The 72,089-nt window shown below is 34.0% G+C and overlaps 1 protein-coding gene across 1 annotated transcript; it reads right to left on the bottom strand.

The window, feature by feature from the left end:
• Positions 1-15,055: 15,055 nt before the first annotated feature.
• LOC118184498 (pancreatic lipase-related protein 2-like) lies at positions 15,056-58,261 on the bottom strand. Its single transcript, XM_035354175.2, has 10 exons — positions 58,041-58,261; positions 55,334-55,605; positions 52,741-52,887; positions 51,284-51,392; positions 43,809-43,925; positions 29,491-29,607; positions 24,645-24,905; positions 20,446-20,566; positions 20,148-20,327; positions 15,056-15,208 (listed from the first exon to the last, which is right to left on the bottom strand). Exons 1-10 carry the CDS (start codon positions 58,180-58,182, stop codon positions 15,118-15,120), a joined length of 1,557 nt encoding a protein of 518 aa, XP_035210066.1. The 5' UTR covers positions 58,183-58,261; the 3' UTR covers positions 15,056-15,117.
• Between the last annotated feature and the right edge of the window lie 13,828 nt (positions 58,262-72,089).

Genomic DNA, 72,089 nt, shown 5'->3' with positions numbered 1-72,089 from the left:
GCATATTCAGTATGTTTTATATTTTTTCTTTGGCCAAATTTACCCTATAAAGAATTTAAAAAAGTTTTAGCTGCATGTTTCATATCTGGAGTTTTCTTTTAATTTGCTCTAATTCTATGCCTAATTTTCCCTAATTAATTTAATTTATGTTTCATTTTTTCCTTTGTTGAAATGAGCGTGGCCTGTCATGACCATAAGACCAACTTGTTTGGTTAGGCGGGTCAGGCTGCACCCACTACTGATACTGATACTGATACTGATACCTAATTTTACTTTAACAGCTCTTTTATAATCTTCTTTATTTTCAAAAAGATCAGACAATTTATCATCTATTCCTAATTTGATATTGTTCCATTTTTTAAATTCTCCTGACACCAGTTGTTACGTATTTTCTTCGTTCACGTTCGTACGGGGTTCGTAGATTTGGAGTGAATAATGACGCCACTTGATGAAGTATCGAAACACACTTTATTGGTTGGTATTAATCAGGACAGCTCCAAAACACGTTTTACAGTCGTCGATGAACTACTATAAACACGCTGACACGATCAGCAACACAGCCTTCAGGTTATCAGGCTATCACGGTGGAGACAGCTTCACTGCAAAGCACCAGAGTACAGCTCCCGACTCTGCTCGGTTGTTCTCGGAACTCCACGCACTCTCGAGACTCTCCACGCTACAACTCGCGATGCACTTGACGACACACAGAGCACGGCTCCATGACTCTTCGGTTCAGTCGTTCCTGGAGCTCAACCCGCTCTCTCGACGATGCACTAACCGCGATACACTAAGAGATTCCTTTGGTGAACTCGGAGACCCACTCGGCACTTGCTGCATGGCTGTCAACTCGATCGACTCAGCAGGGATTGACTCGCTAGATGAGACACCAACTCGATACCGACTAACTCGCACTCTAGACGAGGCACTCTCACTCGCCCGCTCGACGAGGCACACACTAACTGACTGCAGACCAGCTGGGCTTATATAGCTTTCGGCTTGTGTTCGAGAACAATCTGGGCTAAACCGATAAGAATTCGCTCCAGAAAGTTCTCCATCAGTCCATAGTATATCGCCAATTTTGTCGCCAAATGTGGCAACCCTGCCATCCCTTGCCATTTTATGGCAACCCTAAAACTGCTTTGCGGGAAAGCCATATTACTGCGCCTGTACATTTCGTAACACTATTTAAAAATATTTTAGCATATACTTTGAATAAATTGCTCGTTTTCCTTTCAAAATTACAAATTTCATATATATATAATTTTATATCCTTTTTCAATAGCTAACATAATTTCTTCTATCGTCCAAGTACCTGTCCAAATATCTTTCATCATCAGTATGTTGACTTCCTTATTTCTTAATTTAGAACACTCATCGAACTTTTTCTTTTCGGAGATAGTTTTAAAATGTGTGCATTGAGTACTTTTAGAACATGATTTGCATAGCGAAAATAACAATTTATCTCCTTTAAAAGGTCATATAGGATGATATATTTTTCTAGGTGCTAATACTTTACATTTAATCAAACCACAACAATTTCTATCATATTTCACAAGACTGTAAAATTTTGTAAGGATGTTTTACTAGATAATCATCAAAGACATTAAAAGTTGGATGGAATGAAACAATAACAAGATATCTGCCTCTTTCATTATTTTTCATTTCGTAGTAGATTCACGTCTACCACCTGAAAAAGCATCTGTAGGATTTAAAGGTCCTATAAAGTCCCTTTTCCATTTCTTTTTCATATATTTTTAAATTTCTTTATCATTTTCAAAAATCACATTCCCATATCACGACATTTTCATATTCAGCATCTTTTATCATATTTCTTTTTATCTTTTTTTCATATAAATTTTTCGTACACATTTTTTTAGGTATAGTTACTATGCTTCCGGTGACATATCTAGTGCATCCACGCGAGTAACATCCGTGAAATTGATAGCAGTATTTTTATAAAACTCATTTATTTTACATGCATTATTATTCATACTCAGTTACTTCTCTTCTTCATTTAGAGCATGTTGTATATCAATATTATGTTTTTGTGATAGATAATTTAACTAGGCAATTTATTTTTTACTGTACTGATCTTTTAAAATAATTTCTTCATCGATAGCAATAATATTATTGTAAGAATTTATCTCTATGAATAGCCATCCATACACTTGTTAGTGAAACATATTTAAACGGATCAAAATCTGCAATTTTTAAGATAATTTTTCCAAGTTCTAAACATCCTTATCAAAATATCTACATCAGATGTATAATAATTAATAATTTCTTTTTGAAAATCAAAAACTTCCTGCTTTTTAAAATTATACCATTTCATAAGGGATTCTCTTTGATTTGAAGTCATACAACCATAATTATAATAATACATATCTGAATATTTTGCTTCATAGTTTTGGTTTCTAGTTGTGTTAAACAAATGAGTAAAGTATCCTTTAGGTAATTCATTTAAACAAAATGTTTTAGGAAAATTTCTCAATGGTACGGGTATAAAATTTAGAATCAATAAATTTTATATCATTATCGTTAGCTTTGATACAGACGAGTTTATTTTCTGGATACATATTAAACATTTTAATATAATTTTGAAAACAATATTTTGCTAAAAACCGAAAATCAAATCTTTTGATGTTATGAACTCTAACTATATAACTATAATATTCTTTATCAAATATAACCATTTGCAATATTCTCCATGGTCTTAATTATTTTTTCTATTCCTGTAAAACCATGATTTATTACTAAACGAACTTTACATGTTTCTTGATTTGTTTCAAAGTCAAAAAGCATGTATTTTTCTGTAAATTCTCCATAGAAAGATTTATCACACCAATCATTTATATTTTAAATTTTATCATTACATATGTTAAACAATGAATCCCATTATTTTCTTTAGATAATTTTTAGGTAATTTACACCATTTTCTATTCTTTTTAATGCAGCTATTTATACATAAACCTCCCAGAGGTATTTTTTATTTTCATACTTTTAAAACCCATTCTCTACAAAATTTACATAGGATTTCACCACATTTTTGCTCTTTAGGATTTCTTATCTTACTCATCTGAATTAACTTGCAGTAAAAGAGAATTTACTTATGGTAAAATCATTTTTATTTGTAGTAAATTAGAATAAAAATATAATAATCAAAGATTATACCGAATTCCATGATTCAAATCAACATCCTATATTACCAAAATGGCCACTTAGTCTATTAATTACAAGTCTATCAGGATCGGGAAAATCAAATTTAACAATGAATTTAATATACGATATATTAGATTTTTGACACATTATATGTATGCGCAAGACAATTATGTGATCCAAAATATGATAAATTACAGGAAAATTATGCTATGTCTGAAGATACCGAAAAAGAAGATATACATTTTTCACTGAAAAATAAGAAATAATTATTAAAATTATATGATAAATTTAAAAAGAAAGAAATAAAATTTACTTCGGATATAATGATTTTATTACTCCAGATGAATTAGATCCATCACATAGAAATTGAATTATTACTGATGACTGTGTAACTGTAGAAAATCAAAAAAATATTATAGACTTTTTTTTATCATGGGTAGAAAGAAGAATGTATCCTTATATATATATATATATATATATATATATATATATATATATATATATATATATATATATACATATATATACACACTCATGTCCATAAATTAAGGATAATGCAAAATCAGGCAAAGGAAGAGTTAGAAGCAAAACAAATTTGACTTATTTGTAAAGCTTACTTATTAAACAAAAGGTCAAGAACAAAAAAAAAAAAAAAAAAAAAAAAAAAGATGCTATGTGTTTGATATTATTAAAAAAATTAGCGATTTTTTCTCCCTGGAGCAAATTACAAAAACAAACCTTGTATACAAAAGACCAATATTACGTGGTTGGTATGATTGTTAATACATTGTATGTCTCCCAGACGATGCAATACAGTCCGTACAACGCCTAGGCATGCTGAGTATCAAATTATCGATCTGATCTTGGGGGATATTACACCACTCAAAAAGCAATACTCTCCGAAGTTCCGGCAGACATGTACGAGGAGGTTGACGGGCTGCAACTCGTCGGCCAAGCATGTCCCACACGTGCTCTACTGGATTCAAGTCCGGTGAGAATGTTGGTCTGTCCATACGGGTGATATCCTCCGATTGAAGGCATGCGCTTACGATGTTTGCGGTGAGGACGGGCGTTGCCATCCATAAACACAAATTGTGCGCCCATGGCGCCCCGAAACAAAGGTACATGTTGTTCCAGAATGACGTCCCGATAGATTTGGCTTGTCATGGTTCCAATTTGAACATGTAGGTCAGGTCTGGAACCCAGAATAATTCCACCCCGAACGAGCACTCCTGCACTACCGTAACGGTGTCGTTCAATGATGTTTTCTTGGTGGTAACAGATACCTGGAGCTCTCCATGTGAAAGTCCGGCGAGAATCAGACTGCAAGCTAAACCTGGACTCGTCGGAAAACATCACACAAGCCCACTGTTGCGGTGTCCACAATGCATGCTCTCTACTCCAGGCTAACCGCAGGCGACAGTGAGTTGCAGTAAGTGGAACGCATCTGACAGGTCTACGAGCATATAGACCAATCTGCCCTAAGCGTCTGTACACGGTCTGCCTTGAAATTGTCGTACCAGTGTCTGAAGAGAGCTGACGAGACAGGTCTGAGGCTGTGCTCCGCCTGTTGTTTTTGGCAGTAACTGCCAAATACCGGTCCTCATTCGGCGTTGTAACTCTGGGGCGACCTGTGCTGTAACGTCTACTCATATTACCATCATCCTGGAATCGTTGCCAAAGCCTGAAGATGACACTCTGGGCAATTCCAAGTTCGTCTGATACTTCCAGTTGATTACGCTCACATTCCAGACGGCCGATAATTCTACCACGTAAAAAATCATCCAAATGCGTCCTTTGTGTCATAACTATTCGGTTATTGCACTGAAATGCTTATAAAGCGCCTGCGAACAATTTTACTTCTTTGCCTGTATTCCTTATATATCACTCTCTTACACTCTCGTCATTGTGACGTACCATCGGTGTCATCTGGTTACTTCCTGAAATTTGCATATGATTCTTGAAGATGTGTGTAGTGATTTTACAGGTGATATATTTATTTTAGAGTTCGATTTCCGCGTGACACCGAATTATCCTTAATTTATGGACATGAGTGTGTATAGCAGAAATTTATTAATCAACATCTGTAAGTATAAGAAATAACTGTAATTATTTAATATTTTTTAAGCTTCAACCAAGGGAAATTCAACGGATTATGAGAAAAATGAAGTCTTGAAGGATGGTTTTGAAGAATTATATAAAAAATGTATACAAAAATCACATGATTTTTCTATGTTAGATTTAGGTAATCCAAAAATGAGATAACGGAGAAATTTTGATCCTATATAAATAGAGAGCGAAGCTGCTAAAGGAATATTTAGAAAAAATATATATTTTTATCGAAAAGATTTTAACATGTATCAAAATCATTTTTCTTTTCCAATAAGTAAGGTTTTTACCAACGGTAGAGTTTTATCAGCCATTGTATTTCTTCCTCTTGCTCTCTGAGGTTTATCAGCTGGTATATTAGAAGTTGTTGATTTTACTCTAAAAATAGCAGAAAGAAAGGAAGAATACAGACATTGCTCAAATTTTTAAGAAGAACTTCTTAATTCATTTAAAGCCAAAGAAATTTCTGAAGAAGAAATGTATAAAAAAGATTTTATGAAAAACAGAAAATTTAATGATGTTGAAATGTATATAAAACAAATGCAATTGAATGGTTATCCCCCTGAAGCGCAAGATTTTGTTTCTATTAAATGGTTGGTAAAAAAATATTTATGTTTTAAAAGAGATTACTAGAGAAGGCTTAATAAGTTAAATTAAAGGTGGTAATATTGTAGGATGGTTAGAAGATAAAATAAATCCTTCGGCAATGCATTTACCAGGGTATGAATATTGTGTTCCATTTACAAAATTAGAAATAAAGATTAAAAAGAGGAGATCCTGAACTAAATAGAGTTGATAAAGTTTGTAAAGAACACGATTAAAATATATGGTGACACAAATGATACAAAACAAAGACATATAGCAGATCAAGAATCATTAGATGATTTAGACGCAATTGAAAATCCAACTATAGCAGAAAGAACAAGCAGAACTGTTATCAAACCTATTACAAAAGCTAAAAAGACGTGATTGAAGCAATCGAAGGTGGTTATATTATACATAAATTTGTTTTAAGAGCGTTGATTTACAGATTGAAATACTTGCAGTTTAAATCAAATAATATGTAATTTTTTATTGATTGATTGATTTACAGATTGAAATACTTGTAGTTTAAATCAAATAATATGTAATTTTCATGTAACCAAATTTTAGTTCTCTTTATTCTCACAGATTTATTCTGACGTAATGAAATTACCAGCAAATACCCTGACAGTTGCAGTTTTCTAAAAGCTTCAAATTTTATAACTAATGTAAGTTATATGCCTTGAGAAATACTTTATTCAAATTTCTTCTGCAGAATGTGGTTTGTTTGAGTATTTAATTAATTGGATGAAACAAATTACGCAAGTGAATACTGCTGAACGGGAAAGTCGCTTTCGTGGCAGTTAAGAGAAATTTGCTGCTATACACGGTATGCATGATAAAATAAACCATGTAGCCAAGCGTTTCCCCAGTATTCGAACCCTTTGCTTTTAGGTTGATAGCCCTTGCGTGCTTTGCCATAATTGATTGAAATAAAACAACAGTAAACAAAATCCCCTAACAACGACAAAATTTAACATCGAGAAAGAAAGAGGTGATAAACAGTTCTTTTAAGGAAAAGGGTCTTTCTAAGCGTGAAGGTCCCACTAGTGGCCGATTGGTTAAGGCAACCGATTGGTAAGTCTATCATGATTCGATTTCAGGCGAAAAGGTTGCTTTTCGTGATTTTTCCCCATGTGTAATGCGAATACGAGTCAGTTTGCATTCGAAAGTCCTTCATGAAAGCACCCTATCCCCTTTAGGCAAATTGCCGTCATGTGCTCTGTCATTTTCTAATCACCTACAAGACAGAGCAATCTCTTTTTTATTTTCATGTATGACTCCTGATGGCGCCAAAAATTGCTTTTCCTTTTTTTTTTTTTTTTTTTTTACTCCATGTAAAAAAATTCACATTAATAAACTGATGGAGTATGCATATTGGCTTTCTGTGGAACATTAAACATTTAGTGTTTCGTGAATGTGACGGGAAAAAGTTTGCGTTTAGCATTCTGAAAATGTCACTGGTTTTTCCATTTATTTTCAAATCGAAATATCATTTATAATAAAGATTGAAATTGTATACTAACTTAGCAGCATGGTAAGAAACTCAAAAATGTTTATAAAAAGTATTTTATGTAAGCATCTTCTCAAATATATTTAAGCATATTATTTTTTAATATATTTTTATGTATACGTAAATATGGAAAATGATAGAAACCAGATATACATTAACCGTTTTCATCATTTCATTCAAGCTTGTAGTGCAAATGGCACTGAAATATTTACACGACGGCATGAAAATTGCTTGCTAATTGAAAGTTGTTAATAATATAACATTTTATCCTAAAAAAAAAAAAGGCTTGCTTTCAAATGGATCATTATAATATTACAAAATATAAAATTTTTAATTAGAATTTTAAGTTTATGTAATAAAACTATCGCAATTTTCTAATTAAGAAATTATTTTCTGTTAAAAAATGATAGTATATAAAATTAAAAATCATACACTGTCCCGCTCTTTTCTAAATTAAGGTTTGCAAAGTTTCTTCAAATCGAACTATACACCTCCTGGTGGACTTTTACCATTTATTAGAATAGAAATCAGTGTTGCCAATGGCTTGACTCAGCCCGAAGCCTATTCTGTATCCTGTGGAAAAAGATAGTTTTATTTTCTTATGAATTACTTATATTATTCATCTGAATTTTACGTATAAAGAAAATTTTAATTTTGGGATTTATATATTTGATTTTATTAAGCTTTAAATTTTTAAAATGAGCTTTGTATACTTTTTTGTTTTAATTATAATACGATTTCCTAATATCTTTGACCTTAATTTGCGATTTTCTTGATGTTCTTAAAACTTATTTTTAAATATACGTTAAAAAAATGCAAGAAAACTCCTCAGTGTATAGGATACTCCATAAATTTGGAATATATTTAAAAAAAATTACAAAATAAGTAAACTGACGTATCACAGGTCGGTTTGCTCGTAAAGACTCATCATAGAGGAAAATGTTTTTGGGCAAGAATAAATTTTAGTTCAAATTCTCATCCGTAGATGGCACTGTGTTGTTAATATCACTGAAATGGGCAAATTTAACTCGTTTAAAAGATTGTATCGTTGATACCTCAAGATGGATTGGTACTTAATCTTGAGCTTTCAGTTGTAGCAATAACTAGTATTATAATATGTTCATAAATGTAAACGAATAAAAGCTGGTAATTTTCGTTTTTTTTATTTATAATGTGATACTAAGATGGCTATTAGTAAGGGAAAATTGGAACTAAATTAATTCATTCTTATGTCCTTCTCCCCTCCCCACAAGAGAATGTCGTCTCTATGGTAAGTCTTTGGTTGCAAACGATAGTTGTCATAGAGTGGTTGATTTTACACAGTGCTTTGAAATGTGTCCACATTTATAGGACATCTTGTACATGAAGTTCCTTGTAAGTTTGGTAGTAAGTTCATAGGAATTGTCGCTATTAGCGACGTGCAAGCTTCGGACACTCTCGTCAAATCAAATTCCAGATGACATTGTATGTAAACAATTTCTTCTAAGTACCTGCATCGAGATACCTGTCCCAGTGACGATACAAGCTGCAAGTAAGTTTAAGTATTTTATCCAGCAATTTTTGTCTGTAAGGACGATTCTCACGTTTAATTTTAATATATTAGATGACCAAGTTGTCCATACCAGTAGGGCAGTTCTAACAGTGAGTAACTGAATTCATTCGGCTCTAGCATTTGCATCTTGCCTCTTCATGCGGTTCGTTTTACGGCGGCGGAATAGTCAAATGGTTGAACAGTGGTGTTTCGGTTTCGGTTTTCGAATCCCGGCGAACAGGTTGGTTGCATGGGCGTTTTCGTCGTTTTCTGTCATCTATAATGTGGATACGAGGCAGTTTCTCTTAAAAGTTCTTAACGATGTATCCCTTCCTTTAGCAGTTACCATTGCCAAAGCCTGCGTAACCAAAAAAAAAAAAAAAAAAAAAAAAAAAAAAACCACTAAGTGATATTGCAACGCCTATCGAATAAGAAGTTTGTTCCACAGTTAAAAATGCGCAGAATTAGCAGTTTGCCGGCCTCATGTATTTTTAAACGAATAGATAGTATTCTGATAGCGCGACATAACGGGAATTAAGGACTATGCTATAGACATTTCTAACGTCAAAAGTGACATGTTTCCTGAGAATAAAAGCTTTAAAGAAATCGAATACATCAGGTGAAGTTCATTTGATAATTTGAAAGAAAATGAAAAGAATGGACGAGTGACCAATAGTAATTATCAATAAATGGTTTATTATTAGTTTTCTAACCGATTAAATTCTCATATGTGAAATTTCAAACTATAACAAGGGCTATAAATACGAGGGCTATAAAACTATATAAAAAGGGCTATCTATTAAAGGGAAGGGATGCCTTCGAGGAGAAATTTCTAAAAGAAACTGGCTCATATCCACGCTACACATAAAAAAAAAAAAAAAAAAAAAAAAAAAAAAAAAAAAAAAAACCGCCCATACAGCTAGCTCGTTTGCCGGAATCCAAACTTGGGTCGAACTACCAGTGCAGAGCGATTTTACTATTCGGACACTGGTTGGTCAGAGGACGGCAGAAAAATAGTAATGGAGCTGTCGAATACGGCAGGACGTGCGAGAACTACATATTTCGCTATTTCTTTAAGACAAAGGACGCTTCTAGAAAGAATTCTCTTAGAGGAACTGGCTCGTAGTCATATTACATATACGTATCACATAGTCATTTCGGGATTTGAATTCGAATCGAACTCTCAACGTTTAGAGGTTTCATCCACATGGCTACTGCTGAAATGATTTAGAAAACAACCCTTTTTTCCTTTTATTGTTATTTTGACAATAAATTGAAGAAATCCGATGAACTCATAGTATGCAAGCTCATAGTAGATATATTTCAATATTAAATTTCGTCAGTCTTATGTAAAAATATCCTTTTTAGATATTAAAGTACTTAAAGGTATTTCTTGTGACTAGCTTAAAACTAAACTATTTAATATCTGTGATACTGCAGCAAAGTGAATAGAACAGACGGGTTGTATCTTACTGCAATAGTTTCCCAGACCTATTATGCTTTTTTAAATTATGGAATGTGTAGTCCTTGCGTGCTTTGCCTTAATCGATTTAACATTAGTAAATTTCGAGAAAAGAAAAGAAGTCAATCGTAGGCAGAAATAAACGAAACGTTATCGCAATAATAAAGTGCCGAAGACGTGAAGAAACAATAAACTTGAAGTAAGGATTTGAGGGATTTGAAAAGAAGGAATAAAAAACCATTTATTTTGAAAGTTTTTATAGTTTATAGAAAAAAAAGAGAAGTAATATATTTTACAATACTAATGATGAAGGAAATAAAATTAGCATAGTTTAAAAACTATAAAAAATTTTAAAAATTAGTTAAAGAAACCATTTTCGTGTTGGTATAACTTGCAAAATTAATATCTCTTAAAGTTCTTAGGTAATAATGCTCACTTTGTCTCTTGTGAACTTCTCTGGCAAATTGGTTTTTGGTCATATCACTGGCTGTGATCAGCAAAAATAATTGAATCGCCAGTTTGGAAAAGCTGAACAAGCATAAAAAAAATTGAAAAATGGCTTTTCTCTATTATACGTATCTTCTGGCTTCAGTACGCATGTCAGCTGAAAGAGAGAACGAAAAATCCATTTCCTGTAGAGTTTAAACAGTTTAAAGAACACTAAGTTCATTCGAAGGGTGAAATTAAAGATGTTTCCGTCTTTCTTCGGAAAAAAAAAAAGCAATTTTCGATTTATTCCTTTCTTCTGGAGACGGGAGATTCAATTAAACTTGTACTGTTTTTTTCTTCTAGGGATTGCTCAGAGGAGTCACTGTTTAAATTTGTTGTCTCACAGAGCAAAATTAAGATTTAAGACAAACCTCTGAGAAAGAATCTCAGTATTGAATAATTAATGAAAATAAATGCTTTTAATAGCCATGTATTAATAAGTTTGTGATTAGTATACAACACCTAACAAAAGTTGAAATTAAAATCAATGAACGTTATGGGTTTTAGTAATTAATAATTTGTTCAGAAAATTAATATTAATAATTTTTCTAGGAAAAGCTGAAAAGTTAATTAATTTCTAAAGTTATCATGCCTGCTGCCCAATTAAGGAGCAAGATTGCTTCGAATGACACTTTCATAATGATGCCCCGTATAAAAGCGGCAGTATCTTTATGCAAACCGGCCACTGTTCGAAAAGACAGAAATCTCCATAAAAGAGCCGACCCCTTTATGCAGATCAGATGATTGTTCGGAAAAACAAAAACCTGAACACCCTTATAAATATTATTTACAGCCTGAAAGACTAAGAGTCAGGACTGCCTTCCTGGAGGACGTTTTAAGCGAAACTGGCTAGTTATTCATATTAGACATGGGGAAAACTCGAAAACTCCAGTTTGCTAGGATTATAACTCGGGTCGAACTACCAGTGTTCATTGCTTTTAATTGCTGGCCTACTTGTTAGCTTCTAAATGGTATTTTCTCCCTCCTTTCTGCGTGGCACGTCGGATGCGTCATTGGGAGGTCCGGAGTACGAGTCCTGGCGAGGGCACTGCCGATTTCTTCAGTCTCTGGACATCGGAAAAGTCTAAAAAAGGGTTTTACAAGTGACGCCTGAACTAAAAATTGGTGGACGATGATTCGTTACATCCAAGATTTGGCGATTGGGTTTCCTCAATCCCCGTCACCTTTTAAAAGCGGGAGTATATAAGGTATTTTCTTCCTCCTTTTCGTGCGACTTCGCGGTGTAACTGGAAGCACGCCCGACGCGTGATCAAGAGGTCTGGAGTTCGAATTCTGAAAAGGGCACTGCACACTTTTCATGTTCCTGCATCGATATAACTTAATGATTCTACAAACCTTAGTAAAGATGATGCTGGGGTACTGATCATAGTAACAAATTAAAATGCTACTTGCATTAGGATGATATGGCAAGAAGGTGTCCGCACCGTTATAAAGGTTACTTTTTACAAGTTAGAAACTGAACTTCATGAAGATAAGGACAACTTCATGGAAAGGTACCCTTACGAAAGTTTCCGTTTTTTCGAACAGAGGGCAACTTGCGAAGAGATCCCGGCACACCGTTATGAAGTTCTCCGGTACTTCAATAATTCAGCATTTACGTATGTTTCCTTTCTTTATTTATTATTAAAGGAAGTGATTTAAGACTTTTATAATCTTTTAAGGAATGGCTAGTTAGTACGAACATTTTCTCATGCACGCAGTGAAAAGGATTTACTTGGATTATGGGAAAGCATACGAGGGCTATTTGCGTAAGGGAAAGGGTGCCTTTGTGGAGACTTTTGAAAGGAACTTGGTCGTATTCACGTGAGATGTGATAAAAACCATGAAAGCTCCCATGTAGCTGGTCCATTTGCATTAGTCGAATTACCAGTGTTTAGCTGTCATTTTGCTTTGCTGCTAGGCTCAGTGATAAGGATTCTTAAGAAAGATAATCGTCTTAATTTCTTATACGAACTCAAATCAGAAATGCAAGCTTTCTTCTCAAATTAAGGGTTTAAGTTAAGGGTTAATTTTTTTACATCTAAAGGTAAGGGTATCCATTCCGTATTCTACACTTTCTCAGAAATACCAAAACTCTTTTAAGTGGCACTGAAATTTGAAATTTGAATCTATTTTTTTTTCATCGTGGTAGCTTGCCAGTGGCTGACTGGATAAGACTGATGAACTCCGGTAGCTTGTCTGAAGTTCTATCCCAGTGAAAGGTTTAAATTTTTCATACGTTAAAAGCATACCTTTTTGTTCTCAAAATGAGAAAGAGAGTTCAAGTTTTGGAAAAGATTGATCATTTTGACTCTGTCTCATCTGAATTTATTTTGTAAGTTAGATTGGATTCAGCAAAGTTCGTTTCTGTGGTGTTTTTGAAGATATAGTAAATTAGTATACAATTTCATATAATATAGCTGAGACAGTCAAATGGAGGACCACTGCAAGATTAACAAAAATTATTAATTGCTATTATTAGTTTCATTATCGATTTCCGTTCTTCGGGATTTGTTATCAAACATCAATTTTTAGAGATGTAGTTTAAAATATATATGCCATCCAAAACTGATTATTGTAAAATAATTCAGATTGTTAAACTATTATGGCAAAAGTTATCAAGGCTTCTACCTAAATTAAAAAGAGTGTGAAGAACTTTTTTTTTTCTTTAAGAGATACTGTGTCATTAAAGTCATATCGTTTGGCATATTTCCTCGGCTTCAGGTGTCGCCAGTTTTGCTTGGCTTCTTTGCTGGAGATAATTGTCTTTATAACTATGGCTTGAGCAAACACGTTGTTTATCTGATCTTTTCATTTCTTCCCCGTTCCAATGAAGTTTACCAGTTTGGAGTTTACCAAGGGATGAAAAGACACTATTTCATTCCTTCAAGTAAAAGGGCATTCTTCACAAACAATCATTTTCAAATTACCATATCATGAGATTAAAATGTGAGTCTAAACCTGAAATGGCTAAGCAAGCTTCGTTCATTCCAAGAAAAAAATATTGGCCCAAACAAAACGTTTGCTGGATCCCGTATTCCTTTCAAACTTGTCGTGTCATTCATATATTTATTGCGTTAAGGATCAACGTGAGTTGAGTTTTATGAACTGCAACTTCAAAAAGAATCACAGTGCAAAGGTTTATTGGAATAATTACATGTGATATATATGTGTCAATTCTTTGTTATGTCGTTCTAATGTTAAAATTGGTGGATACAACAAAGTTATGGAAATTGTCAAAAGGTTATTCATAAGAAGGAAAAATAACGTACACCATGCTCTTTTCCCACTAAGGGTTTTAGGGAAATTGTGCGGTTTCTTTGTTGGTGTTCTCAGTTGCTCCGTGCAAATTTTAATGGCCGCAACAGAGGACAATGCCGGAGGATGAAACTAACCTATTTTATGACTGCTAAGAGTGGATATAAATCTTCCAATTTGAAAGCCGTCGGATGCGAATATTTCAGAGTAAATCAAGTACTAACGGAAATTTAATAAAAAAGGGAGGAAACTAAAAGATTTTTTTTTGGGGGGGGAGGGACACGTTTAGTATCGAGACATGGGCGTGAGGGAAAAAATAAGCAGATGCGCCTAGATGACACCGAAAATGATGTGATATAGCTTTAACGAATACACACACACACACACACATATATATAAACGCTATATCGTATTCACACTGTACTTGCGAATGAATACCCCATACAGATATCCCGTTCTCCTGTCTGTCGGAAACAGAGACCAGACTAGCGGTATTCAGCAGTTTTATCTGTTTGAGCAGTGGTATGCATATAACATTCTGTAAATATGATGTCTTAAATTTTTTTAACAATAACCATTTCTGCAGATAACTGCATCAAGAAATATTGGCATAATATGTAACAGCAGACAAAATTCGGTGTCATGGAGGTCCAAATAAGAAGGCGACATTATCACTGTCATCGAATTTTTCTGTTTAACTAATTATTAAAAACATGCCAGAGCTATTTGTCTAAGCAAAAGGATGTCTTCCTGAAGGACTTCAAAATTTGCTAAGCCAAATCGTAAAATCTTGACTTTATGGCAGATTGGAAAGTGGACGAGAGTTTGCCATACGGTAAGATGATTGAGCAGCTACTGAATCAAAATAGAGACATTTCAGCAATCGGTTGGTAATGTGTTAAAATAAACGATAAGAAGTGCCTGTTATATCAGTATGTGAAGAAAGAAGCACTTTATAAGCAAGAAATGAATTCTTTATTTAAAATCAATAGCATAGTACTATTTGTCCAAAAACTAATTACAAAGCTGTAAAGGAACAACTTTTTTGGATGGAATGGGATTTCCAGATGTGTAGCAAAATTTCTTTGTTTCTGCTGCTTTCTTTCTGAAAAGAAATATTAAAATGAGTATTTTAAACTGAATATTGATAGAGCATCTGTGTTTTGCATTAGAATTATAACACAGGATAGATACGAGAAAATACACTGCTGACCATTAAAATTGCTACACCGGGAAGGAGTGATCTGATGAACGTCAAAATCATACAAAATGAAGAAGAAGTTGGTATATGCAAATGATTAGTATCTCAGCGCATTTAGACGACGCAAGAGGGAGAAGCGACATTTGAAGAACTGCATAAAAGAAAAGTTGTGTAGTGAATTTCGCATTCGGAAAGTGCTTTGTAAGTTTGGAGTTTGCTCAGAATATCGTGTTATGCCTGGAATAAGAAGAGGAAATGCTTACCAGCAAGCTTCAAAATTCGATAGAGGCAGGCTCGTTGCCTATCGAGAGTGCAGATTATCGTTCCGTGATATCGCCGGTCGCACTGATCGACATCCAACCACTGTCATGCGAATACGGAATCAATAGATTGCTGAGTGTCATACTGAACGGCATGCAGGATCTCAACGCCCTCTCATGATTAACGCCAGAGAGGACAGACATATTGTGAGGTCATCCCTACGAAACCGTACCACCACATCACGGACAATTAGTCAGGAAATGAACACATGTTTGCAGCACGCCTAGTATCAGCTCGTAAGGTGCGTCGATGTTTGCAGCAGCGTGAACTATCTGCAGGTTGACCATTACTTCGGCTTCCCTTGACAATGCAGCATAGAGAGAGACGGCGACTTTGATGTGCCAAACTACAAAGCTGGGTACAGAAGTGATACAATGTCGCCTTTTCAAACGAGTCCCGGCTCTATGTAGAGTATTCTGATAGCCATATACGTGTCTGGAGTGTCCGAGGAGACCGCACGTCGCCTGCTTGCATTCGATATCGGCATAAGGGCTCTGAGCACCTGGTGTGATGGTTTGGGCAGCCATTGGTACACGACACGCACATCTCTAGTTCGGATTGACAGTAATTTGAACGCAGATGGGTACATTTCTGACATCTTAAGTCCAGTGGTTGTGCCCCATCTTCAAGGCCCCCAAACACCATGTTGCAATAAGATAGTGCAAGACCACATATTCTACGTCATATTCTGACCTTCCTCGATACACAGCGTGTTCGATTGCTGCCATGGCCTGCACTGTCTCTAGATCTGTCACCCATTGAAAACGTCTGGTCATGGGTTGCTGAGAGACAGGCAAGCCCCCTCTCCAGCTCGTAATACGGTTGATGAAGTGTGGCATAGGCATGAAGAAGTATGGAATGAGTTGCCCATTCTTGTTATTCAAACCCAGTTTGACTCCATGCCTAATGGGGTAAGGGCCGTTTTAGCTGCCAGGTGTGGAAGCTGTTTCTACTAGTTTTGCAGCCCTGTGGGCCTTCAAAATGCTTACAAATTTAATAATTTTGTCTTCCTGCCATACCATTTACGTGCAATAGTTATCTTTTTTGTATTTGCTTTCTTTCATGGTGTGCAAATTTAATGGCCAGCTGTGTAAATTAAATACAATATCTAATTCCTTAGTGTATGTTCTATGTTTTCGAGCGATTAAAAGACATTCATCTGGGAACGAAATAAAACGGGATACCTCTTTATCCGAAGCTTCTTAACTACTGTGACATTCATAATTTCATTTTTAATTTCTACACATGATTCATTTTAATTCTAGCCTTCCTTAACGTTAATTTGTGCATGCATTCTGTCACTGTTTTATCATTTCATCTAAAGTCTAGCCTTTCTTAAATTTGTGCATACATTTCGTGAGTTCTATAGAAAGTACGGTGAACTGTAGCGTACTCTTTTGCATATGTTTAAAGCTTCATCAAACACTGTACGATCGTGTCAATTTTTTATCAACAAAATACCCATAAAAAAGCTTCAGGACGTTGCCTCTAAGAATAAAAGAGCTTTCCTTAAAGTTTCAGCACAACTAATTTTAACACTATCCGTTTACGTTTCGTCATCAGTCTTATAGCTAGAGTTTTTATTGTTCTTCGGATCTAAGGCACGAATGATTTCTTCGTCACTCAAAACTTGAAAACTTGGTCAACTGGTTTTTACATTATCCATTCTGAGACGTGGTCTTGAGAGGTGTCATGCCATTTTTTTATCCTTTGAAACATGCCTACGAATTCAGTATAAGCCGGCGTTTGTTGATACTGTTGCTTTCGTTTTTAATACGTGTATACCACATCTTTTTTTCATGATGCACAAAACCATCAAAAGCCTCATTGCTGACAAGAAAGGGCAAATATTAATCATCAATGAGTAAGAAAAATTGCTAATGTTACGGATTGTTATAGCACTCTTTCTAGTGTTAGTAGATTTTCCCAATGCCATTTTTAGATTGATTGCTGGCTCGGTCAATAGAGACCGCGGTTGACAGAAGCCCCGATATTTAAGGTTCTACTGTACTTCAAAAATCTCCTGCACTCAGCATGTTAATTTTTACTTAGTTACTAATTTTCTGTCTACAGTAGTAGCATAAAAAGCAAGATTTTTAAATTTAAAATTTTCGCTTTCCGAAATTGAAATTTTTGTAGTTGTATGTTAATTATGCTTCCAATTACAGAGGTTTTCAAAATAACAAGCATAATTTTATGAAACCAGTCGTATCATTGTGACTAGGAAGGATTCAATAAAAGAAGTCTAAACTTTTATGAGGTCTCCGTACAATAGGAATTATAATTATGAAGTCAACAGCAAAAGTTTTGTTGCTTAGGACTTAAAATTGGAGGGAATATCTGAGAACGAATTTACTGACTTAACCTCGATCAATTTAAACTAAAGAGTTTGAAGTAAATATGTCATGCACATACTCTGTAAGGGGATGCTACCGACCAAGCTTAGCGGAAGAACAGTTAAGCCAACGACTTCTAGCTGAAAGGAAAGAGGAGAAAATCTGGCAACGAGAAGAAGCGTGCTTGATGCGAGAAGAACGGCATGCTCGTGTGAAAGAAACAGTTTATTTGAAAGAAGAGGAAAAAATATCTGGCAACGGGAAGAAAAAACGTGCTTGATGCGAGAAGGACAGCATGCTCGTGAGAAAAAATTTGAAAATTAGTTTGGCTGTATTCCGAGAGTGAAGTCAGTTTCTTTCTTTTTTTGTTAAGAACTGAGAGATGCAATGTATTACTTATGCGTTTGATGTAAATGTGAATAAAAGCAATACTTTGTGAAAAGTTAATGTGTATTTACAAAATTAAAAATATAGCTCATGTTATTTTTAAACCTGCATAAGTGTCCCAGTTTATTTCCTGCAAATAGAGTTGACTAATAACATTTATAAGTGGATAGAAACGAACCGACAAAGATGAATTGATCAAAGTATCGATTTATGACAGTGAATCAAGGATTCGATTATATGACAAAATACAAAACTAAAGTTGCTTGCTTTGGCAAGTGTATTTATTAAGCGTATCTCCGTGAGTTTTGTGCATAAAGATATGGAACGTTTTAAGTAGTTAAAATATAATAAATGCTTTACTAAATGGAGATTTTAATTTACGATGGCTATGTAATAAGTTAGATTTTATAGATGAATTAAAAAACAACCGTAGTTCTCAGAAAATTCTAATAGTGTTGAGAATGTTTTTGTAAGATTCTGCATCTTATTTTAAGAAACTAAGTTATCTGAAGACTGAACCATTCACCCACTTGGCATACATCTTATCTTTTCGCAAACAGAAGAGCGGCCGATCCACTGCGCGTTAGAATATCGGCTGGAAAGCCCGACTGTTATAATTATCTGTAACACAATGCCTAAGATGCACATACACAGAATAGATTTTTTGCCGACATATGTACTCCAACTGTCAAAAATAGAGTAAACGACTAAATAAGGTTGTTACTAATTTCTAATAATTAATTAATGGTCGAAAGATTGATTACAACAGCAACTGCAACGGAAATAAATATTTTGTTTTAATGGTCGGGCGTTTTATTTAATAACCATTAGGCTTGCGCCACTAAAGGGCTCGAAGTGGCGGCTATTTCATTATGGAAGCACCCAATAGGTGGCCACCGTTGCTTCCTCGTCTTCTATTATATATTGCCATATAATTGCTATCACAAACTCCTGCTAAAATGATACTCGGCGTTACCTTCGAATTTACTTCCCACCTCCTTACAAAATATTTTTCCTACTCACACATAAACTTTACTATACTGGGACTTTTACGCCTCGGTATTAATGTAATGCTATCAAGAAAAGATATGTTCGTCTCCAACGTGCTCTACTCAGGATGAGGGTCTCATAGCCTAGGTGCCTGCATCAGTGGAAATTAATACACCAGCAAAGGAACCCGGGCCCATCGCTACGGCAGTCAGGGTCACTAACGACTCTACCTACTGAGCGATAGAATGAATAAAATAAATAAATAGAAAAAAATAAGTAGATAAAACGAATGAATGTGTACATATAATTACGCAAAAATATAGTTGTGAGATTGTGCCATATTGATAATAGTTAAACTAGATGCAATTAAGGAAAAAGAAGAACTCGGTGAATAAGGCAGAGCAGTGATTACGTAATAAAACATGGCAGATAGCACACAAAGGAGGCACTATATTTACAAGATACAAACTACTGAAGTAGATGGAGATCTGCAACAAAATAAAAGCAGAAGGAGTAAATCTAGAAATGCTTATATGGAAACAAGCTTCGTAGCTCTCTAGAACGCCATGCAAAATTTTAATACATGTTATGGTTCGCCAATAAATATTAATTACGTCAAGGTTAAGGTTGTAGAGCGTAGTCCTTACTTGGGGATTAGTTGGCTTAATAATACCAATTTTTAATTTTAATAATGTAGAAGCATTTGTTAATTATTTGTCATATAATATGTAAATTTGCTATTAAATAAGTTCAGTAAAAAAAGCAATATATTTTCTCTTAAAAGCAGCTTGCATTCTGGAAATTCTTACCTTTCGTAGGCAACATTCATTGGTACGAGCTTCACGTAATCTAAGTGTATTGTGTGAGTCAGAAATAAACTGAACCACTCTGAACTCCTCCACGTAAAAGATACACCCTTCACCTTTCCTATTGGTGAATCTGTGTGCGCCAGGTATGGGTACGTCGCACCATGGGTGAGAGTTCCGTATCTGACAAGGAATTTTGTTAGTTACTTATCTTACACCTAAGATTTAAATTTTCACATTTGAAAGTGAGAAGTAATGTGGATATCTTTTATTTTGAAATCAGATTTTTTTCTAAACTTACTTCTTTAAAGTAACTTCAAAATCCTTTTCTTCACCAAAGATTGTTATAGTGATTTTACCATTCCTGTCTTTATACTCCTTTTCGGGTTTTTGCAGTTTCACTGTTATTTGAAAGCTGTTCACTGAAAAGGGGGAAAATACGTTTTAGATTTTATGTTATATGGAAATTTCTAATAACAATGCTTATGCTAATAGGAAAACAAACGAAAGAAATTTGAAAATTAGCTATAATGAAAAAATAAAGAGATAAAACACGATTGTGTAGCGATACACTATGGCAGTATTTCTTCATCAGTAATCGTAACATTACTAACAGAGCTTGATTACTACTTAAGCAAATGAGATCCACGCGAAACATTGGATTCAAAGAGGTTCCAATATCATTCTGTAATTTTCTCCTAATCTTTTTATCTCATATAAAGAAGGAAAATTAATAGTGGGGGCCTCTGAGAGAACGCGCCGCCTAGGACGTTAGTACATTATCTATTGGTCCCTCATCCAGGATTTACTAATTCACATGTGCAGAAATAATACGTACTACATCTTGAAATAAAAAATGCTTTTTCTTTTTAATGTTATTAAAATGTCCTTTTAAAGATTTTTATGTCGCCATTAAAAAAAAAAAAAAAAAAAGAAAGGAAAGTTTAACCTCCTGAAGTATACTGAGACGTATGCGAATATTTCTATTTGATAATAGAGGACTGTAATATTGGTGGAGATAAATCACGAAAATTCAGTTTCTTTATCAGTAAATCAACATTTTGCTTATCAGAAATCTGATAAATAACATATATTAGTGCGTTGCAGATATGCTTTCTCACTTCCGCGTAGAAATATTCTTGAATTTTCGAAAACACCTAAAAAATTGCAATGCAATAAATACACACACACACACACACACACACAACAACAAAAAAAAAAAAAAAAAAAAAAAAAAAAAAAGCAAGACCTAATCCAAAAACATATTCCATAAACTTGATAATACTGCATTTGAGTTAATATTAGATGAGTGGGCGTCTATTAAAAATCGTCGATATGTGAACATTGATGTTCTTGGAAGTGAAAACAAATTTTGGAACCTTCGATTATATTGCATTCATTGATATTTATCAATTGTTAATGATATTTCTCTATTGAAAAATCTATACCTCTTATCGAAATTACAGGGAAATAATTTGGAATTTTTTGCAAATATTGCTCCAATAACTAGAGATGGAGCAATAAACAATGAATTATTGAAGTAAATTATAACGAAAAACAATAATTTAATTAACGTAAACCATTAATTGTATCTTGCACATGGAAGATAGTTGACTGTTTTACTACAGAAATAGTTTAGATGAAATCGAAGGCAAAATCAGAAAACTGTTAGATTATTGGATTCTGCTAGTTTTCCTAACTTGATGAAAACGTAGAAGATTTTAAATAATAATGATGATGTTTTTGACATGTAATGCAGCATAGTTACTGAATCGTTACGAAATATATAACAGAATTCTCTGAAGACAAAAATAAGAGAAGTAATCAAATATTCCTCAAGTCATCAATATAAATTTATGAACATGATGATATACTAGAACATAGCGATATACTAAAAAAACATGTGATATATTAGAAAAGATGTAAAAGAAGAAATTGTTAAAGAACTTTTGTAGCTGCTAGATTGTGACTCGCTATAATAGTTCATTAAGTATGTGAGAAAGTTGCTGCAAAACTAAAATTTGTGTCCTAAAAATTAAAAATCTAATTTAAATTTTACAGACAATGAACTTACATTGTTGTCTAATATTTGAAAAACTGCCAATTTATGTATCCGTGGGATAATTTCAGGTATTGAACTGTAATAATCTAAATCAGGGGTCGCCAAACTTTTTTGATCATCGCCCCCTATATAATTTTTCGAAATCTCCATAGACCCCCACAAAGATAATTTTCAGGTAATTAAAATAAAACTACATATTAGTCAATGAGATGAGTGTGCCGGGTGTTTCTTGGCAAGGTTCGCTATATTGGGTTCGAAATTAGTCAATTTTAACCGTAAATCCCCTCGAAGCTCCACATTTAATTTATTTCTGTTTTTAGTTAAAATTGAATTAACGTGACTGAAACCGGCTTCAACCATATACGACCATGGAAACGCCAGCATAAATGGCTGAGCCATTTCGTAAAGTTTCACATATTTTTGCTTTATATTTATATTAGTCCAAAATTTATGTATTGTCAAATTTTTAATAAGCGTTTTTGCTTCAAGATCGGACAATAGTTCAGCAAGCTCATCTTGTATGTTGATGTCGACGTTATCAATTTGCGCCGAAAATGGCGCAATAATCAAATCAGGGATGTCGATGTTTTCCAAATCAACAAAGCGCAGTTTAAAATCGTCGCTTAATTTTTGAAGATGATTTGTATATATTTCCAAGTCTTCTTCTTTTATTTTTAGAAATATACTTATAATCCTTACGTAGCAATGAAGATCTAAATAAATTTAATTTTACTTGGAAGCCTAACAGTATTGTCCGAGCTTGGATAATTGTTACATCTTTTCCTTGCAGTTTTGTTTGAACGTCATTAAATTTTCCAAATAAGTCTGCTAAATAAAAAATATGGTTCTTATTGTTTTGGAGTTCATTGCTCAGAACAGGATTTATTTCGTTCAGAAATTCTGTCGTGGAGTCAAATAAATTGACGAGCCGTTGCAAGCATACACCTCTAGACAACCATCTAACCTCGGTGTGCAGAAGTAATTGGTTAAATAACTCATTGTTTTCTTCACATAAGTCCTCACATAGTCAATTATAAAAAATATTTTAAATTTTTACCTACGCAGTTAGATATGTGTGATTGGCGTATTAAGAACTGTTTTTCCTTCGAGTCCCAATAGAGCCCCATTCGACCCCTTGGGTCAGATAGACCCCTACTGTTGTTAAATAGACCCCTAGGGGTCTATATAGACCACTTTAGCGACCCCTGATCTAAATGATATTGACATGTAGATGCATTACACGCAGTTATAGTTAATCGACATGTAGATGCATCGCAGAAAATTACAATTAGTAGAAGTAATTACAATCATGGCCGATTTAGCATTTCTTTATTACTGAAAAGCACATTCTTAACTTGAACTGCACATCGCAATGGGTGCAATCTGCGCGCCCGTTTTTGAACACATTTGTGCCTTTTCTTCATCTTCATAGCAATTAATTTCGATGGAATAAGGAAAGTACAGCAGCAGAAAGCAAACAGGTTAGCAAGATGAAAATGATAGAAAGAAAGCGATGTGTCCAAGTTTGGTGCAGAATGATTAGTTCTCAAAAGAAGAAAAAGTTTTTGTACCTATTACCCTCAAATCTATCTCAGTCATTCATGCTGATGTAGGAACAACTTTTAGTTATTCTGAAAGATTTTGCTCCTTTGTTGGTTTATTCCCTTATTAACACTCACTTATCTTTAGTAAATCATGAAGTCAAAATTAAATAATAAGAGATTGGTTAATTAATTTTAACACAGCAAGAGAGGTCTTTCTGCCTAAAAAATGACTTTCTAAGGGAAATCGTTGACATGCTATTTATGCTATGCAAAAGGAAAACTAAGAAAATCCCAGGCAGGCAGTATTGATTTTGAGATTCACTTGAAAACAGATTAGGATATTAGATTTTGAGAATTCACTTAAAAACAGTTTAGAATATTAGATTTTGAGAATTCACTTAGAAATCAGCGAGCTTGAAGACTATCATCGGACGACCGGTTAAAACCGACGGACACCGGTAGTTTGACTGGCAAAGGGCCAGCTTCTATGGGCGTTTTCCGCCGGGCTTCACCCTTATGTAATGTGATTGTATTTAATGTACTTTGCCACAATATAATAAAAAATTACGAGCCTTGAAGATAAGCAGATATTTAGAGCAATCTGGTAATTGGTTTGGATTATTTAGGTTCTGGAAAAATCACTCAATGGTTATTTGCTTATTGAGAGGCATGCCTTTGTAGAGGAATTTTTAAGGAGACTTGGTTGCTATTCAAAACTGGTTAACATACTACCTAATATTGAACTCTGTAGTTAAATTTCTTAATAAAAAATAACACTTTGTTTCTTTTTCCAGATTAAATGGCGTTTGACTGATATAGTTAGATAAGAAAGATTAATATTCTAGAGTAATAAAAATAAAGTTTTTGACACAAAATAAATTATGAGAAACTTACGAAAAAAGGGTGCAGAACCAGAAGTAGCCAAATACATTTTGATGGACTGTGAGTCATTTTTTCTTTGCCTGTATTCATCAGCTCGAAAACCCAAAACTGCACATTTTATGCCATCTGGACCACATTCTGAACATAGTCCACTTAGATAATCATCCCAGCTTCTGCACTGATACGCTACTGGAAGAATCTTTTTGTAGTTAATTGAGTATGTGAAAAAATCAACAGCCCTTTGGTGATTGCAAGATACGAAGCGACGAGCAGCTGCGTGTAAAACATAGAAAGTTAGACCACAATGAAAAAGTTAGCATTTTACATATCCATTCTAAGAAAGAAAACGTCTTTTGCCGATTATTTTTATTTACTACCGTACAAATGCAGGTGCTTGTTCACACCGAAGTTTCGCGCAGAACTTTTATTTGGAAAGTAACTCGCAGTAATTCCCTTTTAAAAGGTACGGAATGTTTATCATCAGAAGAATCCTTTTTACTTCGGATTTTCCTCTGTACTTGGGACGGAATGTATAAAGGAATCTAATTGTGTGCTAAATACATAAAGGAATATAATCTTTGCATAAAATAAAACTAATTACGTGCTCTTATGTTCTAAACTCTACTATGGCCCTGCCACAGTGCTGGGCCCGGGTCCGAATCCCAAAGAAGATCGAAACTGTAGTTGTTTCGATCTCGTTCATGTGGGTGTAATATCGGTCGCCTCCTATGATATATCATAAGCAGAGCTGGATGGCTAAATGACCGCTGTTTTTGGCTGTTCCTCAAAAGTACTTAAAGAGCAAAATTATTTAAATTAATATATATTGAAATAATAACTGATTTATTTCATTTATTAGTTGAGTAGAACTTATATTTAAACAATTCGTTTTATCAGAAATGAAATAGATTACTATGCATTTCTGGCACTCCTAAATTCTTCAAAACATCTTACTGTGGAGACGCATAAAAAGTTCAAAAAGCTTAAAATTAAACCTAGTTAGTAATTAAGTACTGACGTTCTAAAGATTAGCGTTGTTATGTGCAATACAAATGTGCAGCAGTGGAATTAAGTGTTCGAAACCGACAACAACCTTAAAAAAATGTTCTGATAGTAACAGAATTCGATGGGGATAACCGTTTTAGATTTTAGACTGCTGTTATGAGAATGAAATTTCAGAGTTCAATGTCGACATTTTTAATTTAATGAAAAGATTTCGAAAAAACATATTTTCAATCTGTAAATAAATACTGATAATTTTAGTTAATGTTTTAAATACTTCTCTTTTGATATTATGTTACTATAAACCGGAAAATATAACAAAAGTGTTTTCAAAGACCTTGGTTTTAATTTAAACTAAATAATGCCTGTAAATATTAACATTCATGAATATTTCAGTGAAAACTGTTCCTGTGGACCGAGCAATCGTTCCTTAGCGGGTAAGACGTCAGATTCGGAAACCGAAGGTCACGAGTTCGAAATGCATCAAAGTTACTAAAAATTGGTTTTTGTTTAAATTTCCATCCTTTTAATTTATCCTTTAGCTTCCATACATTGCAGAAATTTTCTATTTTCCAGAAAGTTCCAATTCTAGAATGTTCCACCTCGTTCATCAAGTGTATATGAGTGGTTACTTATCCAGTTCGAATAATGAAGTCTTCTACTCTCCTCTTCATTTACACGATCATTTCGTCTACGTGACAGGTTCGTGAACGCGCCTAGTAAATCAATGACTACGGAAGAGCTACGCCAAAGCCTAAGGTACTGGAGGACATCATCTTGAGTTTGATCTTTTACAGAATTCGAGTAGAAGATTAAGGAAGATGGTTGATGGGAAGGAAGCTGAGAAGAAGTCCACAGCAGGAGCTAGCTCCGCTCCGAGTAACACCGCACAAGTTCAGATCCTGATTTACCAGCAATCCAGGACAATAAAAAAAAAATACCAACAGGTGCCTCAAGGACTTTGACCGAATCACCATCCATAACCACTGGGATGATCAAATGTGTCTGGCGAACGTCACTTTCTACCTTGCTGAAACAGTGCGATATTGGTTAGATAAAAATGAAGACACATTTACTAGTTGGGCATTTTCAGAAATGCTCTCAAAACACATTTTGTTGTACAGCTGAGGTGAACCGCTAAGCTGAAAGACTGCTATTCACACGTGTGCAGCACATCAATGTCCCTTTCCTCGCAGACAAAGCTGCTAGGAAAAGGCATCTAAATTTACGGAAAGGAGCAGAAAATGGATAAACAATTAAATTCCATAATTATAACTCTCATGAGAAGTGACGCATACGAATATTATCAAATAAGAAGTGGTGTTATATACAAAAGAATCGATGCTCTTATGGACATCAGTGGCTCTTGACAGTACCAGGACAACTTCGCAGCGATGTTATAAGAAGTTTTCAATGTACTCCTACCGCCGGTGGTCTGGGATATGCCAAAACGTACAACCAAATAAAAAGAAAATACTATTGACCAGGAATATATGGGATCACACAATGTTATGTATTATACTGTCGAGAATGCCAAAGACTGAAATCACCACTGCAAATTCCCCCATAACAGCTTCATCCAATAAAACCCACTGAAATACTGTTTATCAAAATTGGAGTAGATCTACTTAGACTCTTTCCTGTTATCCAAAATGGGAATCTGTGAATTATTGTTTGCACAGATTACCTTGCCAGATTTACAGTCACAAAGACAGTATCAACTGTTGAGGGCATCGAAATTGCCATATTTACAATTGAAGAAATTGTACTGACATACTGTGCCCCAAAGAAACGATAAGTGATTAAGGACGCAATTTTTTATCCAATGCTGTTAAAGAAATCAATAAGTTATGTCAGACTGCCTACCATCCACAGAGCAAGTGTTCAACAGAAAAATTCAAGACACTGGCAGACATGTTGTCCATGTATGTAGATGTTGGACAGAGAAATTGGGATACCATCCTACCATTTGTGACTTTAGCCTTTATTCATCAAAACAAGACACAACGGGATTCAGCCCATTCTTTCTCGTTTGATAGAAATATCCAGACTCCTCTCGACCTTAATTTCCCATCGAGCAATGAAGATCCTGATGATAGTTATGTGCAACATCTGATCACCAGAGCTGAAGAAATTAGATAGCTTTCATAACTCCTCATCTCTAGAGAGCAAGTCGCAGACAAGAGCCTATACGACGAGAGGTATCGACCTGTCAGCTAGGAGACGATGGAGTTCAAAAGACATCATTTACATATTGAGATTGGAAACCTATTTTGATCCAAAAAAAAAAAAAAAAAAAAAAAAACTAGACGGATGGAAAATACCTAGCATTTCCAAGAACCTTGTTACAAGAAACCAGACCAGATCGTAGCGAGACGCTGCTTCTTCCGAAGAAGTAAGAAATGTAGCGAAAATTGTTCCTTTCGACCGAGCACATCTTCACTCAGTAGGAATAACGTCAGATTCGGAAGCCGGCGGTTATGAGTGCGAAACCCATCATGCAAGTTACCTGAAAATTGGTTTTTGTTTAAATGTTCTTCCTGTTAATTATTTTCCTTGATGTTCCATTTGTTGTAGAATTTTCTTCATTTTATAGAATGTTCCAGCTGTTCATCAAGTGCATGGAAGTGGTTACTTGTTCAGTTCGAATAATAAAGTCTTGAGTTGAGAGTTGATAATTTCCACTTCATCTGTTGATCACTTCATCTACGCAAAAATATTCGTAGATATTATTCATATCGAATGGTATCGATTGATGAAATATTTATATCGATGTTTTGTATTATGAAAATCTAAATTTTTTTATTTTTTGCTAATTTGGATTTATTTATATTAAATATATATGTTTGATGTCTTCGTTGTAAACTGAGCAGACTGCATATGCGTTTCATGCAAATAAAATAACATCAGTACTTCCGGTCGAAATTTACGGAAAAATAGTAAGCCCGTCTCAGTTTCGAAACCAGACAATACTGAAGGTCATCCAAGACATATTTTTCTTATCTCAATAGTTGCATGTCTTACTTTTTCCGCATTTTTTAAAATGCAAAGCATAACAAATGTCGAGTCACAGTGGCTTAAATTTTAGAGCAGTGAGTGATACATGTGATTTGTCTCATGACTGTTTTTATACCTATTTTGTCATGCAGTTATTCGGATTTGTTATCAAATATGACTCAAACGTAATATGTAAGCCGCGGATCTCTTACGTTACAGAAAAACAGTTTTCTACAGAAAGAGATACATGCCGACCGTGTCTATTAGCCGTCAGTATTAAACGTTTTATGCTTATCTATTATCACAATGTTTTTATTTGTAATAAATAATTTTAAATGTTCATTCTACTTTGCTTTTCGTTTCGTTGAAATAACTAACCTAAGACATACAATTTTTATGTTCAGAAAATTTTTATTCTTGTTGAAATGAGCTGATGATAAGGATATGTTTTCTCGTTAGAGGTATTATTACGTTGGTACATATATCTTACTGCAGAAAATTTTTATTCTATAAGGACTAAAATTCAAACTTTTTATTTACAGGACTTATTTTGAAAAACCTAAACAGTATTATGAGAGGTAAGAACACAATTAATTTAATGGCAGCTGATAGTTAACATTAACGCATATATCATTCTACAGAAAATTGATGCATGTCGTTCTATAACAGAAAAAATATAAAATGATCTCGTTAAGATCCAGTCAATAGTACACAATAGCGATTTATTTCAGATTAGACAGATACCAGTCTAATCTGAAATAAATGGCTATTGTGTACTATTGCAAAATATTCTCTAGTAGCGGAAAAAAAAGAAGCTGAAAAAGGCAAACAAAAATGTTCGATTCAATAGAACACTTACCATCAAAGAGACCTTCCATAAATATTGAATGAATCACAGAAGTCGCGCAACCAGGTTGACTCATTCCGTTGTTTGGATAAAAGTCTACATGACCGATTGCTTGTGACATCCCCAGGGCTAGAGAAAGAAAGCAAAACATGATATTGAAGGTATAAAACACTTACGTCAAAAAAACTCTCTCTAATTTAATTGATGTAGGTGTTTCTTGGAATTTCATCTAAAAAAACAACTATGAGTGGTATATATATATATATATTTAATGCCGTATGATCATAATGTAACTTTCTGAAAAATGGAAAAAAGTGTGTAACACTCAGAGATTTTTACATTCTCTTCCTTGCAAATTATAGACTAGCATAATCTTGAAGTACGATCTTCCTATTCAGACACAAAAGTTTAAAAAATGCATTCAAGGAGATCTCAGTGATTTTTAATAGAAAATATGGTTTCTAATTTTGGGTGAAAGTGGGTAAGTTTCGAAACTAAAATACGTAAAAAGGCGCAAAGAACTGTAGCCAGCTGTGTTCCAAGGCATAAAAAGGCTAATTATGCCTCCAGATAAAGAAATGATAAAACTGATTAGTGACATAATTATCACTGGATTTTCTCCCCGGCTGTCTATTTTATAGCTTCGAGAAAAGTTGGTCGAACAACTTATTGCCGCTTTTCTCTGCAACTACATTCTGAGAAACAAAATTAAAAAAGATAGCTCTTACGATACATCTATAATATTGCACATTGTGTAATACTAATAAATTTTATACACTAGAACAGGGGTGGGCAACCCGCGGCACGCATGCCTCGGTGTGGCATGGCGGAGTTTTAACAGTGGCACACGAAGAACTTATTGAATAATAATAATAATATAATATGTATCAACTCCGTCGATAGATACAGACATAAACACGTAAGGATAAATATAATAATAATTAAGTTTCTCTGCAAGATGTTAATTGTTACCCAACTGAAATCCAAATCGAAATTATTGACCTACATGACAGCATATTATATTGAAAAGCAAATATAAGGATCTTATTTCAACTGCGAATGATCCAAATTATATTGAATTACGGAAATTTGTACCAACAAGCAGTTTTCCTAATTTACACGATTTGGCTGTCAGATACTGTTGTAGGTTTGGATCAACATATGTTGTGTGAACAAATGCTTTCTTTCCATCATGAACGTAATAACATCAAAATATCGTTCAAGATTAACTCATATGCACCTAAAACACCTAATTTTGCTAACATCTTTGAGAACTAATCCTAGTACAGATGACTTGGAAAAAATACATATTCAGAAACCACATTAAGTACTGACTATTTAATAGTTATTTTGAATTAAATGTTTCAAATTATTCATTTTTATTTCACATATAACCTAACTGACTGGAGCTTTAATACTTATTAAAAATAAAATCCTATTGTAATCCTGTAAGTTTGTTTTATTTATTATACTATTTTTAAATGTACACTGCACAGACTTGCATAAAAAGTGTGCTATTTGCGTAAAAAATCCCATAATAAGCCTAAAAGTAAATTTTTTTCAACTTTTTTATATTTTTTAATTTGTTGGAAGAGTTGGAAATGGCACGCATAACAGTTTTTTCAGATAATGGCAGTCTTCTGAAAAAGGTTGGCAACCCCTGCACTAGAAACTCCATCTATCATTCTTCCAACGTTTGTTTTTCCATTTATATCTTTCACCGTATCTGCTTTCAAAACGAAGCTCTCTATATGAGTAACGTTATTTAGAACTTTACTTGTATAGAATTATAAAACATCCATGATTCACCGAATAGTCGTTTACTCTCATGAATCATACGCAAGCTCCCGGAGCAACATTTCTTGCATGGATTGTTTTTTCATGGGGAAGACTACATAAAAGTACGTATGAATTACTGGCTTTTTCTTCTTTTTAATCTATAAATCCAGCACCTCAGAAATACAGTTCTGATTAAGCTGATCCCTGCGATGCATCTACGCAGAGAGGTAAAACGTTTTTTAGGCATGTAAAATGGGAATGACAAGACAATGAAAATATTTTAAGTCTTGAAAAGTCGTATTTCCTATTGAAAAAAAAAATTAAAATAAACACAGCTAAGAAGCAACTGACAGTACAAATTCTTGTTAAGAGACAGGTTTTGAATGTAGCGTATTGTTTTAAAGTAATAAATTATATTTATTAGCAATATATTACAAAATGTCACTTATTTACAACATTTCCCGGTTTAATCATTTTCCCACATTCTAAGTTCATTTTTTCTTCTGTTCCTTGCAAAATGTCAGACTAAGGTTCAACTGCACGTTTAACAGATTTTCACAAGATTAAATATTCTTTTTATACTTCTTACTTATTAACATGCTTTATCATAATGTTTATTTAATAAAGTAAACATTATGATAAAACGCACTATGAATGGCAGTCAAAATACTTACTGGCTTACAGTTTGTTTCTCACTCCCAGTTTGCACACATATTTATTGTAAGTTTCATATTCATGCACTAATATATTACATATCTTACATATCTGTTATCTTAAGTCTTCAAAAGAAATAACATTTCAAACAGTGCGAAATTCGATGACCATTCTGAAGCGACAAATGCAACGTAGTATGACGATGATCGGAGTACCATCACTCTTATTACAAACTGTTACTTTAAAATAGTCGCAGCTAAGTCGTAGTTACTCTTTTCTCATTTGCGATAGTAATGTGTATCGTTATCACCGCTAAGAGGGGATTAGAAAATCTTAGCAAATTAAAGTATTCGACCGTTTTCCGCAGCAGTTGTTATCATGGTTATGAGGCACGATTTGAGAAAGAAAATATATACCTATAGTCTGTTATTTTAGAATAGACATTGAAGGGCCTATTCTAAAATAACAGACTAGACTATAGATATATATGACCTCGAATGACAGCATTCTAAGCACATTAAAAATCAAAACTCTTCCGTGCTCTGTTTATTTTTACGATTGTTATGGTATTTTTAAGAAGACACCACAACGAATTGATTTTTCCTAAAAATCTGACCAAACTGTGGTATTGCGTTGTGTTAAAGTAAACCGAAATAACCTCGTGTTGATAACTGGTGATGATCATGAGTAATAATTAAACCATACAACTGTTATCCAAAGAAACGCATGACATTTATTTATCAATTCGAGTTCATCCAAAACATTTGAAATATTTAAAATATTCTATAATAAAACATTTCATCCCGGGAGAAATTAAAAAAAAATGTATATATGAAACAATTAATTGCAAATTATAGCCGTATTTAGTTTAATATTATCTTCGAACTCACTATTACGCTACTTAATCAAATTTACTTCATTGAGGGTATTTATAAAAGGTTTTGCAGAACAAAATATTTATCCAACGTATTGCACATTTAAAAATAAAAACAAATACACAACATTAACAAAATCTTTAGAAGGATCATCCACACTCAACTTATAACCTACAAGCAGTCGTTAGTTAATTTGCAACTATTGCACTAATTTATTTCTTCCAGTGAATTTTTAACTTCGTAGCATGTACGGAATATAAATTCTCAGTCTCGGAGCATTAACTAGTTTTAAGAATATTAACAAGGTTTTATTTTCCTTTAGTTAACTTAAAATTTCATTAACGTCATTTCATTGCAAAGAAAATCACCAGAGGTACCGAGTAGAACAACTATACTCTTAAACTTATCAAATTAACTAAGCAACGTGGCAAAATGTCCAATGTGGAGACGAACCCTTTGTGAAGACAACAGGTGAATTTAGTAGAAAGAAGCAAAAATAATTTCTGGAGATGTTTCCTTTTTTTTATTTTTTATTTTTTGTTTTCGACGAATCTAATATTGTACAGTCTCTTCCTCCGTAAACGATTAGCTACAAACTTCCTTCAAACATGACTAAGCCGGAAAATCCTGTTCTCGGGCTTAAGCTAATGCCTCTTCTCGCCGAGCTGAGGTGACAAAATCCTAACGGAGAAAGGCAACCACCGTGAAAATGCGAAATGGAGCGAGCAAAATGGAGAGAACCAAGAGAACGGAATCTCCACCTGCAACTTCTTTCAATAAGGGTATTTCAATAATAAATATCGTTTCTGCGCATGTCGGCAACAACATGCTAAGGGCAGAAGTGGAAGCAAATCCATGTCAAACACTCTTAACCAACCTTGGCTGACCATCCAAGAACATTTAAAGCAGAATGGAAAAATAAGCAAAGCAGGTGTTTGAATCCCCCCATAATCTGTCCGAAGAGAAAAAAGGGAACAGATCCATCACATGCAAAGTATTGCTTCAACGGCACCATACAGAACCGTGTTTTGATCATTTGATTACTGGAGACGAGAAATGGGTCCTATATGATAATCCAAAACGCAAAAGGCAGTTTTAATAGGGGTTACAAAAGGTTTACATCCCAAAAGGGCGCTTCTGTGTGTTTGGTGGAGTATTCGCGGAATTGTTCATTTTGAATTGCTAAAACCTGGAAAAACTGTTAATGTAGACCTTTATTGTGAACAATTGGATCTAGTGAACCAATCTTTAATCGAAAAATATCTGGCGATTGTGAACGGAAAAGGCGTCATTCTGCAATACGACAATGCAAGACCGCACTGTGCAAGACGAACACTGGAAAAATATAATGAATTGGGGTGGGAGGTACTGCCTCATCCACCATATTCGCCCGATATCGCACCCTCGGATTTCCATTTATTCCGATCCCTACAACATTTTCTTAGTGACAAAAAATTTGAAAATTTGGATGGTGTCCAAAATGTTATCTTGAGATATTTTACTCAAAAACCAATTGATTTATATCGGTTCGGGGATTAAAAGTCTGCACACTAGATGGCAAAAAGGTTGTTGATAGCGAGGGTGATTACATTATTGATTAAAAATAAAAATGTGTTAAAAATTTATTCGTGTGAATTTAATGTAAGAAAGCGACGTTAATTTCCGGTCCCCCTATTAGATATGACGAGACTACCACCTTGGCCAACAAGCGCTAGAAATTGTGAAAAAAACAGTTTTTTCAACCACCGCCTTACGCTCTGTAAAATTTCTCCTTTTCCCAAGGCATTAAACTATACACAAATTTAAGCATAGCCAAATCTAAAACGGCTGCGAAGGCCGAGCTGGCAACCTATCTCAGCCCACCGGAAATCCCTTATCAGTTTAGGCAAGAGAGTTACGTAAGTTATGTAATATAAAATCAAGATTATTACGTAGAAAACATCCATTCCCTTGCGTGTTTTAGCGCGTTCACAGAGTAACGAGTGAAAAGAACGTACGAAACTTAAGTATCAAAAACTCCAATTAAAATTAAACAAGCTCACACACAGATTAAATAAAATACACGCTGTGTAGCATAACTTATAATATAAATACATTAATTTTTAATAAGTCATAAATTAATTAATTGAGTGAATTTGCTACACAACACGATCTTGCACACCACACCTTCAAATAAAACTAAATGTCTTTCAAACCGGACTGTTAGAACTGCTTAAAAAACTATAGCTGATTCCTCACATTCAAGTAGATGTTAGTGACTATTTACGCCACCGCATCATTTATTATTCAGAGGATATCAGATGTTGCCATTACACGAGACCACGTGGATTAGCAAATAGCTATTTCCCAGAGTGTTGTCATTCGATGTGATATAAAATCTTTGACTTACCTTTTAAGAATTTCAGGTTAATTAAACTAGTTATCTTATTACTGTGGCTTTATTATGATTTCTGTTGTTGTCACCTCCCACCAGGATGCAAATTAGTAAAAGTATGTAAGCGCAGAGTTTTTGAGTTTGAGGGAGAGAGCTTTCGGTGTTAATTGTATTTCATATTTTAATTTGAATTTCATATTTCCATTTTCTTCAAGGTGCACTGATTTAGTTTTGTTATACTTTTCTCACGTTTGTGCAGTCGTCAGGGTGGCGTGCTAATAAATTGGCTTTATTTTAAGCTTTTAATTGGAGTTTGTGATTACTGCAAGTCAGAAGGTAAGATGGGACGATAAGTCATCTGACTTTCTTTACAGTTCTAGTAGTTTGGCAATTTAAAGTGGCGTATAACCGTACGACTTTGCAAATTATAGTTGTTGTTTAACACAATGTGCTACTTAACAACGAACACATTTCTTAAGATTTTAAATCTTCATTTAGTAATACATATAATTGTTATACATTCCGGTTACTATGTATTAAAGTAATAAAAATGAGCATACTATATTTTAGAAAAAGTGTTTGTAAATTACATTACATAACTCTGTAGTTGTTGTTATCATTTTGCGTTTCTAGATAGGAGAAATCATATCATATCATATTTTCATAAACTCTGAATGTTCTGAGTTGAAAGACCTTCTTTCAAAATCAGCCATCACAGTATCTTTCTAACAACAAATGACAAAAGGACAAGACGGTGTTTACACAGACAAAGAATCTATCGAATTTTATCTGGAAAAGCAATTCCCTCTACGATATTCCACTAAGCATTTTTAATTTTTGCAAAAATGTGTTTATACTCAGTTACAGGAATTTGCATAATTTACTTCAACATTAAATTAAAAATATACTTTTGATAAAAATTTCCGTAAAAAGCAGTTCAAAACGTAGATGGATATAGTACAGCAGATTATGAGCGAATATTTAATATGAATTAAATTTCAAAAAATAAAAAAAATCAGAAAAAATTTCAGAAAAATAAAATTTTAGAAAAAAAATTCAGAAAAAATATGAATTTCAAAAAATTTCTTACAGAAATTTTTCAAGGCGAGATGCTATTTCATTGAAAGTGATTTTGTAAGCAATGAAAATAACGGCTATAAACACATTTTTACAAGGTAATCGTTAAGTTCTCGAACTAGAGTTTACTGGATATAAAAAAGGTCACGTGTGACTTTATTAAGTTGTTGATCAATGAGTGTCAGAGGTTTCTGGCGGATTGTTCGTGGTTCATAAGGAACTCGGCAATCCACCGCGAATTCAACATACCCTATATTCATGAACACATGGCCAACCTGGCCCACGGATTCTTTAAAAACATTCCCATGGTATCTAATCCCACTATACCTATGCTTAATTATAATTTCAAAATAAGGGGGGGAGTACAGAAAAAGACCACTTGCTGTTTTGAGACATTTAAACTAAATACACCCCCCCAAAAAAACCTTTCTTAACAACCTGTTATTCCATGTTTTTGTAATTGCTACATGTATGTTTGATCTCATGTATGTGTGTTTTATTCTCTGCATATATACCATACCCCTTCTTTCATTTGTTCTCATGTATATAATTTAATTACCTTTTGCTATGTATTGTTGTCGTCATGCTGCCATTTATATCAATATCATATCTAACTGTGTCACACATATGGACTCTTGGACTCTTCTGCGATCACTGGTGTTTCTTTTTAAACTCCGCACTGCCTATTCACTTTATCTTTGCCGCTACGTCGTTTCAGCTACAGCCGTAGTGTCTAGTCTCATCTCGGTCTCGTTTACGTTGTTCTACCATGACATACTGTCAGATCTCTGCATCTATTTTGCCTATTTCATCTAATTGTTATGCCATGCACATTTTTCGAAACTCTACGTAATCGAAAATCGGCTATTTTTCGATCAGGGTAGCGCTTCGCGCGCGGGCATCTACTAGCAATGCACAAGTTGCCTGAGCCGAGGCTTCTCCAGGGACTAAGAATTTTTGAAACTTGATAAGTGAAAAACGCGCAATGCACTCCCCGATACTCGAACCTGGGCCTCTGGAATACGCGTGAAGTGTGCTAACGTTACACCACGAAGGCTTGAAGATAGGAGAGAGAAAATACTTTACATACTCCCCTTCTAAAGGGCGACTGGGGATTAGGGGACCCAGTCGCCAAATTCTGGTGGTGAAGAATCATCATCCACAACTTTTATTTTTAGATCGGGCGCCACTGTAGAGACATTAGGTTATTTTCGAACCAGAAGATATGAAAAGTGTGTAGTGTGCTCTCCGGGACTCGAACTTGGACCACTCGAATACGCGCCGAGTGTGCTACCGTTACACCACGAAAGCGTTTTGGAAGGAAGGAGAAAATACCTTATACGTTCTTTCTTGCGCTTAGGTAAATTTGCATTGTAATAAACACAAAAAACGAATAACCGTTTCATTTATTACGGGTGTCCCTTTAATGCCAATATTTTCGCAGTGGAAACAATTAGGCTTCTATTAAACGCGTCAGCAGCGTTGGCCGCCGCATTTCTGATTCTGCTTTATGTTAGTATTGCCGAGTCATAATTTTTTTTTTTTACTCACCGGAGTTTCATTGAACTTTGGAATCTGGCTACAGAATGCTTAAGTAAGAAAAATTTATTTATGCTTTAAACCGTTATACGTTGAAAACGAAATATAATGTGTGTATAAACGCAACAATTTGGTGACGAAATTTGACAGATGCGGAATTTTGAACATTTACGCTCCTGTTATCTCGAATTAGAGGCAAGGGTGGTTTTATTTTCCTTTACTCATACAGTTTAGAATTTTGCTTCCTTACTTGTGCATTTGCATTGTCGTTCCAAGGTGACGTTATGGGTGATATTAAACTTCTTAAATGGTAAAGAAAGACTGTGAGAGCAATGCTTTATTACAAAATTGACAGACATTAATAATAATAGTTATAAAGATGTGAATAATGAGGGTTTAGAACAGAGTTTCTTAAACTGGGGGTCGCGGGACCTGCAGCAGGGTGTCGCCAAAAATTTTAGCAGTTTTGATATTTCTTTAACTTATTATAATAATTTTACAATTACCAAATATTTTTACACAATGTATCTGAAAATAGACAAAGATAAGACAATATAGACAAGGAAAAAACGAAAACATTTCGACGCATTCTTTTTATAATATAAACATTCATTTTACTTGCTTTGCACGTGACGCTGTCATTTCGTCTGTTACTTCTTTAAAATTTTCATATTATTCTATGTCTTAAAATTAGAAATTAAAGTTACTGACTTAAAACTGCAAAAGTATATTACAGTACAAGTGAAAAAATTGACGGTTTCACTCACGCGTGTGTCGAATTTGCGCAATGCTTATGGGGTTCCACCAAATTGTCGTAAATATTATGGGGTCCAGGGATCGCGAAAAAAATCTGAGTGATAAAAAGGGGTCGCGACTGAAAAAAGATTAAGAAGCCTTGTGATAGACTTGTGAATTTGTAGCAAAGGTACGTGGTATATCCCTTCCGAAGCGCCAATTTATTAACCGCACCAACGATATAATGTATAAGGCATTTTTCCAGCCTTCTTAGCATGCTTTAATGGTGTAGTGGTCAGCACACTCGGCGCGCATTCGAGAAGTCCGTGGTTCGAGTCCTGGTGAGGGCATTGATCATTAGTAATATCTCCAGCTTCGAAATAACCTAATATCTCTACAGTGGCGCCCGAACTAAAAGGGTTGTGGATGATGATTCTCCATCACAAGGATTTGGTGATTGGGTCCACTAATTCCCAGTCGCCCTTTAAAAGAGGAAGTATATAAGGTATTTCTCTCGCCTTCTTAGCATGCCTTCGTTTTGTAGTGGTCAGCACGTTCGGCGCGTATTCTAGAGGTCCATGGTTCGAGTCCCGGTGAGGGCACTGCTCATTTTTCATCTCACCTGCTTTCAAAAAATAAGTAAGGTCTCTACAAATGTTAATAAACTTGTCGCTATTATTAAGAAACAAATATTTTTTTTTGTATGTGTCACTTTGGCGAGGATTACCTGCTATAGGAAAGATAACTGAAAGATGAAGTGCGGCTATAACTAGCCGAAATTAAATTTTTTTTTTATCTCAGGCTGGATTTTGTGCAGATATACCAGAAAGAATTTTCCAGTACTATTAGTTGAAGCTAAATTGAAGGAAACTTTAAATCTGACAATTAGAAAATATCTATTTTCTTGCAAAATACTGTAATTCCCAAAATTATAATTAATCTTTATTGTAATGAATTGCACATTATCTTTAAACTTAAATGTTATTCATTCTAAAAAGATATATTATAAATCCTTATACTTGCAAATTTAACAAATACGGAACAGTAATAGCCAATTTTCACAAAAATGAGCTGAATAAAGTCATATGCTACGCAACACACAACCTATATAGAAACAATCGTTCCGAATACCGAAGAGAGTTTAAAATGCTACAGCCACACTGCAGAAGTGTGATTTATAACAAATATTGACTACTTTTACATAGTGCTGCCAAATCTACGTAGTTGAAAAGTGAGGAAAGTCGTCCACAATGTCAGAAGTATTCATATTGTATTAAAAACTTTAAAAAAGTCGTTTCTAGTTTTGAAGATGTATTTAAAATGAGGTTATTTTTTATTTTTACTTATAGTGAATATATTTTGATTTAAGAAACTAAAATGAAAGTCTTCAGGATTTACCTTTTGCATAAAATGTGCAAAATTATGGTGATAAGTTCTACACAGGTGAGTGGCAAAACTATTCATACGCCCACTTTTAGGACATTAAAAACAACTTGAAATGACAGACACACCAGACGAAGGATTTGCGACCCAGGTCTATATTCTAGAGGACCCATACAGAGATATCCGTCGTCCGTGGGACCTCATCCTCGCGGGCGTAACCCTCGCAGTTCCCGCCCGGCTTTTACAAAGCATTGGGCAGAACGAAAACGTTGCTATTTTGAAACTCTGTCACCTTGCCTCTGGACACCACTCCATCGGCAAAACCACATTGTAGAAGGTGCTCTGTCCACCCTGTCAGTTGCCGCCACGAGAACTGAATGGGGTCAAAACCCGGGGACTCGATCGGCGATATCCAATATAGCTCTACCACAGCCGAAGGAACAGACACGACAGTACCAGTACGGTCCTTGCCAAGCCTGAACCAACCTGAGTACAATACTCGGGTTTTAGTCCTGTGAAGTCAAATTATATACCCCCCGTGGTTGAGACTGCCTAGGTACAGATCCTAACCAGTACTTTTCAGGCGTTCGCCAGAGTCAATCCCCGGGGGGGGGACTTGAAATGACAAGTGATTACACTTTACTATTGCAATTAACGCCACCCAGACAGTATAATGGTTAAAGAAGCTTGACTGCGATACCGAAGATCCCGGCCCGGGTGTGAATCCCGGAGAAAACATTGGATGTAAAACTTTCTGTCTTTTCGTAGGAGGTAACGGTGGCCGCCTATTAGGTGCCTGCACAATAAAATGGCCACCACTTTCTGGCCTTAGGGGCCAATGCCGTTATAGGCAAGTGTCCGCTATTTTAAAACAAACAAAAAACTATCGAAATTAACTATTTTGAAAATATTTATATGTGATTTTATTTTACTTTGATTTATTTTGACACTCTTGGCTAAAATAAGAGAACGACATTAGAAAAAAGAAAATTAGCTGTTAAGTTGGTGAAAGAAGGAAATTGCTGCAGTGAAACTGGAAGAATTTTATATAAGAGCTTTGCTACAATACAAAATATAATAACAAATTATAAAGTATGCAGAACTCTTGCACATAAACCTCGCAGTGCACTTCCTCAAAAACCAACGCCGATATGTAAAAGTCTTAATTTGAATAAATAAGTAAATAAATAAAACAAAATCCTCATGCTTCAGTCCCAAAACTGAGAGCTGAGTTAGAACAAGTATCAAGCATTGTAGTTTCTGGCTCAATGATCAGAAGAGCATTAAACAAACAAGCTTTTCCAGAGCGATCTGCTCGGAAAAAGTTCTGTATGTCTGCTTTCAATGCAAAGAAAATACTACATTTTACAAACAAATATCAATAATGACGTCTAGAATTTTGGAATAAGTTTATTTTCGGTGATGAATTTAAATTTAATATTTTTGGATTTAATGGAAATTTAAAAAAATGGCGTAAGCGAACAGTACTTCATAGGAAAATTTACGAGCTACAGTAAAATATGGTTTGGGTTATGTGATTACGGTAAAGCTTTGAGGCCTATCTAAGGAAAGGGATTGCACTCCAGTGGAAAGGTGCATCGAGACACCTGGGTACCTAGGCTAAAAGCCTTACTCCGTGTAGAATATAATAATTAAAATTACGATAGGTAATAGAGAGTAACCTGATAAAGAATATATAATTAATTAATTTTTTCATTAATATTTTTGGGATTTAAAGAATTCATTGTCACTAAGTTAATGACTTCAAGCGTGAGCAAATGTAATAAATGGAAAGTGCATGAGTAGAGTCTGGGGGCACAGGGCTGTCGAGCTGGTGATTGCCTGTAAAGCAACAGTTAGTAGCATATTACAAGAAGTTAGTGAGAGTAATGGCATCTCGAATCCATAGGTAGTAAGATAATAAGGAATGCATCAGAAGGTTATAAGAGTGATTATATACAATTACATAAGCAGTGGGGAATGGGATAAAAGCATAAGGATACAAACACAAAAAATGCAATAAATAAGGCAATGAGCACAATGTAAACAAAAGCAGAGATTAGCTAGTGGGTTACATAATCCAGGGGTTAAAAATGGAAAGAGGGGTGGTTAATATTGGTGAGGTCGTTAGGATCATAGCTGGCAATTTTAATGGCAGGGTAGTGCAGGGATGCCTTCATGAAGGACTTACTAAGGGAAACTGGCTCGTATACACGTTACACACGGAAAAAGCCACGAAAACGCCCATGCAGCCAGCCCGTTCACGGGATTGAACTACCAGTGTTCAGCGACTTTACCGCTCGGCCGCTGGTGGGCCTGTGTAAAACATGATGGCGGCAGTATACTTGTTAGGGTAACGTACGTCTGTTTATGGAGTCATTAAGATTTATAGAAGGCAAAAATGGATTCTTTCATAGACATACATACTTAAAAGAAATCTGAAGCAAAGTGCTAAAAAAAAAATTGCGCCTGGGAAGTTAGTTTGTATTTCAGTACGATAACGATTCGAAGCGCTCTGGAAGAAATTATGCGTAATTCATTGTTTTGAATCTAGTGTATGAATATTTCTGGATGCGTCCAAGTGGAACCGATATATTTATTTGTTTTTCTGTTTCAAGTGGAAATAAAGAAAACTTAACCTTTTTACATTTTTCTTCACTTTGTAATACGTCCCATTACATTAAAATAATATTAAATACTCATTATATCATTTTAATTGAAAATAAAATAGGGTTTTGAACTTTTTTGACTAGTGCATTAATATTTTTGACGCTGACCCCAACACTTTTATCATTGAAAGGAGCTTCAGTGACATTGGACGCTGGTCAAGTAAAAATGTTTAGAAATCTTACACAGAGGATACTTCTACAATATCCGAAATTGACCATTATTTCTTGGTAAACGAAGAGATACATCCAAGGCCACACTTTTCAGGTTGTGCCCCTCACAAAGGTGTTATCAGGAGGGGCATCATTCCACCAGATAAATCTGCACGGAATGTAGATACTTTCGCGCCTCGGCAGATGGCGTTTATGGCGACTTTGATATACTCAGCATACACCAGCGGCCGCGCAATAAAGTCGCTGAAAACAGCATCAGCCGAGCAATAAAGTTGCGGGTGGTTTTTATCAATAATCCTGGAAACCAAGAACTTACATCTTCTGGTATGTTTAAGGCGTTGTAGTGCGAATATAATTTTTTGTCTGTAAGGTTATTTTCGTCATTATATATCAGCATTAGAAGCTAAAATACAAGTGTCGAAAAGTAAAATTATGTTAACAATACCCGGCAAATAGGCAATGGGCTGCTTAAGGAACTCAGTTCAATGTTCCTCCCAGTTTTTGTTTTCATTCAAGTATGCATAGATATAGGTCTACACATGACTAATGTTTTTCTAAATCTTTTTTTAAGTGAATATAAGCAACTCATTTCCATAATACAGATCATTACTGATTTGTACTATAGAATGCATTAAATATAATTAATTTTGTATAAATGGACTAGTTTAATAAGAAATAATGCTGATTAATCTCTTGAATATTTAAATACTAAAACTTTAACACTAATTTTAAAGCTGTAAATTTTAATATGGCACAGAAACTTTTAGTACTAGCTTTTGTAATTAATTTTTTAATTGTTAATAGTTTATCGTAAATAAACTTTCAATAATAAAGAAATCGAAACATACTGAAGAATTAAACGTAATAGCATCCCGAAGCTTTGAGTTGTGAGTAGTTAAAAAAAAAAGAATTTATATTCATAACTTTTACAGTAATTATACTTATTAACTATACTGACAGTATGCCGTTAAAATAGTTACAGAAATTAATAGATACACACACATTGAAGAAAACATACATATTGAAGAAAAGTTGGAAAATGTTCCAGTTAAGTCAAAAAAAGTAAAATGATACCCAGGAATTTCAGAGATGATATATCGGTGTGGATCACGTCAACAAAATCTGCATCTCTTCGATCAAGTCGCACTGATTCAGGCATATTTTGAAAATAAGGTTGAGCTGGATCCGCCGCTGCGGAAAAGATAAACACATTTAGCTTATTTTCCATATTATTAACTTATACTTGCATTTAAAAATTTGCGCATGACATACTTATGATTTTAAAATTTTATAAGAACATTTCTATTAAAGAAATATTTTTAATTCGTTGCTGTTTTATTTATCATTATTCGAGACTTTTTATTTATCGCTTATTAAAGAATGGATAGTTTGGGAAAACATATTTCCTTAAACTAAAATAAATGTGTGTAACACCGAAAGTAAAATCTAGGAAAGGTTTTTAATTCGAATAGATATATTATATTAAAGATTTTTAATACCAAGAGACATATTATTTATACATTGTTAAAGATGAATTAATTATGTTAATGTTTATTTTAATGTACATGTGTTATTGTCGTGGCGTATTATAAGACAGGAAAATTTTACTCATGAAACGTAAAAATTATGTACATCTAACAGACCGACGGAAACTATATTTAATAATTTGGCGAATTTTTGCAATTATCAAAATATTTGCCGATTAACCTCACCTTAATAAGAAAGTTCATCTGCTCTCAGTCAGTTTTAGCTGAGTCTTCAGTCCAGTTCAGTGCAATCGGGCTTTCCCGAATTCATTCGAACACACTCACTTAAAATTAGCAAATGCAGGTAATAAAGCACTCTTTTCTGTGCAAGCGACATTTAAAAACTTGCACTAGTTTGTTTTCAGAATAGTTCTAATCTCGTAATTCTTGGTTTGCATGTCGGTTCTCAAAGCGAAGAAGGAGTTTAACATTCTTGGAAGATTTACTAATATGACTTTAATGCCACAGAATCTTGCTCCTTGATCACCTGTTTTTTTCAGAAGCTCTAAGGTTTGATTTTTGCTCAGAGTGGATTCACCGTTTATGGGTGTCATACTACATAAAAACAAAACGTACACATAAAATAGCTATATATATTTTAATAGATTAATTTAACTCCTTACATCTTCATTTTGTCAGTATGATGTTCTGAGGTATCTTTTAGCCCATAATAATTCATTTTAAAAAGATATATTATAAATCCTTATACTTGCAAATTTAACAAATACGGAACAGTAATAGCCAATTTTCACAAAAATGAGCTGAATAAAGTCATATGCTACGCAACACACAACCTATATAGAAACAATCGTTCCGAATACCGAAGAGAGTTTAAAATGCTACAGCCACACTGCAGAAGTGTGATTTATAACAAATATTGACTACTTTTACATAGTGCTGCCAAATCTACGTAGTTGAAAAGTGAGGAAAGTCGTCCACAATGTCAGAAGTATTCATATTGTATTAAAAACTTTAAAAAAGTCGTTTCTAGTTTTGAAGATGTATTTAAAATGAGGTTATTTTTTATTTTTACTTATAGTGAATATATTTTGATTTAAGAAACTAAAATGAAAGTCTTCAGGATTTACCTTTTGCATAAAATGTGCAAAATTATGGTGATAAGTTCTACACAGGTGAGTGGCAAAACTATTCATACGCCCACTTTTAGGACATTAAAAACAACTTGAAATGACAGACACACCAGACGAAGGATTTGCGACCCAGGTCTATATTCTAGAGGACCCATACAGAGATATCCGTCGTCCGTGGGACCTCATCCTCGCGGGCGTAACCCTCGCAGTTCCCGCCCGGCTTTTACAAAGCATTGGGCAGAACGAAAACGTTGCTATTTTGAAACTCTGTCACCTTGCCTCTGGACACCACTCCATCGGCAAAACCACATTGTAGAAGGTGCTCTGTCCACCCTGTCAGTTGCCGCCACGAGAACTGAATGGGGTCAAAACCCGGGGACTCGATCGGCGATATCCAATATAGCTCTACCACAGCCGAAGGAACAGACACGACAGTACCAGTACGGTCCTTGCCAAGCCTGAACCAACCTGAGTACAATACTCGGGTTTTAGTCCTGTGAAGTCAAATTATATACCCCCCGTGGTTGAGACTGCCTAGGTACAGATCCTAACCAGTACTTTTCAGGCGTTCGCCAGAGTCAATCCCCGGGGGGGGGACTTGAAATGACAAGTGATTACACTTTACTATTGCAATTAACGCCACCCAGACAGTATAATGGTTAAAGAAGCTTGACTGCGATACCGAAGATCCCGGCCCGGGTGTGAATCCCGGAGAAAACATTGGATGTAAAACTTTCTGTCTTTTCGTAGGAGGTAACGGTGGCCGCCTATTAGGTGCCTGCACAATAAAATGGCCACCACTTTCTGGCCTTAGGGGCCAATGCCGTTATAGGCAAGTGTCCGCTATTTTAAAACAAACAAAAAACTATCGAAATTAACTATTTTGAAAATATTTATATGTGATTTTATTTTACTTTGATTTATTTTGACACTCTTGGCTAAAATAAGAGAACGACATTAGAAAAAAGAAAATTAGCTGTTAAGTTGGTGAAAGAAGGAAATTGCTGCAGTGAAACTGGAAGAATTTTATATAAGAGCTTTGCTACAATACAAAATATAATAACAAATTATAAAGTATGCAGAACTCTTGCACATAAACCTCGCAGTGCACTTCCTCAAAAACCAACGCCGATATGTAAAAGTCTTAATTTGAATAAATAAGTAAATAAATAAAACAAAATCCTCATGCTTCAGTCCCAAAACTGAGAGCTGAGTTAGAACAAGTATCAAGCATTGTAGTTTCTGGCTCAATGATCAGAAGAGCATTAAACAAACAAGCTTTTCCAGAGCGATCTGCTCGGAAAAAGTTCTGTATGTCTGCTTTCAATGCAAAGAAAATACTACATTTTACAAACAAATATCAATAATGACGTCTAGAATTTTGGAATAAGTTTATGAGTGAATAAGTTTATACGTGAGTCTTGCAGAAATTGCATATTGAAGAGCGCAACGTGTATCCCTTTAAGGTTTTGTTAAAAAAATCTCGTGTTTTCCGAAATCTTTGTTAAGAAACCATCGAGAGAAGAAAACAAAGCAAGTCCAAAACATTGCGGGCGGGAACAAGAAATCGAGGTTGAAGTTTCGAAATTTTTAAAAACATCTTGCGGAACATGTAATGAAAAGCAAAGTAACACAAAAAAGCATACATTTATAGACTTTTGTTATCTTGCACATATAAAATGTACATTTCTGTGACATTTCAAAGTTATTTTTATCTTTTCACCGCGCTATTTTATACTATGATATTTAGAAATTGAAAATACTTAGTGATCTTTTATTTTCCGACAGGATAAATTTTATGAAGTTTTTTTGTAGCGGCATTTCCCTCTCGCTTTTTTTCTCTCCATTATGCGTTCGCGTAGAACCAAGAAAACTAGATAACATTAGCTTTTATTTAATTTTAACCACTTTTATCACTTATAATCTTAATTTGCTTGAAATTTTATTCTTTAAAATGAGCTTTTTACGACGTTTTATCAGAAAAAATAAACAATCATTAAGGGTTTAAGTAAACATTTTGGTTTTCTATTTCCTTAGAACTCTGAGATATTTTCCAAGAGCTGAAAAAAAAAAAAAGTATTTTTGAAGTCTAAACACTTTCCTTGAGTTAAATAACAGTTAATAGTCAGCTTTCTCCTTCCAAAAAGCAAACCTATTCTATGAAATCCATCAAATTACGATTTTATGTGTTTTACTATCTTCTAGGTTTTTGCTTTCATTTTACGTATATATGGAGTGTCCTGAAAAGGTACCTACGTGTGCCTTATTTCCTTAAATAATGAACATAAATTCCCTCTCGCGATTAATGGAACATATAGGTCCCACGAAAGTTTAAAAAAACGCTCATGGAGCCAGTAATGCGTAGTATCAGCACGTCGTATCAGTCCTGGTAAGCAATATGAAATGTAGGCGGAACTTATGTAGCCTGATAAATCAACATAGTTACATCAGAATTTTTAGTTTCCGATGTATGCACATACCATCTTCTAGCACTATCAGTTATTCAAAACGTTCAAAATTCTTCTTCAAACTTTGGAAATGACTCACTGCCAGCTTACAGATGAAGAAATATAAACACTACTGCAGAAGTCGGATAGCGAAGATATCGACCTAGAAGATGATGTGGCTGATCCAAACTTTCAGTACTCAGTGTCGCCTTTCTCAAATTCAGATGAAACAGAGATGCACATTGAGCTTGATGCCACTAAGATAAAAACAGAGACTGCCCATGCTTTGAGAACTGAGACACATCGTTTCAAAAGAAAACGCATTGCAAAACATTGTTTTAGATGCTATTTTATAGCCTCGTACAAGGGCAGATATCCAGCTTCACATAAAAATTCCAGCTAAATTACCGTCTATTTTGTTGTTTGGTCTTGTCCTTCCTCAAGTGAACTGGATGCGTTTTCGAATAGCTTTCCAAAACGTCTTTTCATTTTGATATCTAGATGCACAAATGAGTGATTTCGAAAGATAAGATAATTCAGCTGATGTAGCTTTTAAAGATTATGCTTCTCCTTGAGTGCTCGTTTATGCTACAGGAAGGTGCCAAAATTTACGAAGCACTTCGCTCAGAAACCTAGCAATAAAAAATTCAGTCTGGCAAAGCAGAAGCAAAACATGAACATCAAAGCTATATTTTCTCACCATAGGAAGATCAAAATACGTAAACAACACAAATCACGTCGTTTCATGTTTCAAATAAACCTTCAAAGCATGAAAAAAGGAAAGGGTTTTTCAATCGATCGAAGAGTCAATGTTTAAGTTCAAGAGATAGTCGTTATGAACCCAGAAGACACAGGAATCAAAGTTTGACAGCGATGTGATTCACAAAACGGGAACCGTGTTGGACATTTGCTTTGGCGGGGGGGGGGAGGAAGAAGTTGAAAGAACTTTTGGCGAAACAGTTATGCGGAAAGTGACTAGCACAAGGCGAGATAAAAATGTGGTGCTTGCATTAGATCGCTTCTTTACAAGTATCACTTTGAAGTAAATAATCAGATGGCTAGTCGTTGAAACATGCAAGAATCTGTCCAAATAAGCGAGAATCTGTCTATCAAGAATCTGTCCAAATAAGCGAGGAAGCTCACAAAAAGAGGGAAAGAGGAGCTTTGCGTTATAAGGTATTTCTCCCGCTTCCCCTAACGTGCCTTCGTGGTATAGTGGTTCTGCACGCTGGGCCGGTATTCCAGAGATCCGTGGTTCGATTCCCGGCAAAGGTGGTTGCTATTTTTCATCTTTCCTGCTTCCAAAAGTATACCTAATGTCTCTACAGCGTAACAGAAAACAGAATGACATGTGCTCGGTGACTTTATTCTAAATGCTGTCCTACAGACATAAAGCGAAAATACAACAGTAAAAAGAACACGAAAATGGAAGCAAAATACGAGTTTTGTGAGGAATAGATTTAATAAACCAGGTAATAAAAATCTAAGAAATGTTTAAAATGCCACCAAATGGTGGGAAAAGGTATTTTTCGTTTGTCTGTAGACACATTAGGATTTTTGATGATGACAGACGTGAAAAATGAACAATGCCCTCCCTGGGACTCGAACCTCGGACCTTTCTTACACGCCCCGAGTGTGCTGGCCATTACACGATGAAGGCATGCGAAGAAGTCGGAAGACTGTGACTGTTTTAAAGGGCGACTAGTGATTAGGGGACCCAATAGGCAAGCGGTGCAGAATCATCATCCACCACATTTTTTAGTTCGGGAGCCTCTGTAGAGACATTAGGTTATTTCGAAACAGAAAGACATGAGAAATGTGCAATGCCCTCGTTGGGACTCGAAACTGGACCTCTCGAATACGTGCCGAGCGTGCTGGCCATTACACCACGAAGGCATGCTAAGAAGATGGAAGAAATACCTTATATGTTTATGAAAGCATTTGTAAATTCGTGGATTGTTTTTTTTTTGATTAAAAACAAACAGTAAAAAGTTTTTTTTCTGGACTTCCTGGTGCCGTTTCCTGAATCCATGATAGCTCGCGGTGAGAACAACACAACGTAGTCTATCAACGATATGGTGGAACCGGACGTTCTTTCGAAGTTTCCTGAGGCATGTTAAATGTTGAAGATGAAGACGTTGTTGCTAATATTCCCAATAGAAATAGAAGTATCGGACTAAGATAATCTGCTCAATGTGCAGTCTTTAACTATGCTTCGACTGTTTTGAGAACTACCGTTAGTTAAGCTTGTTTATATTTTATCCCCATTCAGGTTAGAATGGTTCATTCGAGAACTGATGAATAAAATTTGTTTATGATGAACCATATTAATTAGATATTGTTGGGATATATACAGCCCAGTGGTTAAGACCAATAAGACATATATGTCCCAGGTCCAAACCTTAAATGTTTACAGGGGAAAAAATATTTTAGTTTTGGCTTTCAAAGATGCATTACAAATATTGTGTGTCAATAAAATGTTGTAACGTCGATATAAAAGAAAAAACCTTGCGAAAGGATTAAATAACTACTTCCATTAAAAGAATTTTAAAAAATAAAGTGGAGAATTATAAGGTATTTCTCCCGCCTTCTTAGCGTGCCTTCGTGGTGTAGTGGCCGGCCCCCTGGGCGCGTATTCCAGAGATCCGTGGTTCGATTCCCGGCGAGGGAGTTTGTTCATTTTTCATCTCTCCTGCTTCGAAATAACCTAATAACTCTACACTATAGCGCCGGGAACTACTGTTTAAAAAATGTTTTTTATAATTCGTGTAAATATCTGCTTAACAAATATTCATCAGGTTTTAATTATTTGAAAAGCTAAAGCTCAGTACATTTACATGCAAAACATAATGAGGTATTCCAGAATGAATTTTCTGACTGACATCATTTTCCCATGTTAAGTTTGATTCCAATTCGGTTTATTTGAAAGCAGGTTAAGAAGCAATTCTAAAAGTAAAAGAATCTTGCTTTGGTGATTCATTGCAGAATTGCATCCAATGCTGTATATATTAAATTTTGGTGATATTGATAATTAAGTAAAACCGTAATCCTGACTACTACTCGTAGAAAGGTATGGAACTTTTTATTTTTAATGAATTAAAATATAGAGAATATTTCAATGATTGATATTTTTACACTTAGAAGACCATGTAAACTTATCCATTTACATTGTTGAGACTAATTACATTAAACTCGACATCTTATTTTAAAAACTTTGTTAGTTGAAATTTGATCAAAATTTAAAGAAATTAAGGTTTTATCGACTTCTTCGGATACCCATACTCCTGTTTAACATAATTTGTTCATACTGTATACCAGAACGTCACGGACGGGAAGTGTTCCTACGTAGTAAATGTAGCAGCAGTGTTAAGAGAAAGACACTGCTATCTTTGACTATACAATTATTTTAATTAAGCATTCAAATTACTCTCCATCTAACTTCAGACGCCTTGAAAAGTTTATTTTTTGAAAACAATTGTTCTTACCAGATATGCGTCCTAACTTATTTAGTCTCTTTCCTGCATATCCGGCAATATGAGCTCCCAGACTGTGACCGATTATATGGCAATCCATTGGGGAGAGTCCTTTAAGTTTCTGTAATAAACAGCAGTTATTAAAACTTTACAGTAAATAAACGTGACAAATAATTTAAATGCAAAGGAAATAGACGCTTTTAAAATGCTAAAATACGTGGTGGGACTGAAGAGTAACACACAGTTGTATCTTTTTCTTTCGGGTTTGCAGTTAACAAACTGCTAGTTGGCGGATAACTAGTCTTTCTATATGAGAAGAAAAAGAAAAGAAGAAACTTTTAAAGAAGAAACTTTTCAGAAGACCTGTGCTTGCACTCCAGTCTAAACAGCTTTTGGAAGCACTTGATAAAAATTAAGATATGAAAAAAGCATCGCCACTAAGGCAACAGCATCTATCATTTATCATTATTTAAAATCATGCGAGGACCTTGAAATCATATGCCAGCTAGGCAGTCATAATTTTGGTATTTTAATGGTATTTTAATATAAACCAGAGCTATGGTTCTCCCAGTTATAATAAAATTTGAGTCTATTCAAGAAAAAATATAACGCAGAACTCTTACTAAATTTCTTTGTTAATCACCTTGATTTTCCCATCAGAGCATTTGACCACAAGAGCATTGGTGTAAGATTAAAGTTCTTGCGATTTAAAGAACATTTGCAGTAATTTTTAAGGCCTTATTTTGTAAACTCTGAAGTAATTTTCTTGTAGTGTTATGAGATACAGTTGAAACAGATACTGAATATAAGGAAACTGGTTTACTAGGAGAAAATGATTGAATAAAATTAAAAGTTAAAAGATGTTCAAAGCTTTCATGAAAAAATTCGAAAAAGTTATTAAGTTTCTGGGAAATCCTTTTATAGTAAATAGAAGTAAATTCTTTTTTTTTTTTTTTTTTTTTTTTTTTTTTTATGGCGAGCACTAGCCATTTTAGGATTTGGAGTTACAAAGCCCTGAAGCGGTGGCCATTTTTTATGTAGGCACCTAATAAGCGGCCACCTTTGCCTCCTGTGAAGGGAAAGACAATTTACATCTAGGCTTTCTCTGGAATTCGAATCAGGTCCGTTCGGTACGGCTGTCAGAGTCACTAACCACTTTCCCATCTGGACGGCAATAGAAGTAAACTAAAAGCTGTTGGAGTAACAAGGTTCTTCATTATAATTATACATGCATTAGGAAAAAGAAATTTAATTGTAAGCTTAGATGTTAACCCGCAACTGTAAATGAAAGAAGCCTACTTGTATACTGTAAATGAAACTGTAAATGAAAGAAGCCTAAATACCCTTAATTCAGGAAATTATATTTTAACTGTGATTTTTAAAGTAGTTTCGTATTATGGTTAAACTTATGTCATGGAGCAATTAAAAATTCAAAAACAGTCAATAAAATTTCCAAGGAAATAACTGACTTGCAGGGTTTGGATCATGAGTGCAATCTCGGCTCCTACTACTCTTGTATTAGCTGTAGCCTGAGTGTACGGCATGCCATTCCCTTTACTCCAGTCCACGATTATGACATTGTGGTCACTGTACAGCAAAATATCGTCTTTCGTAGCCTGTAATGTAAATTATAAAACTAAATTATCTATGCATTTAACCACCTTAAACATAGATACAACATATTCTGCTCAGAAGTACTCCATTAAAAATTAGCAAAAATTCAATGCCTTTTCGAGGACCTGTAATGGAGCTTATTATCTATCATTTTAGAAGTGATTTATAGTGAGACTACCAAAGCATACGTATGGAGCAAGTCTAAAAAGAAATAATATTGCCTCAAGTAAAAGAGCATGACATTCTTTGAATTCCATGGGGGAAAACCAACCATGCAGCCAGGACGTTTGCATGAGATCAAACCAAACCAGGTCGAACTACCCCTAATCTGCTGTCTTAATCACTCTGCCGCTAGTGGGGCCGCACCATTTAACAAGAAGGTTTAATTATTTGTAAAGAAATATTGATTTCGATGTTCTTCGGTAACTGGATTAGGTGCCGTGCTGAAACTGCCTAACTACAACCGTCACCTGATATCACTTAACTGGCTTGTTTTCTTCTGGGACTTTCTGAAAGAGTGGAAGACTTAAAAATTTCAAGACATCCAAGATTTAAGTGTCCAAATGCAAATTTTCAATCTTCTCCACCACTTTTGTACCACAGCTTGATTAGTGTGAGATTTGGCATCGAAAATGTTTCTTCGTGTCACGTTTCACTCACACCAAGGCTGGTCTCTTGTGGTGTCTATACATCATGGCTGATTGGTCACGGTGGAAATAATTAGCCTTCACAATTACTAGAAACTTCGTTTATATGCTGATCTGTATGAAGGTGGCGGGGCCCCATAATGACACTGCCGTGTTCGACTCGGACTGTATGTATTGCTGTGTAATCGTTTAAATATCAATCTTTGATCTGGTACTCCAGATCTGGTATGAGAGGCCTTGAGTCATCTCGGTCCCCAGCCAGTCCGATAGAACACCACTGTCACGTTTCACTAATATTTCATAACGCATTCACTAAGTAAGTAATTTTGTGAGTTCTGAGTAGGTTCCGTACTTCCCAGTTGTTCCTGAGTCACAAACTGATGCTATGCGATCTCTTTTATCTAAAAGTCTCTTTGCAACTTTCATAGTGGTTAGGAGAGACATTTTGTCAGTCAGAAACCAGATGCGAATGTGTAACAAGCACAGCCAACCAGTGCAAGGCTTGACTACATCTTGAGCCAACTTATAGGGGTGTGATATCAGCCTTTCCCTTATGGTGCATCATGAACAGTGTTTTCAGTGGTAACATAGCTAAGAAGTTGATGGGTTTGGCCATGTTCAGCAACTGCTCCCAAAAAAGTGCCTGGCTGTTGTTAAACGGGGAAGACGTCGAGAAGTTTTTCTCAAATGTCTTTAGAAACTGGATGTTTTCTTAACAACCTAACTCGGAAACATTCGCGCAGATAAAGAGATTTTAGTTTATATTTTTCTCTTAATTAATAAGGTTATTCGGATAAGTTGTTTCTTTCCCTTAGCTATTTATCTTAAATATTTGTTTCACAATTTCGATTCAAATTATGAAAGTAGTTATCTATATTAAGAATGGGTAAGATTTAATAAAATAAGTATGCGTTATCATATAGTCTCTGAAGAGTCAAAATTTCCCTTTAGTAAAATATTAATAGTAGTTTAATCAGTTTAAAACAAAATTATTTTTATTTCTTGGAATTTGCAATGAAAATTCTTGGTTTCTTTTCTCAACAAATTTTATTTCCAAATAAAATTTGTTGAGAAAAGAAACCAAGCATTTTCATTGCAAATTCCAAAAGGAATGTTATTTATTCCATGAACTGCAAGTCTGAGTAATACCAGAAATTGGGATTGCCTGTATCCAATCTAATAACGATTTTCCCACATCATTCTGTCGCATGAACGTTGATGGTTCTTTATTATGCTGCAGTGCTTATGAAATTTGAGAGTTTTGTGACACACGCGATGATTATCGCCGTCGTAAGAAAGAGATAAGAGCGGAACACAAACGACCGCTTTGTAAGTATCGGTTGTTGCAGCGCTACGTACATGCACGAGTAGGATTGCGTATTAAACACCTTCGCTATTGCTTTATCGCTTAATCCTATACTTTCTAGTTTTCATTCAACACTTTTCCGAGGATTTCGAAAATGTGTTTATTCTCTTAGTTTTTAACACCAGTGTATTTGAAAATTAGACTTTAGGCAGCGAGTATTTTCATGGTTTAATGACATCCCTTTTTGAGGACTGCTGAAACGGTTTACTTTAAAACATCTTTATTCATAGGAAAAGATTTTGACGTTTGAAGAATTCCTTAATACGCGTTAATACCGAAGCAAGTTATTTACTTACATTTCCAACAACTGCTCTGTAATATCCGAAATTGCCGTATATCGTATAGTATAATGACAAGAATGTACAAAATCCGAATGAACAGAAATGATTTTATTTTATTTATTTCTACTTTTGTTTTGACAAAGGAAATACTCACCTCCATCCATTTAGCATACAACCTGCTGTCGAAGAATCCATGAACTATGAAAACAGTTCGATGTTTGGGATTTAAACAGGACTTTTTAATACTTTCTGGTTTGCTAACATCAAGTTTTTGGAGTTCCTTAGGATTTTCTTTGGTGTACAGCAGAAACTGCGTGTCGATAGTTGCTCGATCCTGGGGCAAGAAATTTATTGGCCGAAATAACGGATGGAAGAAGTCTGACGTTATGACGAAACATCCTAGCACTCTCATGCATTTCTTCGATCCTGCAATCGAGACAGTTTAAACTTAGAAGTTGTGCATTCAAATGATAAAAACAACGAAGCCTGAGAAACGTTGTATTGCGCTTTCATTAGTATTTTTTATTTGGCTTGTTCTTTTGTTTTACTTTAAAAGGCGAATTTTTTGTCAAAGAACATTAATACAAATACGCAGGTTTCAAGTTTCCATTTCTAGAACTTCTCAAAGCTTTTTTAAGATACTAAAATTCAGATTTTGTGTCACATCTAAAACCGATCTTTTTGCGTATTTTCCATCAAGTTAACAGGTGCCATATAATTTTGACTATTTTATAAGGGCTAATGTTACGTATTACGAAACTTTTCTTAATTCCTTATCAGAATAAGAAAACTTTCTTTGAATAAGAGCCGTCTAAAAATTCTTGTTTTTACTAAACTCTAGTATTCTGAAAATCTGTCCAAACTGATACCGAAATTGTAGTATTCAGAAAGTTTACCATAATTGGTTAACCATGATTGATTCGAAACTATAGATTTGCGACCATTTAAAATGATATTTAGTCGTTTAATCATTTTAAAGCACCCTGTATGTCTGTATGTTTTTTCAAATAAACAAGCAAGAAAAAAAAAAAAAAAAAAAAAAAAAAACGATAGCAAAATCATGACAAAAACAGTGTCAGCATTAAAAAAGATTGAAGCTGCTGTTGATTAAAAGTAATGACAATTTGTAGATCAATAACGCAATATATGTATATTATATTCAATATAACGAACGTCGTTCCTGAAGATCAAATCAAAAACGATTCAAATTAGATCAAAATGCAGCAAAATTGATGTATAATTACAAGAATAACAATAAAAATAATAAAACTAAGACTGTTACTCCGTATACCGTACTTGCATCTAAACAAATTGGACCTAACGGTACATAAAGATCCTTCAAGAACCGTAACCTGCATAAAGATTGGTGTACAACGTCATTAAATTAAAATAATGTGGACGAAAAATGAGATGCAAAGGATAGTAATTATTATGTATTCTTAAAGAAGGAGCATAGTAGTCTAACGAAATCAAAAACTGTGTTTTTAATAATTTGTACAGCATTTAATTATTTGTAAAACTGGAAAAAAATCTGTAAAAAGATTTTAAATCAAGACTATTAATTAAAATTTCAGTTAAATATAATGATGTGCTAAGCATTGCTAAAACTTTCAGAATTTCAGCAGAGTGAAGCTTTCTATTTAATTACTGTCTTTTCTTTCATTCCCTTTTTTATTGTTTGGCGTGACATTACCAAGCTTTCGTTTCATTGTATTTTAAATCGGGATTAAAACGCATAAGTTAAAAGAGAGCATTAAAAAAAATCCATATTAATTTCAAAATAATAAGTGATCTCTGCCATTCACATCTCCAATTACGTGTGAACGGGGCTACTTCACACGTAATGAATTGAGGCAGGGGACATTCGACCAGGAGTAAACGACGTTAAGTTTAATTCTGTTTTGTATTTCACACTAACTTCATCTAATATGCAATTAAGAATAAATATAATTTTTTGAAGTCTAAATTGCTAGTTTTGTAGAAATTCTTCATTGTTTAATTACATCAATTCGTTTATTTGATTTGATTTTATCCAAAGATCGTAATCAGAAAGCTACTAATTCACAACTTTCGTGAAATTAGAGGTATGATTTAGGAAATAATTAGTTTATAAGTGTTTATGTAGTACTTATTTATTATAGTAGACAGTGAAAGCAAAGTACCTAATCTCCGTGATTTTGTGGTTTTAATTGAAATCAACGCGAAAATTTCTAAAAACATTTTTTAATATTTTAGTTTAAATATCATCTAGATTGTTTTTATCGAAACACATAAGTATTACGAAACACAATTAATGTTTATTTAGCACAAATAATGCATTAAATGTCCGTCCACATTCATAAAATGTTTACTGCTGATTTGCATTACGAAAATTATATTTAATATTTTTAGCTATTTTCACCCTTTTGTTAAATATACATATAAAGGTTTTTTCCCATGATAATTGAATAAGTAGACTGCGTCCAGTTTCGTACAAAACAAAAAATGTTTTAGTTGGAAATTAGCTCTTTGGATCAAAATAAATGGAAAAGCATCGAGATAAACTGCAAACCAACTATAAACTGGTCATACAAAGCGCAGTAGTTTATTACATCCTACAAATACACGCAAATATTACTTTTCGCAGTAAATTCAGTCAGAGGGCTCTAAGCCTGTCAAAGCAGCATGTGACATATATGCTGAATAATGCGATTACATTTTTTTTTATAATTTCGTAACACATTATTTGAATCACACAGCTTTCTAAATATTGAAGTGTTATAGTAAGAAAATCAGAAAAATGTATAAGACAATACAGCCAGAGCATTGAAATGATCATTAACGCATTCATCTTGCTATTTAAAGAATAAGTTAAAGATTACCTATAAAGGCATGCTGGGGATTTGGTTGATCTTCTGGTGTGGCAAAATAATCAATAAATGTATCAGTTGTTGCATATTCTGTTGAGTTTGAAGCAACTAACTTTATTATGATAGAAAAGCATAAATAAAAAGCGACTTTCATCTTGCAAGCTGTTTCCTCCAAAACTTTTCTCCTTAGCTATGTTTTCTGATTTATTGATTTCGCAGCCAAGATTAAGAGTTAGAGACACAAAGGGAATTCGAGATCGTGTTTTGCTTTTAACTGATAAACATACACACGTGGTTTGATAAAATGTAGTTGCTTGATCTTTTGGAGTTTTTCGAGGGAAAAAAAGTAATATAAAATATTAATTTTTTTTTACGAAATTTATCTTGTCATTGTAAGAGTTGTATTTCGCACTTACAATTGAATGATGACATTTCAGAAGTCGTTATCAGTGTTTCGCATATAGGTATCGTAAATTTATCAACAAAGCTTAGCTGAAAAGCGACCTTGTCAGTAACGTTTTTGACACATATCCACATGTGATTCAAATTTGTGAAAGGATTACATTGTTTACAATGAAGAGGTGTGTAATTTCTTATGATAAAGTTCAAATTTTAATTTTGTCGTGTTCGAGACTTACCCTTCCTCCCAAATAGAATGGAGCAGTGGGAGGCGTACCCAGTCGACGAACGGTCAAGTAGGTATTGCGACAAATTTAAAGTTTTTTATCTACAGCTAAAAACTTTTGACTCTTAACCGAAATAAAACTGTACAATTTTATTCAATCTGTTCGTGATTAAGATGAGATTTTAATCCTCTAAATTTAGTATCCATGAATACTTCAGCAAATGATCTATTCAAGTTTTAGCCTGGTTTTAACTTGCTGGTAAATTATAAGCGGTTCTTTTAATATCCTCTCAATTGGAACGGAATGAATAGGCTGTCATCATAGGATTATTTGTTCAGTTTTGAAAGCCTATAACGTATTTTTCCCGCCACCTTGGAATGCCTTCGTGGTGTGGTGGTCTGCACGCTGGGCGCATATTCCAGAGGTCCGCGGTTCGATTCCCGGCGAAGGCGTTGCTAACTTTTCATCTTGCCCGCTTCCAAAAATACCTAATGTCTCTACAGTGGCGCCCGAACTAAAAGGGTTGTGGATGATGATTCTCCTCACCCAGGATTTGGCGGTTGGGTCCCCTAAAAACCCTATAGTCCTTTAAAAGGGAGGTACATAAGGTATTTCTCCCGACTTCTTGGCATGCCTTCGTGGTGTGGTGGTCTGCACGCCTGGGCGCGTATTCTAAAAGTCAACGGTTCGATTCTCGGCAAAGGCGTTGCTAATTTTTCATCTTGCCTGCTTCTAAAAGGTAGCTAATGTCTCTACAGTGGCGCCCGAGCTAAAAGGGTGTTGGATGATGATTCTCCACACCCGGAATTTTGGCAATTGGGTCTCTTAAAGAACCTCAGTTGCCCTTTAAAAGGGGGAGTATATAAGGTATTTCTCCCGAAATCGTGGTGTGGTGGTCTGCACGCTGGGTGTGTATTCTTGAAGTCCGCGGTTCGATTCTAGGCGAAGTCGTTGCTAATTTTTCATCTTGCCTGCTTCCAAAAATACCTAATGTCTCTACAAGCCTTTGTGTTTGTTAGCAAGGCGAAACCTTTGAGCTGTGATTAAGATTTTTTTCCCAGGAAATATTCTGCTCTTTGACTCTCTTGCTTAATTTGTAACGAAAGGAGCTAACATCGCAAGAAGCTTATATCTCTGTACAAAGTATCTCGGAAGGAAGAATAACGACGAAGAAAATCTTCATAGTTTGAACTCTCAAATTTTCTCAAAATATATATATATGAATACACTTAACAGTAAATACATTAAAAATAAAAGGATTAGTTTCTAATATTTTAATAAAAAATAAGCAGACTTTTAAATATGGGATTTTTGATCGCTTGTGGCAAGCTTTCTGACGAATTTGATCGCCGATAGCGAACGTTCTGACGAAATTTTGAAGTTTCATGAAATCTTCAAAACAAGGCTGTATCACCAAGTTAGGTTTGTATATTTTCAATTTTTCATTCGTATTGACTTCAATAGAGTCAATTTAAGTCTTCCATAGCGTCAATTTTATTGACATTATTTACTTCACAGTGAAAAAAGGCATTTGTATCTATTTTGTGCACTGCTTTATTTCCAAGAACTTCTGTTTTTTTATATCAATGTCTCTTCCTTAATTTTTTTTCAGTAAAACAATAATCTGCACTTACGTGAAATTTAATCCAATTTTGGTGAAAAGAATACAGACTACACATTATAAAAAAAACTGTTGAGTTAAAAGTTAATAGCTAAGGTCCTGTAGATGAAATCAGAGAAAGCAACAAAATGTCTTTCATTTACCCAAGACAAATGTTCTGTCAGAATTTTTACACAGATTTCAGAATTTTTTCCTTTCCATAATCTTAGATTAAAGAAATATTCCCAACAAGTTTCGCCTTATTAAACTTACAGTCTATTCTTTAAATCGAGGCTTTTATTACCAAATATTAGGCTTAATCAAATTAAATCTAAATAATCAAACTCTTTACACTTTATATATGCTACACTGTATCTTATAGTACATATATATATATAGTATATGCGTGTGTATGTGTGTATGATATATGCCACATTAAAAATATATATATACGCACGTGTATGTGCGTGTATGATCAATTAATTCGTTGTAGATAACTTGATATTTTATGAAAGCTTGATTAGGGAAGCCATAAATTCACAGTTTAATCATGGCCGAGAAAACTGCTGCGTAGATGACTGGAAGTTTTACAAAGCACAAGTAGCTAGTTAAAAAATAATTTTTATTTTTAAACAGGAACAGTTCTTTAAAAACACATTTGTTATTAATTTTTACAACACTAGGGGTGCTAAACGGCCCACAATTTTATATACGCAGCTATATTTTAGAACATTGAACGAATGCGGCTAAGCGAAGAGACGTCATTTAGGAAGCAAGATTAAGCGGCAAAAGAGGATGTGCACAAGATAACTGAAGAATTTATATCTCGGAAATTCTTTGAACTTTGGACAGTGATTGGGCAAGAGAAATGATGACGCAAAATGCTACAATACGTATTCTTGAAGAAGGAATACACATAATTAGAATTTAAAGGTCTATATGCGAATCTGTTTTTCCTGTTTTACATTTTACATATGAGAATTTGTTTTTACTGTTTTAAATTTTACATATACATACAAGGAGATAGGGTTGGCAACAGAAAAGCCTTTTGAGAAAAAAGCATTAGAGTGTTAGCAAACGCAGAGAAATTTTATACAACACTTACGATTGTAATGAAAAAGCAAATAAATGGTTTCAAGATGTAATTTAGAAATACTAGAACAAACTATGATTCTGTAAATCAAATTTAGAGTCCAAGTTGACAGTCTCTAAAGTATAAGTTTCTAAAATTCTTGAGGTGACTGGAACATCAAATAAGAAATTGTACAGTCTAATAACGATCTTTCGTATAAAAGCAAGTGTTATTATCAATATGAAATCAAAACTTTTCTAGTGCATAATTATAAAATTTTATTGTTTATTCATTATTAAGCAAAATCAGATGTTGTTATTGTACAGCAAGATAATATATAATATAAAGAAACTAAGAAAATACAATGCAATATAATAATGAGCTTTGATTATAATGGGTGGGTCCGCACAATGCGAATCAGAGTAACTACTTGCTAATGTCTGTGCAATGCTTATATACAGTTGGACCTAAAAACCTCCATTCCTTCTACAAGGTATTTTTGCATTGTATGAAATGATATTTTAGTATATCAAAGTTTTTATTTACTGTTTATAATCACAAAGTTCTTTACATTACGTACTTGAAATAAAAAAAAAAGTAAATATGCAAAAATTAAAATTCAAGTTAAGACAAATAACTTGTATACTCGAGTTATGCCTTAGAAATTTAGTAAACTGAATTTCAACTTACCCTCTAATTAAAAAAAACCTCTAATTAAAAAGCTTATAGATAAAAAAACACCATACATAAAAAATATAAATTTTAGAAATAAACTGCCATAATTAAATTTAGAATCTTCATAAGGACATTTTTTAGGAAAGGACTTTTCAAAATATATAAAATTTGCATGCATCCATTAATTACTATACATGATCGGGATAAATTTCAAAGTTCTATAATATACCGTATATTCCGTAGTATAACGTACAATTTTAATACAAAAAATAAGATTGGAATATAAGGCTGCGCGTTACACACCGGATATATAAAAGGATAGATTTAATAATAAGGAAAATAATGAGCATAAAAATTACATTTCTACATGTACCTAAATGTTATTTGTTTAAAAGAAATGAAAAATCTTATAAACTTAAAAATTATCATTATCGGATAACATGAAAAAATCGTCATACTCGTCATCCGTTACATCTTCAGGTACATCACCGAATTCTGTTTCATATTCATCACGAATATTACTCTAATCCATAAATAAATAATCATCTTCCATTCACACTAGATTGTTCGATCTTAAAAATAAATTTTGAATCATGTCGAGTTTAATTTCATTCCATGCTTTTATTATTATCCACTCACACACTATTTCTAGACTGGCATGACGCATTTGGCCAGACTGGCATGACACAGCATTTTGTAAATGTTTTTTTTTTACCTTCTAACCATCCATTCCACTGTTGTTTTAAATTTTCTTTGACTGGTTTAATGATACACACATCTAAAACCCGAACTAATAGAGCTAATCTGCCTGGCATGACTGCCATGTTTGTATTACACTCTTTGAACAATTTCTTCGTATTATCCTTTAGATGGGATCTTAACATGTCTCCCCCCCAAAAAATTAATTTCTGGATTCTGTAATTCAGCAGTATGCTTTTGCAAAACATTTCGAATTCACAACTTCGCGTCGTTATCGTCCATAGATCTTTTCTCGTAAACATGAATAAAAACACCATTTACATTAAACACATTTTGGAATAGAAACACATTTTGGAATAGAAACACATTTTGGAATAAAAACACATTTTGGAAACGTCTTTCTATTGAATATAACCATACTTTTAATTTTGTACCTTCCGCTAAGAAGGAAAGCCTACGATGAGGTAAAATGTCTTGGGAATAATTTTATTTTTATTTATTTATTTATTTATTTTTTTGCTTTCGTAGGTCAGTTACATACTTCTGAAAACTTATCAATTTATTGTTCAAATCTTCCGTAAACATTTACGAAACGTTTTCTTTCTGGTAGAAATAAATTTATTTATTGATGAAAGTATAGATAAAAGCTTATCAGGTTCAATGTTCCGTCTTACTTTCTTTGGGAACATGCAAAGACCTGACTCCGAACAGAGAGCTTACTAAAGCTATGTTCAATAACTGTGGGAAGTAGACAGGATACACAAGAAGGGTATACAAAACCCTTTATTTTTCTCTATTTACAATAACTTCCGTACTTCGGAATACAAAGACCCACTACTTGCGGTCTAAACGTAAAAAAATAAAAATAAAACTATAATTTAACTTTAAAATAATAAACGTGGAAGATTGGCCTTATATTAACAGGAAGCCGTATGTAGTACAGAGAACTGTGAACACTACAATACGTTTAAAGTTATCAAGAGGATTAAACCTCTGGCCTGGAAGGCAACCAGCAACTGAGTAAAACTTCTAAGGTAAGCGGCCTGCTTCGACTAACTGCTTCCTCTCTCTCGCTTGGCAAAAAGCCACAACTTAAATACTTGGCGCTCGCCAGACAAACTTTGCATAAATACGTTAACGCTTATAATTCTGGCCGGAAGTAGAAAATAAGAAGTGATAGTAAAGATTTAAAATAAAATAAACGTTAGTAAAACTTAAGATCCTTACATACTTCCCGCCAGAGTTAATTAGTTTGAAACTGAGGTCTAAAACGACCTTGTTGAAAACTTTTAGCTCTAGAATCTAACGCGAGGCCAATCTTTTACAAACATTTTTCGCTAGAAACTAGAAATTTAAAAGAAAGAAATTTGTTTTTACAATAGCAGCTCCCAGGACACGCAATTTTTTCATCTGTACTGCATCTACACAGGAGCTTTTATTCAAATCTGGTTCCTTCCAGATTTCTGGAAGGAAAACTAGTTTAATGAAATGTTACACAATGAAATGGCAAGTAACATGTATAATTATATTTCTCTTAACATTCTTATTTCATTCATGACTATTTTAATTATCTCTCCCCGTGCTCTCTGACATGTGTTGTAAAAGAACACCAAACACGAATGTGTTTATGTCTACGTGTTCAACACTTCCTCCTACAATCAAAGCACTAACGTGTTAAAAATTCAACATACCAAGACCTCGTAACACACCCTAACTTCAACTCTAAATCCTGAGGTACTATTCTAAAAGTGGCTAACTCTGAAGTGTAGCGTCAGAGAGCCTAACTACATTCATTCAACCTTTAACACATATTCACCATGATTTGGTCTTTTTACAGTCACACGAATAACAAATTTTTAACATTACTTTCACTTTTACCATATCACGGTATTTCTTAACATTTGAAATAACAGTTCACATTGTATATAAGAACATATTAACATGCCGTTAATTTTACGCATTTGACAACATACATTAGTAGTACATTGTTAACTTCTATTCTTTTCAAAGCAAGTGCCAATTCTTTCTACATTGAAATACTACATTTCAAAAAGTCTCTCAGACTAAAACTTCTTTCTTGCCAGAAAGTTTTAAATAAAATTTATACAATAACTTTTACAATATTTAAGTCTTTACACATCGCTATTATACATCAACTTTAGTTTTACACGCGAGTAATTGAAAAACATAATACCAAAATCGGTAACAACTCATTTCTCGCCCTTTTGGCGATAAAGGTAGACCTCGCATGAGGTAAAACTTCTTGAAATCTGCCACTTGCAGTAAGAATGAAAGATTAACTTAAGTTTGCAAAGTAACATAAAATTTTACTTATCTTTGTGATATTCGGACATTCTTTTCTGAGCCCAGTCCTGGAAAGTAGCGTGGATTCTTGTTTGATTTATCCTCCTTCGTGTGCGGGCTCGCCCTTCAGTGCCTTCCTCTAGAAGCTTTCTTTTTTTTCCAGTTCGGTCACCCTTGAATACCTTCTTTTTCGCCTCTGCCTGTGGTCTTGGCCGTTTGATGGCAGCTGGTCTTGGCGGAACCGGGAAACTTCTTTCGTGTTCCTGCTTGGACCTCGTTGCTGGCCGTTCAAATTTTACTTGTAACTTTTCCTCCGCCGCTGGTGGCCCTTCCGCAGTTCGGCGACATCTGCTGCGGAGAGTCCTGTCGGATGAGTAGATCTTCCGTTTTAGAGCAGGGTTATAGTTGCCGTCATTTTTCCTGGCTCTCTTTGCATACGTCCTCCTTCTCCCTTCTTCATTCTGGGGGTGTTCGTGAGCTCTCTTTTCTGGACGGTGGAACGGCTTCTTTTTCTTGCTACCTTCAATTTTCCCGCGGGGAAACTTTCTTTTCACTTGCTCCTGCCTCTTAATGGCTTGCCCTTGTACTTGTCGTTGTTCCACCTCTGGAGCTTGTGCCTGCGGTGTCTGCCGTGCCGGATCCACTTGTCGGATTCTTCGTTGCTCGTCATTAGGCAGGTGGTCAAGATTTAACATCGGCGGTTCAGCCTTTTCTCCACGAACTGGTTTCATCGTCAGCTTAAGGGACGCTTCATTAAAATCTAGCGTTGCTTGTGCCTCTGAAAGAAAATATATTCCTAAAATAATATGTGCTTGCAGATTCTTTACTATGAAAAACATAACCTTTACTTGTTCGTCCTTGATACGGACATACAGAGGTAATTTACCTATACACTTACATTTTTCTCCTTGCGCCGCTAACACTGTCGTATTATCCGAATTATATATACGATATTTACGAAAATACTTCCTAAAAAAATCTTCTGCCACACAGGAACACTGCGCGCCTGTATCCAGGAGTGCGGTGGCTGGGATATTATTCACCAACACTTCAATCTTCGGAAGAGTCAAATTTTTCACCATTACTGTATTTAACTTGAAGGAAGAGGGGTTTTCGTGGCCTTCGGATTTCCGCACCCTCCCGTCAGCAAAAATCCGTTTTAGTTTAAATAATTTTTTATTTCCGTGCTTTCCTTCTTTTTCCACTGGCCTTGAGACTTTTTTCCTGGATTGCTATTGAACTGTCGACGTTCGCCGGCTGTTTTTGAATGCTCGGATTTCCTTGCCCACTGATTCGCTTTGCTTCCGTAGCTGTGTGCTAGAGTTTGCTGTAGTCTTGGCGCACCAAATTGGTTTCGCTGTTGATATTGGCGTCTTCTTTCATTGTCCGCCGTTCTTCTACTTTCAAACTGGATTGCTAGCTCAAATAACTTTTCCAGTGTAGTCGGATTTCTTAATTCAATAAAGTCTTGCACTTGGGGCAGTAACCTCGGCAAAATCACTTGAATTATCTCAGGATCCGGACGGTTTCCATACAAGAGTTTGAAGACGTGAATTTTTCTTAAAATAAATCTTGAGAGGTTTTCGATTCTTTGCTGATATATACTGAAAAGTTCCGTTTCTAATTTCGCACGATCCCTTACAACAGGGAAGGCTTTTAGTAGGGCCGTCTTGAAATTCTCGTAAGTATAGGTGGGACTTCCTGCTTGACCCAAGAGACTTCTGCCTATACACTTGAACCAGTTAAGCGCTTGGCCCCTCAAAGCGCTGGTAGCTTATTTATTGATGAAAGTATAGATAAAAGCTTATCAGGTTCAATGTTCCGTCTTACTTTCTTTGGGAACATGCAAGGACCTGACTCGGAACAAAGAGCTTACTAAAGCTATGTTCAATAACTGTGGGAAGTAGACAGGATACACAAGAAGGGTATACAAAACCCTTTATTTTTCTCTATTTACAATAACTTCCGTACTTCGGAATACAAAGACCCACTACTTGTGGTCTAAACGTAAAAATATAAAAATAAAACTCTAATTTAACTTTAAAATAATAAACGTGGAAGATTGGCCTTATATTAACAGGAAGCCGTATGTAGTACAGAGAACTGTGAACACTACAATACGTTTAAAGTTATCAAGAGGATTAAACCTCTGGCCTGGAAGGCAACCAGCAACTGAGTAAAACTTCTAAGGTAAGCGGCCTGCTTCGACTAACTGCTTCCTCTCTCTCGCTTGGCAAAAAGCCACAACTTAAATACTTGGCGCTCGCCAGACAAACTTTGCATAAATACGTTAACGCTTATAATTCTGGCCGGAAGTAGAAAATAAGAAGTGATAGTAAAGATTTAAAATAAAATAAACGTTAGTAAAACTTAAGATCCTTACAAGCTTATTAAAGCAAATGATTGAAATTACCAAGAGAAATTTTGAATGAAAATTTGAAAACAATGAAGGAGGTAATATAAAAAGCAGACAAGAAAAAAGAAAATTATATATCTCATTTAGGTGCATCTGAATCTGCCATTACAAGAACAAAGGATAACGATAAAGAAGGAGACGAAGGGAAAAAACGACTAATCGGCACATTTTTTACCATTTGAATTTATACATAAATAATTTAATATTCTTAAATGACGTAGTGTCAAAAGGCCAATCTTCGCGTCACTAGTCTCTGTAAAGCATCTAAGTTTAGTTCTTATTTAGTTAAGTTAGTTTATTTCTTATTTTCTAGGTTTTAGACCAAAAGTGCTGGTCTCTGTATCCTGAAGTGCGGGAGCCGCTGTACGCTGTGAGAAAGAAAGGGTAAAGTTATCCTTCGTATTTGTGTTGTATCTCCTCCACACAGAGCATAGTTTGAGTAAGCTCCCCGCTCCCATTCAGGATTTCTAAATGTACCCAAAGGAAATTAGAATGAACAGCAGTCCTGACAATGAAAGTGAAAATTACTTCGAAAAAAATTTGTCATTTAATGAAGAAATATCTAATGTCGTAGTAGGATTTTGATCCTAAAAAATGCGTGTTAAATTCGATAAAAAAAGTCTCTTCAGAGAGCAAAGAAAGTGAAATTTCTAGTTTTTGAAAGTAAAGATATACGTAATAAAACAAATAGAATACTCTCAAAGATGAAAAAAGTATCAGGATTAAAAATGATCCCTATGGAATTTCATCGGTAATAAATGGAAATGATTTGTGATCTAGCAGATACTTTTTATCATTGCAATAAAGTTACAGGGAGCAAAGAATTGATAGAATTAAAATTACCAAAAGTAGATTATTAATAGTGTTAATAACTATGAATTTCATATCGCCGCCGATACCAATGCAAAATTATTGCTTTCAGATTCTTATCTTCAAACAAAATGGAAAATTCTAAAGGACAAACGATGAAAATGTTACGAAATTCGTGGATTAGGTTCGTTTAAAAGTAAGAAACTTACGATAGGTAAAGCAGAAGCTGAGTATGCCAGTGTATATTTTGCTGTCATACAACATGTTATAGGACTCGGTGAATATATCCCTATTTATTCAGCATCGCACGTGACTGATATGTTTTGTTGTTTTTATTCGAATGATAGTGCTGATAGACTAAAATATAAAATTCAGAATGATGGAACAATAACGGCCCAAACACCTGAGACAGACATGGTTAAAAAATTAAAAGTTTTAGAAAATGAAAATTATAATGAAGGAATTGATAAAAGATGGAAATGACAAAAAACAGTCATAAGTTACAACATGGACACCTTTAAATTAAATTTTTTATTTTCTTGAACGTTATCAGAAAGTTTTTTTTGCAGGTTTTGAAATAAAAATAAGATTCGAAAGAGAAAATAATCAAAATATGTTTCATATAGATGTTGAAAATCCTGTTTATAAAATAAAAATTGAGGAACCTCTATTTTTAGTATACATTAATTTAAAACATGATTCAGATACTTTATATAATGAATACATATCTAATAAAGATATAAATATCTGTAGGTATCGCTATGAAATTTACAGAAATAGTAAAACTTATAGTGATAGCAGTGGCATTTATTTCGTAGCCACGACGTCTGATGAAGTTTTAAGATTATTTGTTATTCCTCAATATTTTGAAAGAACAGATAATTACAATAAAAATAACCTGATATTCGATAATTTAGATATGAAAGGATTTTGGTTTACGGTGAATGGAATATCAAAATCTTTTGAGAAATATACCATTGATTATAAAGGAGTGGAATAGACTTTTTGAAGCTTTTCTAGAAATTACGAACAATGAAAACAAAGAAACAAGTTGTATAGTTTTGGTAAATTTATACCAAGTTTCAATTCGATTTATCACATCATTAAAATTAAAAATCCTTAAATAATTTAACAGTAAGCTTTCATTGTAAATTAAGAAATAAAACTTAGAAAAACTATTTTTTCTTATATTATTACCAAAATTTGAAAAATGCTATGTTAAATGTGAAAAAACAAAAGAAATGAAAATGATTAACTTACTCTCAACTATTTATTGTTGAACTTATTTAATAGCTTCAAATATGAGATTTTACAGATTCTTTCTAACGGTTCCCCTTCAAAAATGTTTCTAATATTATATATTATTATTTCTTTTCACATCCTAATGAATGAAAACATATTTCTTTAACAATCTCGTACACGAACGTGATATTGATACACTGATAGTGAAAATAATAAAGAAGAATTACCAGAAGAATATTGAAAAATATATAAGCAAGTAGGATTTAAAGAGATAGAAATAAATTCAGAAGAATAAAGAAAGTATATTATATTCCTAATTTAGAAATATTAAAATAAAATTTCGTTATATTAATAAATTGAAAAATTAATGTAAAATTTATACTTAAAGCCAACAAAATGTTATCTAAATTACTAAGTTTTTTATATTATAAGAAATCTTTAAATATGAAATATTTCATTGAAATACTTGGGAAACATGAAAAAATCTGGAATACGTTTTTACGAGATATATGAGCCACTCCCTTGAAACATGCCATATTCCCTTGAAAAATACCATGAAAGATGTTTTTTGATAGATGGAGGTAATATGAATATGCATACACTGTAAAACCAATCGATGATTTTTATAGTTATAGTAATTATGGTAATTGTAATCACGATAATATTTTTAAAACTTGTAACTCTATAATTAGTTGTAAGAAATATGATTGTGAATGTGGTAAACAATATTCTCGTGCCCATAAAAAAGGCATTTAAAGAGTAATTATCATATTAAACGATTTGTTTTGTTGCCAATAAATTCTTATAGGCCCAAATTTAGTCATTAATTTTTATTAGTGTATTAAATTTTAGATTTTATAAATATTAAAACGCGTGCGTTAATTCCGGGCACGATTTTCATAATATTTTCAATATATTTCTGAATTAATTCTAATTTATTCGCCTAGTTTAATAAGTTATTTTATAAAAATTATATGTCTTTCTGATGTAGTTCAATCACATCCTTAATAAATTCGCCTAGTTTTCTTTTAAAAAAATCTATAAATACACGTTTCTTATCTCTTTCAAACACGTGGCAATCTTTACCACGCGTTTTTCCATCAATAAATTCCAATATATTTGATTCTAGCTGTCTGAACACAGGTAGCGGAAAACATTTCCCTTCAAAAAATATTTCCTAGTAAATGGAGATGCAATTGATAGCTGTGAAAAATTTAGGGGAGTGTTGCAAAACTCATAAAATTCATGGTTATTCAAGATTTAAGAAAAAAACTCTTATACATTTTATAATAGACCAGATGAAAAGAAAAGAATTTCTTACAGCAGTTAATTTCCAAAATGATCATTTTTCTAAACCAAAAATTAAATTTAAAATTTGTGGAGAAGATTATAATCCATCTTATAAAAATCATTTAATATCAGTAAAACATAAATTTACTTTATTTAATTATGAGAAGTATCAAATATGTAAATCTAAAAAAAGAATTATGAGATAGACATAAAAGACATAGTTATCAAGTCTCTGAAACTTCTGTGAGTAAATCTGATCTTATTCAATATATACGAGATCAAGTTGAAAAAAAAAATACAAATTTTTAATTTGTTTCCTTTTGATAATTATTTATTTTCTTAAAAAAAAAAAAACTGGAACAACAAGAATCAAATGTAACATTTGTAGTGGTTATCATAAAATATTTTTTTAAAAATCATCATTTACGGAGTTTAAAACATAGAAATGCAATTTTACTTAATAATGCAGAAGTTATAGAAATAGAATCGAGTTTAAGTATAGATTAAATACATATTGGATACTAAATGTACATGAAGTTAAGGAAATGTTAAGTTAAATGTACATTAAGTTTTTATATAACAGAAGAGGGGAAATTATTAAAGATTTAATAAGTGAAGTCTTAAATAAGAAAAAACATTTAAAATTAAATTTTAAACTAATGTGTGATTATGTTCAGGTAAAAATTAAAAGAACATGCAAAACTATAGAGAATCCTATAAAATTAAAATACGTGAAAAAAGTGAATTTATAAAATTTAGTAATGCTAAGCTTTTAGTAAGAGTTCTATTTGTTGTTTATGCAGATTTTGAATGTTATTAAAAATAAGTATTTATCGACCAAATCTTAGTTTAGCTTATAAATATGAATTAATAAGAATTTATAATTTAACAGAAAAAGAAATAGATAATGGATTGTATAAATGAATTCTAAAATCTAGATATAATCTTAATGATAAAAAATTAATAAAATATTACTAAAATTAAATAAAAATTTTTATGCGTTTCCATATCAAAAACATAATGCAGGTGAATTCAGTTATTACATCAAATATAATAATGAGTATTTTAAATCTCCAGTTTGTTTTAATGGAGTTAGTTCCATTAAAACAAACTGGAGTGAAAAACATTTGTGAGTATGTTTAAAAAAAGGATATTATTGAAACTGAGAAATTTATTAAGGAAAAAGAAGAAAAATATAAAGCTATTAAATCAAATGATGGATTTTCCTGAAAATCTTTATAAAACAAACTAATAAATGTCATATACGTGAAAAAGAAATTTTACCAGAAGATAAAAGGTAATTGATCAATGTCATTTAACTGGAAAA

Source organism: Stegodyphus dumicola, chromosome X2 (assembly GCF_044657685.1).
Source record: "Stegodyphus dumicola isolate Sdum_Otavi_A_Nest chromosome X2, ASM4465768v1".
Taxonomy (NCBI): domain Eukaryota; kingdom Metazoa; phylum Arthropoda; class Arachnida; order Araneae; family Eresidae; genus Stegodyphus; species Stegodyphus dumicola.
This window is presented reverse-complemented; position numbering and strand designations above follow the sequence as displayed.

Bases quoted from the DNA above. Each gene is read 5' to 3' on its own strand.
- LOC118184498 (XM_035354175.2), bottom strand. From the start codon at position 58,182: ATGAAAGTCGCTTTTTATTTATGCTTTTCTATCATAATAAAGTTAGTT. The intron at 29,608-43,808 runs GTATCATTTTAC...TTCTTTCTCTAG, and splicing joins ATCATCTCTGAAATTCCTGG to CCCTGGGGATGTCACAAGCA. The intron at 20,567-24,644 runs GTAAGTTTCTCA...CCCCCTTTTCAG, and splicing joins TGGTTCTGCACCCTTTTTTC to TGAACAGCTTTCAAATAACA.